At 37.1% G+C, this 72089-nt stretch overlaps 1 protein-coding gene across 2 annotated transcripts; it reads left to right on the forward strand.

Moving 5' to 3' along the window:
- Positions 1–2510: 2510 nt before the first annotated feature.
- On the forward strand, positions 2511–58636 carry BMP5 (bone morphogenetic protein 5). Of its 2 annotated transcripts, XM_053973345.1 has the most exons (7): positions 2511–2994; positions 26311–26503; positions 32304–32452; positions 42753–42950; positions 50591–50667; positions 52584–52694; positions 56339–58636. In XM_053973345.1, the coding sequence occupies exons 1-7, from the start codon at positions 2511–2513 to the stop codon at positions 56486–56488; spliced, it is 1362 nt and encodes a 453-aa protein (XP_053829320.1). In that variant the 3' UTR covers positions 56489–58636. The 2 variants fall into 2 exon arrangements, with proteins under 2 accessions (XP_053829320.1, XP_053829321.1); XM_053973346.1 differs by lacking the exon at positions 52584–52694.
- Positions 58637–72089: the final 13453 nt, after the last annotated feature.

A 72089-nucleotide genomic window follows, 5' to 3' on the forward strand; every position in this document is an offset into this window, starting at 1 on the left:
TTTTGTATTTATGTTACTTGTTTGGCTGTGGTTCTATCAAAAAATAACAGGAGCTCTTTTCATCAAACATATGATTACTAGTTTAGAGGTTTTCTTTCGTTTCTGTCTGGAAAGATGTTTGCTACATAAAAATACCCTTGAATTTAAAGGCACTTTTGGCTTTTTTAATGAAAAAAATGTAACTAATTTGGAACTTCTAGTGCCATAATATAGGAAATTTCTATTGCTGGACATACTGATGGGCTGAGGACTTAAATCCTCTGAGCAATCAATTCACTGGCTTTTATGAATACTTAGGGAAAAAAAGGAAATATATTACTGGAAAAGAGGAAAAAAATCTTGTTGCAGGATATCCAATGGCCAAATTCAGAAAAGACATATGTATGGTAAAGTCTCATGTATCATTGTAACTTACTGAGCAGAACAAATGAAAAGAAGTAAAACCAGGAAATAATACTTTTCTTTTAACAAATAGATTTTGAAGAAACACCTTAGTGAGGAAAGAAAATGTATTCTGATTGTGATTGCTCTTCTGCTAAGGAGAACAAAACTTTTGCTAAATATCTTTGTAATTTTAGTGCAAATTTGGCAGATCTAGCATGAGATAAATCCTTTACTGGGAGAAGCATTGTTCATTACATGTGCTGATTTATGAGAGAGAATCACTTGTATTTAGATGATGGCTGGACTAGAGTGTAAAATTTGTTTGTGCTTAATATATTAGATAAATTGTTCCTGGCTTCTTAGGGTGTGACTATACTTGCTGTCACACTCCCAAGTTTACTCAAGGACTGTGTGATTTGCTGAGTAGGTGTCATGTAAAGGAAAACCCAAAGCGATGGATTTTATATAGCTAATTTTTTCCCCCTAATTTCATGTTGACAAAACCCCTTTTTTGTCCCTTTTTCCTAGCCTTCATCAAAGTAAAGTCTCCTCAAGGCTAAAGGCAAATTTTAGCAGCAAGGAAAATGACCACCAATAATCTGAGCAGTATGAAATTTAACACGGTGATTTTGAGAAAGTAAGAGGAAAACACCAGTTACCTGCTGTCAAAAAATTCTACACTGAACCTTAACTTCATGGGCAGCAGCTTTAAAATCTATTTAATATTCTTATTTCTTCAGTAAAACTTAATAACAGGCTGTGGGATTAAATTTTAACTTTGCATATTTACTGGGAAAAGTAATATAGCAATTTATGAGTAAAAATGTACTTTGAATAAATTATCATTGCAAATTACAGTTTATGAAAGTTGTGACTATAACCATAATTGCAGCCTTGGTTGTGCACAATTTGAAATCTTGCTTGCTGAATAAATTTGTTTTCATTCAGATTGCATTCGCAACATTTTTAGAAAAGAGTCAAGCCTCACTGACAAAATTCCCTACAGAGTTTATTAAAAAGATCACCTTTGTTAGCTAAACTTGCCTAAAACATAAACTTTCCTTGAATTAGCGAGATGCTATTTTAGTCTGTTATGAGAGTTTCCTACTCAGGTTTACTAAAACATAGACTCATAAGGAGACTCACAAGAGCTTCCATATTATGCCATCTATATATCCTAAAATTGTTACAGTTAAAATTGGTTGTGCAAGCTATTGTCAAAAAAACAGCCATTAGCCAAAATTAGGTATGTTACTGTAAATTGGAGAGACAGGGGGAGAGGTTTAAAGCTCTATCTGGCAAGAGAAGGGTTAAGGACTTTTTTGCTATACCCGTTTCAAATTACAATGAGAAGCCTCTTCTTTCCCAGCAGGGTTGTGCTTACATTAGTCTTTAGATCTCTCTTGAAGAGAGCTGTTATATTTGTGCCTGCTACAGTTGGAAATAACAGTTCAGAAGCTGAAAAGGGTTGAATGGATTTACAGAAGGTTATTTTTTGCAAGTAAATTCATGGCAACACATTAATTTGATTAATACATGCTTTAGAATTACTTTACACTCAAGAGATTCAAAAGATGTTAAAGTTGTCTCCAGGCTGCTGGACAAATATGTGTTACACCTCCAAGGTACAGATCAAGACAAATCTGTGACTCAGGATTTTATCTTGGGAAGAGCACAAGGTGTAAGAAGAACTCAGAATAACAAGGGAAGATTACTCTGGGAACTACAATGTGTCAGAAGAACATCTCTTGCTAATACAGCTCCCCACCAAAGACCTGGTTATCTAAGGTTTATATAGGAATGCCTAGGTCAGCTGACAAAATACTGGTCTTCTGCTCCATAAATGCAGAAAAAACGATAACAACAGTGGAAAATTGGAAGTCTGAATTTCAGCTTTCTTAGAAATAACTGCAACCTGACACATTCCATAATATTTAAACAGGGTGGGGGGAGAGGAATCACCAAAGATGTTACGATGTTACGTTTAGAGATGACATTGACATGAAGAATAGGTAAATTTTGTTTTTCAACTACTGGGAAAGCAGACCTCATAGGAACTCAGAACAAGTAGGAGAAAAGTTGTTTTTTCTTTTTTTTTTTTTTCCTTGTTCTTTTTCTTTTCAAAGATGAACCTAACTGCGCTCAAAGCTTTCGTGGGCTTGCTCTGGAATTGCTGGGTTCTGGTGGGTCACGCACAGGGAGGTTTAGGAGACAATCATGTCCATTCGAGTTTTATTTACAGGAGGCTGCGGAACCATGAAAGAAGGGAGATTCAGAGAGAGATTCTCTCTATCCTGGGTTTACCTCACAGACCCAGACCATTTTCACCAGGAAAGCAGGCTTCTTCTGCACCCCTCTTCATGCTGGACCTGTATAATGCCATGACAAATGAAGAGGATTCTGAGGAGCTGGAGTATTCACTAAAGGGATCAATGGCAGGGGAGAGCAGAGGGATACGAAAAGGATACCCTGCCTCTCCAAACGGATATTCGCGGAGAATACAATTATCTCGCATGACCCCCCTGACCACACAGAATCCTCCCTTAAACAGCCTGCACGACACCAACTTTCTGAATGATGCTGACATGGTCATGAGCTTTGTCAATTTAGGTATGTGGAAATATTTTTTGTTTTTGCTCTCTCTGACAAGCTGTTAGCCTGATCTTGTGAAGGGCAAACCTCTCGGCCGAACTGTAACCTGTTCTAAAACAGCAGGATTGAGCCCGGGCTGCTGTGCCACTGGTAAAAGAAAAATCATACGGATGGTAAAGTAGCTACGTTGTAGGTGGCCATGGAAAAAGATTTTTCTCACTGTTTATATAAAGTCAGTTTCTATAACTTCCCTCTGCTGGCTTCTGTTTTCTTTCTTTCATTGATGTAATGAAAATTCTAGCCTTAGGCCAACTAACTCCTTTTTTTTTAAATCTCTAAAAATCAAACACTTATGCCTATTGCTCAGTTATTTCCCTCAGTGTTTTCCTTAAAGCTTACACATGAACAAACATCAGTTGTTAATATTTTAAAGCCTAGAAAGGTATGAAAAGGGAAAAGTTAAACCATTAAAAAATTCTTAGGTTATTTAGTGGGTTTTTTTTCTGTTGTTAAGAGTCAGAATTTTATTATCTTTTTAGTTGAATGGCTGGATTTTAAATAATCTGTTGCTGTTCTTTTGTTATTTCTATTTAATAACAACAGGCTGTGTTTTATTATACTGCAATGGTGCTCAAAATCTACAATGGTTCTTATTTTCTCTGTCATAAATAAATTAAATGACAAGTAGAGTATTAAACACCAGAAACATGCAAGTAAAGAATGCTTTTGAAAATTATATAAATTCAGATACAAAACCTGATAAAACTAAATTATATTGGCTTCTGAGTGTAATAAACACGCTTGCCAGTTTCTTTGTAGGAGAAAAAAGCAGTTACAGATTTCTTTACTAAAGCACAACTTAAATGTAATCTAGAAAGCTGCAAATAATTCAAGAAATCCATTTAGTATTTTTATAAGTGCTTGAAATGCTGCAGAACTCATAAATTTGGCTAAAAATCCACTTCTCATTGGACCAGAATAGCAAGAGATTTAATTGAAAACTTGAAGTTTCACAATAAGCCGGTACAAATTCTGATGAACTCTTGTTTTCCAGGGTAATACTTTCTGTAGAAACTTTTTAACAGTGGCACATGTTCCAAAATACCTTCATTTTATCTCACACATTCTGTATTTTTTATGTCTACCAGGTTTTTAGTAAATACTAATACTCCAAATACTAAAATTCTAGGAAAGTAACACTCTAGAGTTTATTTGGCATAATAATTAAATCACTTTTCATCAATTATTTGGCTGACAAGGAGGTGTTCAAGTCTGAGATCTTTTTCCTTAAGAGTAACAGATGTCCACACCTCTGAATACATTTGCTTTTTGTTTTTGCTCCGGAAACAGCAGGTTAGGAAAGAAATGGAATCTGTTTTTTGAATGTGCATTCCTTATCATTAAGAAACAGTTATATATTGCTCATTTATTATTTTTAAATTAACATTGGGTGCCTTGATTTACCAAGAGCATCTGGAGTCAGCTGAATTTCAAATAGAGAAGTTATACAGAAAAATCAGAAATGCTCTTAGCATTAGTCAAGACACTGATCCTGCAAATATTTTGCTTGTGTGTCCTGAGAAGTACCCTCTGTAAATATATCAGGGACCATTCCATCAGCATCCCTGAGCACTATTTACATGGGACCTAGCCTTTGATTTCAGAAATGTCTTTGATTACAATAGGACTTCTTGCAGTGAATGAGTAGAAGTCTTTGAAGTTTCAGAGTCAGATATGTCCTAGGCTGATCCTACTGTGCTTTCCCAGACAAAAACCTTCTCTGGAAGAACTCAAGTTTCCACTGAGTCTCTTACCTTGGGTAGGAATTTTCTAATAATTGTCTTATTTTGTTGGGATGCCAGTGCTACCTTAAGAAAGTAATTCTGAGAAGCTAAAGCTTACCTTATGTTTCAAAACTGTGAAAACTGGGGCTGAGATGCTGTATTTTTCTAGTGATTAATATTAATAGACCGCATTCACTTATAACAAAATACTGTGGAAATATCAGGTTTGATTTGACATCTGTAAAATTAAAATGTGTCTCAACTCTAAGTCAGTTTAAATCCTAATTCACTTTAAATACCCTTCCATACAGGTTGGATACTGTGGTATATCACACATTCCACAGCATAAAATGCGTAAAAAATATTGATGACCAATATAGATTAGCTTCAACATTTTTATTAAACAATCCTATGTTTCAGTATAATTAACATAAAAATGAAATAAATCATGGAAACAAGTAGCCATTTTATATGATTTATGCAGTATGAGACTGTGACAGATGAGGGCAAGCTCTTTTAATGGAGAATGGGGAAAAATATGCAGTGATAAGTGAATGCTAATGCTGTACCTTAAAATCAATAAATGCTGATGCAGCACAGTAATAACTCAAATGGATTTAGAATTGAAGCCCCAGACAACTTGCATCAAAGAAATCTGCTCTGAAAATAGTATTCACCATGTTCATACTTGCACACCATTAATTATATAATGTGTAATTATAAAACTCTATTAATCATCACAATATTTTAAATTGAAACTTTTGTATATAATTGTACTAGTTATAACAATTTAAGACATATATATTGAAACAAGAAATATGTAGCTGAGATGTTGGATAGAAATTATTAAGCATAAGAATTGAAAAGACTGAAAAAGACTAAAAAGTAAAGGAAAAATAGACAAAAGCAAATAATTTTATATTAAAGAATAAAAATTTAAACTCATATGCTAACTTTGATTAAAACCCCAACCTGTTGGAGCTGCAAATACCTCACTTTCAAAAACAAATTTAGAAAATAATTATCAAGGGAACTGCAATCATAATTCTGTCAAGCAACCAGGAAGAAAAATAAGAATGCATTTATTTCTCCTGAAGTTAAAATTGTAAACACCTGCTCTTTCTACTGGAATTTATATCAGAATTTCCATCTCTTTCTTTCTTGAAAGATACAACAAGACAGAGACTTTGTCTTGTCTCGTGTTTTGTATAAGACTGTGTGTGTTGGCAACTCGCCATAAATATTGATGAGTGTAACAGAGGAGTTAACTGGGTTTGGTCCAGCAGTCAAAGAATAAATCCTCCACTAAACACACTGGGATTTTCAAAGATCTGATTATATCACCTTCAAATTCAGAACTTTGTTTTCCTGACTGGGTGTTTTTTATCCTAGTATAATTTTATTGTATTATTGCAAAACCCCGACTCTTTAGTGTTCTGGTATCTTCTTTTCTGGCTGGTCTCCCAAAATGACATGTATAGGATACCCCATTCCCCAGAGAACAGGCAAATAATACTTATGCAGTCCAACTCACTTTTTGCTCACTCAAAATTTAGTTAGGGAAGAACTTTCTTAAGATAAATGTTAGTGTTCCCACTCTTCACCTCTTACAAAAAGAGGGGGATTGAATAAAATAGATCTACATGGATGAGGCTTGGAAAAACAGAAGCCCTTTTGTAAACTACATTTAAACATTTCAAATACTGATTTTTCCATTATCATCAAAGTGATCATTAAATCCACTATACTTAGGTGTTCCTTCTCATGCCATTGAAATGGTCTGTATTTTCATTTTTTTTTTACAACACGTCTATTAATTTTTCTCCTAACAGATTATTTCTTTTGCTAGGCAAGCCTGTTTGCTTTCTTCATATTTTCCTGTTAATTAATATGAAGATTCCATAAAATGGGAGATATATATCTGATTTTGTGGTTTTCTGTTATGTTTTCTTTTTTAGCATATAAAATTAATTTCAAAAACTTTAATGTGAAGATCACAATAAAATTTGTTACCCCTGATGTACGTGTACTAAGAAGGATATAATAGTTACTGAGATTTTTTAAGTAACCAGTGTACCCCAGAAAGACATTTTTTCTTCTTCACAGACAATGTGAATAATTCCACAATCTTAGAATAATTTTGAAACCACACGTGCTGTGTTCAGTTGTAAACCAGACACTGAAATCAATGGAAATTTTGTCTGAGGCACAGAAGACTGTTCATATTTCTCCAGCTTCTCTATCCCAACTTTGAACACTGTTTTACAGATTATATGCTTCTTTAAAACTTGAATCATTAAGTAAATATATAAATTCAAAAGATTTATAGCCCATTGTGTTCATTGGAGAATGTTAACATGGTATAGAACAAATTTTACAGCTACTTTGAGAAACCTACAGTACATCAATCCACACCAAATACCTGTAAAGATATATTTTTGTTACACACAAAAAAAGAAAGGATTCCTTACTGCAATTAGACCCTGAGCATACCTAGTAGCTCATTTCTTAAATTAAACTAATTCAGTTTCTACAACCTTCCACTCACAGCTAACATATCATCAGCAAGGAATATGGTGTGTTAAGCTATAAAATGCCAGGAGCTGAGGAAGGGGTTTGAAGGATACATGCAAAAGGCCTCAGAATCATTAACTTCTCTCCTAAAGCTCAGGAATGAGCACACTTTCTTTCTTTTCCACAGGATTTCAGATGCTGCTGTCTTAATTTTAACCGTACATGAATTTCGTTGGCTGTGGTACAGTTTTAGTGTATAAACGCAGGCTTCTAATGAAAATATTGACACAGCCTTAGCTGAAGTGATTGAAAGAGCATTATTATCTTGCCTTGAACAGAGGGATGCTATTGCAAAGATAAAATTTGTTAAATTACAAATAGACCCCATGTCTATTGTGGAATTGGATCAATACTGAGAAAAAATGAGAAAACGTTTTTGAATCTTTTATTCAATGGCAACCCCAAGTCAATAAGGTGTTGTTTTTCACTCTTTTACATAACATTTAGAGCAAACTGGATCAAGGAGGTCTCACTTAATTTTTATCCAAAGTAGGCATCACTTGACATCTTGAAATTCTAAGACTTTTTTTTCCCTTTATTAAAGTTTTATCACCCAGTGAGTGAATGCAATAAATTTCATGTGACCTAGTAAAGTCAGCCTTTAGAAATAACTATGAATTATGAAATAATTTTCTATGATCAAATTAAATACTAAGACAACGTTTTGCAAAATACTTTTGTTTGTTTTCTATTTACTCACAGGATAACATGAGCTAAAAATCCTCATCCAATACTTACAATTCATTTGAGTTTTAACCAATTTTTGTGCAATGGCAGAGTAGGTTTTTGGAGATTGCTTTTAATTTTTAGAAAGAAATATTCCCCATATCCCTTTTCTGAATTACACTACATTTGTTGTTTTATATTGAAATACTTTATATTTCCTTTGAAATCTCTCAAGTTACATGAATCTTAAGAACTATATAGCTCTACCTCAAAATAGGTTTGTGTGATCCATAAATATCATCTAACAAAATAATGTTTTTATAACTGTCAATTAATTTTTTTGCCAAAGTTAACACTTTAAATCCAAGTAAATTATTGTATCTAGCCGGCCAAAAAAATGTCAAGCTCTCCATTAACTGGGGTATAAAACTGTCTGACTCTCCTTGCCGACAGGTTTGAAAGAATTTGCAGATAACTGAAGAGAAACTGATTTAGCAGATGGTTAGACGTGCATGGTGAAAAGCTATATATATGTATGGATATATAAAAATATATATTATTATTAATATTTTTCCCATTGGGAAGAACGGCTAACCCAGTTCCGCTTCTTCTTTAGAAAGTGTTCCTTTCCAGACTAAACACAGACTTTGGGTGGGGTTTTGGGGATTGTATGTATTGTACAGTGCATATTTTCCCAGGAAAACACAATCTGGCAGTGACTCTGGCTAACCATGAAAGAGAAAGAGGCAGGCTTGTGGAGACATCTCTGTGTGGAGAGTATTAGGGGAGGAATCCTGCCATAGACTGGATAGAGAGCATCTTGGTTCTCTCCCTAAAATCTGGGTTGTTTTCTAAGATAACTGGACAACTTTGGCATCTATGTCATCTCCCACAGTTATTGCTCCTGTTATTATTTTCTCTGAATGTTAAATTTTACAAAGAATTTTACTGTGGCTACCTGCCTACTTACTGCCTGAGTTATGGAGGTAATTATGACAGAGGCAGTTCCTTTCTCTTTTCTTTTTAGCCATGGCAGTTCCTTTCAGCTTGCTTTCATAGGCCCACAAACTAATAGAATTTGGAAAAAAATGATTGATTGCAGTCTGATCATTCTAGGTGTCGTCTGGTGTTTCCACATAGCTGAGAATGAACAGTTTATGAAGTGCCAATTGCAGCCTCCAGCTAAAGAAAGGCTCCCCAGGGCTTCAGGAGAGCTCTGGCTGCTACCAGACTTTATAATTATTTCCCACACTTTTCCCTATCCTCTCCTCCTTGTCCTTTCCCTTGTCTCTAACCCCTGCTGCCTAGGGAGGGTCACTGAACTTTAGTTTTATGTCAGTGGCATTTGACTGTAGAAAGGATTAAAGGCAGAGAAGTGGTGAGTCCAGGCAACAGCACGGGAGATGGAGAGGGAAGGAATGAGAGCAGGCACGACAGAAAAGCGGCAAAGCACAGAAGAAGGGCTTTAGAAGGAGGACATCCCTCTACTCAGTAGGCAGCAGCCAACGTGCAGGGCTAGATACAGACCTACTGGGCATGGGAAAGGTTCACAACAGAGAAAGAGCCTCTGCAGAAATTGCTGGGAGATTTAGTCCTGCTCCTCTGTGGAGCATGATGTTGCAGCACTGGAGCATTTCCCATGCTAGTAGGATTACAAAAGTGGAAGTTCACCATGGTAGGGAGAAGGTGAATGCAGATGGAGAAAGAGCAAAGAGCATGACAAAGAGAGATGCCATGCAAATGAGAAGCAAAATTAGCGCAGGTGTGGGTTTCTTCTCTGAGTAAGCCTTGAAGGCAAAGGGAGCACTTTTCTTCTGAATCCCTTGCAGCAGAGCAGCTACCTCATACTCCCCAGGCACTTGGCTTCCCAGGCAAACCTTTTCATTCCTTGCAAAACAAAATGCAGCTCCCCCCACCCTTGGGTATGTGTGTGCCGGGAGTACACAGACGGGCTACTAACGTTTGCAGCCGTAAATAACTTAGGAGCTGCTTTTAAAAACCGCAGGTTAAAGGATGAGGGCTGCCATGACGCACACAGAGGTTGAGATCAGAGAAGCAGCTAAGAGGGGTCAGGAGAAACAATGAATCCCCTTGTTCTGAGTCATATTTATGAGTGCTCCATTGCACCTAAAGTTCATATTTATTGGCTAGGCCATGGGGTTTCCCCATTTGCTCATCTCTTAAAATAACACCCTGGTTAAAATTTCCTATAAAACACAGAAATGCTACAGCAGGCAGAACCTGTCAACCCTGACAACTACATTATTTAAGTTTGTGGGTGGGGCACACCAAGCAAGAGCTGGTTTGTGTTTTGCACTGAATTACGAATTTTTTTCTATACAAAACATGACTGTAATAAAAGTAGAAAAGGAAAGATTTTGTAGCTCAGCTTTCCACTCGGAAATTTCCCAGTTATTGAGAGATGCTTCAAGAGGTGAATTTTGGTGTTTAGTTCCCAGCTCTTTTTGAGCAATTATTCTGGTGCAATAGATCAAGAGCCTGGCTTTATTAACCACTACTATGCCACTTAATACACATGTGGCACATGTGGTACCTTACCAAAATGTGGTTCTACTTTTTTTTCTACTGTAATTCAAGACAAACTGAGGCAAAAATTGTTAATGAGTCAGAACCTAGAAAACTAACCAGGACAGCTAGTGCTGGTTCATGATATGCATCTGTAGCTAATAACCAGTGACTTTGCAGAAGCAAAATTCCATGTAATTTTCATTTTCAAGGAGAATCAGGATGAGGAAGAAATTTGAACAGCTGAAATTTCTGTAAGGTTTATCTTTATCTGACTTAACAATATTACTTATTCAGACTCCATGAGAACCTTAAGGTCTTTTCCAACTTTGATGATTCTGTCATTATATCCCTTTGTTGACAGGGTCAATTAAATGAAATTGTTGTTGTTTTAATCCCAGGTATTTGACTGTAGTCAAATTAATGAAGTTAAATTCATATGATCTGGTAAAGCTGTCCCCCTATTCCAGAGTGATTATTGTAAATTAATAGGAATTTGGCTAGGCATATCCATTTAAAACATTTATTATTTTAAAACGGAGGGGAAATATGCATGAGGTATGCAGCTATATGATGCTGCAAAATAAATTCAAAAATTCATTTTATTGGACTTTTTCAGTTGTGAATGGCATAATTTTTGGTCGTAGAGGTGTTAAATTCTGTTCTGTCAAAGAAGAAAATTCTGGAAAAAATATGTTTTCTGTTTTGTTCTAGGCCTTAGAACAAGAAGGAGCAGGAGCACTGTATGAGCAGGGAATCTGATTTTGGAGCAGTGGGCAGATGGTATCTGGTGCCTAGAGCCATGGGATTCTGATGGCACAGTTTTCAAAACACTAGCTGAGAAATTGAAAGAGTGGGAGAACAGTAGTGTGGATGATATCACTGTGGGAGCAAGTCCAAGCCCAGTGTACAATCCCATAACAGCTGTAGTCTTTGGGGTGATTTATGATGGTGGAGATCCAGTAGGAACATAGCTCTGGGAAGGTTGTTCCCAAGGTTAGCTCAGCTGGAATATTTGTCAAAAACTACAAGTCATAACATGTCAGTGATCCCAAAGGTTAATCTGCTGCTCCTGACCAGGTTACCTTGCTGCCTCATACATGAAAATTAAATGTATGCAAAGATTTTGCAGTGAGTCAGTCCCATCCCCAGCTGAGTCAGTGAGTGAAATATCAGAGCAACCTAATAGGAAAATCCTGAAGAGCCTCAGATAGAGAATGAAAACAGTGTGCCTCTGTTTTCCAGTCCATAAAATGAGGATAGGCACAGACTCCTGCGTTCATTTTCTCTTCTGTGCATTGTCATTCTTTGAAGTTGCAGAGGACTGTTACAGCTTTCTTCTTGTGTTTTACTCTGGCTGGGTGCTCTGTAAAATACTTTGCTTCTAAAAGCCTCACAACACCTTGCATTTCATCATGGTGATCTCAAATTTTATTTTAGAAAGTGCTAAAAAAGGCTCTTCTATAAGGGCGACAAGTTTGCTGTTCTTAAAACACAGTTTACAAAATAATGAAAATGAAAAAGAGGCACCAAACCTGAGATTTGTGTTCTGGTGTAATGAAGAGAGGAAGTGTGGCTAGCTTAGCTCTTGTTCTCAGAATATAGGTTTGTGTCTCTGTGAGTCATGCGTGCATGCATATCAGTCTGTGTGCATGGCTTTGTGTATGTAATATAGAAAGCATGTAAATCTCTTCAGTTTTAGTCACTGGAATTTTTTCCCCCTTAAATCATGATATTCTTTCCCATCAATACTATGTGGCTTTAACAGCCCTGACCTTTCAAGCTGCCTGTTTGGACCAGTGTTTATCAGATGACCATTTGACCTCCTTGTTAATTGTACTTAATTACATCCTGTTGTAACATTTTGAAATAAGGAGGCGAGTTTATGGATCTGCTCCAAAGACCTGAAGACAAAAACGGCAGCAGAATTCAGTGGTATGAGGTGCTGAGTAATCTTGTAGTCAGGCTAATGAGAGCTGTGGCTTGCCCAGTCGATGGCAAAATTAGATCCTTAAACGAGTCCTTTTCCATTTAGGATCGTTGGTACTTCTGTGAATAAAATCACACTTTTTTTTTGTTCTGAGAAGGGCTTCTCCCCTCTGACTAACAGCTTGGATGTTTCTCCAAAGAGATCAAGAAAGAAGTGAGATATCAACAGTACTGCAAAGGCTGAAGTTCACATCTGATGATATAAAAGAGAGTAGCCTCTGTTTCCACAAATGATATCTCTGTAGTTTTCCAAAATTTCAGTTTCTTATGCTTCCATAAAATTGCCAGTTCCCACGAGTTTTTTGAGACTTACATAATATTTCCTATGAGATTTTTTTTGTGCATTTATGATTTATGAGCACATCTAAGGTTTCATTAAAGATCAGCAATTATCCCCTGCAGCTGCAGAAAAACAAAAATTAAAACAAATCAACATCCAGAAAGAGCTGCAGGTCTTGAAAATGGTCACTCTAAAGGCTCAGAAAGCAACTTCAAGCACTTTTTATTTTACGATGCTTTTCATACAGTTGACAACTTTTGAAACATATGACAATGACCATATAACTTTTCTACTGACTAGTGATGAGATATATACATATACATATATATATATATATATCCTTTTCTGTTGTTGTTCCATAGGTTACTTTCCACAAATTTGTAGAAAACTTAAACTTGATTTCCTAAAATACATTAAGGAAAAAGGGAATAGAAGCTATAAAATTACCATTACCAGGTGAAAATCTAGTCCTAAAATTTTAAGGCAAGGCAAAAGAATATACGTTCAATTTCGTTTTATTATAACAGTGATCAATAGACTTCTTGCAGAATGAAGTGCCATAAAGAATTAATTGTTTGTAGTGGTTAATTGTACATCATTATGGCATTATTGCAATGGTTTATCATCCAGCGTGAGTCAAATTCTAGATAAAAAAGATAAGTTACTTAGGGCTGTGCTTTGAGCTCTTTGGCTGATGCAGTACTGCCCATGGTTGTCACCGTGGACTGAACACTATTGTGAAAGCTAGAACTCTGTACTGTCTTTCATGTAGCAAAGGTTAAACCTATAGTTCAACTAGACACAATTGCTTTTACACAGTTAAATGTTTTTTTGTGTATTGATTTAAATTACAAGCATATATGATTAAAAGTAAAACACAGAATTTGCTGGGTGTAATAGTAAGGTATTCAAAAGATCATATTTTTAAATACCCTTGGGTGTTAAGCAATAGAAAATATACCTGAAAATACAATTAAATATGATGGCATTCAGGAAGGGCTGATTTATTTTTCAGAATTTTGAGAGGTAGTATAATGTGACACTATACAGTATTGTATATCACAGTAATTTAAAATTACATATTTTTTCAGAATTAAGTTTTTTCTTTTCTTTAATTCTTTGGTTATCTCCTATATTATATCCTATAGCTATCAACTATGGTTCTTCAAAAGGTAATTTTTTTTTCATCACATCTTAAACTATTGAATTAATAATCACGTTTAATGAGGCTGTATATAATAATGAGATCACATTTACAAGGAAAGCATTTTTAAGTATATCAAATTTTTAATTTAAGTAAGTATATCTATAATTTTATAAAATATGTGTACATATATATTTTTCTATAAAAATACAGATATGTGTTAATGCAAAATACAGAGGCAATTGATGCTGTGGAGTAAATTCTGAGACACAGATCACAGAATACTCAGAGTTGAAAGGGACTCACAAGAATCAAGTGCAACTCTTAAGTGAATGGCCCATATGGGGATTGAACCCCCAGCCTTGGTCATATAAGCACCATGCTCTGCCCAACTGAGCTAATCTTAAGGTCAATTAGTTCAAGTTCATGCTCAGAATGCAATTCATTGGCTCAGAATGAAGAGACTAATGTCATTAACAGCATATTGCCACTATTTTGATTGCCCAGCAGTTGTGTTCTGCTTGCTCCATATTTGTATGTAATCCTTATACACCCAAACACAAAAGATCTGCTTATTAGCATGGGAGACCTTGTCCAAGAGGCATTCATCGCTCAGCTGGAACTGGTACACAGGAACATTCATGAACTGAAATCTTGGCTTCATGGGCACAGCTGCCAAGCAAGTTATGACCTGTTCATGCTGTGTTTGCATTACCATCTGCTGCTGTACAGTAATGAAGCTGCTTTTATTAAAGTATCACCATATCATTAACATTGCATTATTATATCAGTGAGATTTACCACAGCCTCCATTAAATCATGCTGCTTCTCCTTGTCTGCAGGTAGGGATCATGTTTTCATCAAAATGGGAATGAAAACATGTCTCCAAAAGATGAGACCGTGATGCTTCCAGATTGACAAATGGGTTTTTTTTGCTTGATAAAAGAACTAAGTCTATCCCCAAAGATTAGAGCAGTTGTCACTTCTAAACCTAGTGGAAACACAGGTTTAGCACAAGCTTGGGCAGAGGTTGATCAGCTCCTGCAAAATGCATGTGAAATATTCTTAGTGGTGTTGTACCAAAAAGATTGCAGGTCAGGTTCCCACTACCTGCTCATTCTTACCTTCTGCTCAGAAAGACACAAAAGTTTTGTCTGGGCCACCTCAGCTCAGCAGTGTGCAAGCTCCAGGAGACCACCTTTGCTGTTCCAGAGAAGTGTTACACCTATAGCGTGATTGTAGATACCTTTACAGTCAGCTCAGTTATTGTGTTTGTAAGTAACTGCGTGAGGAATATGAGAAATGCAGTCCCAGGTGGAGTAAAACTGCAAATGCAGAAATATTACAAGCATGTCCACAGTCCTGGGCAACCAGCTCTAGGTGGCTGTGCCTGAGCCAGGAGCAGATGACCTCCTCAAGTACCCTCCAAACACAGCCTCTCTGTGACTCTGTGACAGAGTAGCTAAAAAGAAGCAGGACCTTACTCTTGTCTTTGACATCAATCATTGGGTCTTTTTTGGAGAGGTGTGACGATCTTGCATCAGACAACTGTTGGATGAACCCTACTCTGTGCTCAAAATGTCATACTTTCTACTTTGGAAATTAGTTTCTTGCTTGTTATGTCATTTTGAGCCTCCTGTATCGCTGTCCCCAAGTCTATACTAAAGAACCTACCATGAGGGATCACGACCTACTGTCCTGTTACCTAGAGTTAATCTGAGCTCTTCACATTGTTTGTGAAGATTTATTTTTCTTTCCTGTGGCAGTGCGGGTGTAATGCTGGATGACCAACCTAGAGGTATTTTATTCACTAACTATCAGTGAGTTTCTGCCCAGAAAGAGGGTCAAAATGACAATTAACTTTGGTAAGTTTTAAACTTCTTTCAGGACAAAAAAAAAATCCAAATTTTTTCCTTCTTTTTGAGGGGACTTGTTCCATATGGTGGTGAAATTATCTCTCTGAGAATAAATCATGGTCAGATTAGACTGACAGAGCTACAGAGGAGAGGGTACATTTGTATCCATATTAACAAGCTGTTAAAACCACAATCATATCCCAAACTGACTGTTAAAACTTGCTGTCTGAAAATGCTATTCCTCACCATCCCTGGCCAGTCTCCTATCTGCTCTTCCTCCTCATCTTCCTCCTGTTTTCTTCCAGTGTAATGTCTGTGAGGGCCTGCCCCTGCTGTGCTTCTGGCCCCGTTGCTCTGTTTCTCAGCACCACTGCTTAGGCTCTCCTAGGTGGGTCCTTGGTGTTGGAAAACAGCAAGAGTGTGCAGGACAAACCTGCAAAATAAGGGCCAACAGATTATAAAAGATGAAGCTTGCTCTCCTTACATTTTTAATTGTAAGGTGATGACTTAGTATAGTGATTAGCCCAGTATACATTTGTGCAACTGAAGCATAAATCAGAGGACTTCTGATGTTATTTGAGCCAAGCTGACATAATAACTAAGTGCACGGCCTGTGAGCAGCTATTTTTTGCAACTGCATTTAATATCCTGTCTATAGTATAGTATAGCAAAATTTTTTGATTTCTTATATGTAAAGAAGCCTTTTACTCTCTAAATGAGATGTTCTTGAGGGCTTTCTTCCTTATCCTTGTTACAGCTGGACTGTTTTTATGGAATGTTTGGTCAGTGTTAATGGGTATGGGTAACGTTAAAATACTCAGATGTGAGCACAGAGTAAGCAGAAAAATATTGCCTATCCAGCCATTTCCAGTTTAGAGTTCAAATACAACTTCCATGGAAGTATTTCCAACCAATTCCACAGCAGAAAATAGATGGAGTTTATCAGACAACATGCATGAATGCTAAATGGTAGACTGACACGCCACCTCTGGCTGGAAGTGAGCAGAGGGTTAACATAAGCAGAAACTAAGGAGATGTGAGAAGATAGAGTGCACTTTAATGTTTAGCTTTTCCTCCCCTGCCAGTTGCCCTATGATGATATATGCCCTTTCACCCTCCTCAGAAGTTATGTTCCATCTGTATACTTTTACAGTGTCAAAACAGTTATAACTTACACCTATTTTCTGACCATTGGATCCCAGAGGTATAACTTTTGTTTCTATTCAGTTGCAGCTGAACCCAAGAGGGATCTTTTTTTCTGTCATTTGTTAACCTTGAGGTTGTGTTGATCTGACATCCTGACTTTCACACACAGTCAGAAACCTGGCAATAATTGTTAGTTTTCTTTGTGATGATCTGTGATTATAGAAAAACAGAATTAAATGTGAGAAAAAATGGAAGTCTATTGACAGACGGTATCAAAATTTACTGGCTTTGCCAAAGGTGAGGCAAAATAGCCATCATTGAAAACAGCAGGCAAAATTAGCAACCTGAGGCTTGGTGGTGTAAGGATTAGCTAATTTATCTATGCATTAGCTCAGAACGACGTAATAGAGGGATCTTTGATGAGCTCTTTTTTTCCGAGTAAAGATTTATTTATCACTGATGAAACTGAACACAATCAGAAATCTAGTAGATTTAGATTAACATGTATTTGTGATTGGAGTGCCTTTGTAATATGGTATGTCTCGAAACAACAAAGGTCCTTACTTATTAAAGATTAAATAGCACATATGTGGAGTTGTATCTTTTGTTGTGCTTCATGCTACAGCTGAGCAACTGGAGTGAAAGATTTGCATTTGTCAGGTTGAAAGATACAGGGCATTATACTGTCAAAACCATCAGAAAAAGGAGACTTCGAGGAATCATGTTGCCAACTATCTTTTATGATAGGATTGTGGTAGTACCCAAACTTAGACTCTCAAAGTTCTATTCATTTCTAAAACTCAATCTCTTTGTCTGGTTACTTCTCCTCTTGTTTTGGCCAGGTTCAAGGCAGCATAAGAAAAGCAGGGTGTTGCTTTCCCACTTATTTTGTATCAACAACTGAAAGCCTTCCAGCATTTAATTATCATTGGACCAGCTGCAGTGCAGCACTTGTTTTGACTTGTTGAGCAAGTGCATTTGACTTGGAAGAAGAGTAAATTGAATGAATAACACATGTTTAGCAATGAAATTTTTAACAAAACATTGGCTATTGAATGAAGACCAGCAATTTCATTAAAACTTCTGCTTCACTCCATATTTTAATGTAGAGTAACAAGAAGGTATCATGGGTAATCTTACAGTGTCCAGATCACCTGGGAGATTGTGTGTGAGAAAGCCAAACCTAGTTATGCCTCTTTGATTGAGGCATTTCTTTAGGTATCTGCTTATAAAAGTTGCTGGCAGGAACAGTTACATGGTTTCTGGGAACTCTTTCCTTCTCATGGTGAATGCTGGAAGCTTTTAACTATTAACTGAGTTCTAATTCTTAAAATAATTCATGAAAAAAAAAAAAAAGAAGAAACTTACCCTTTTACATATTCACTTATATTCTAGCATGGATATATAACTTGCATTATTTACCTGGGTACTGTCTATCACTTACTAAAGTGATAACATTGCATGTACATTTTGAGGGGATTAGAAAATAGAAATCACATAATTTGAAAGTCCACCTTAATAATATTTTAGTCTTTACACTATGTGGAGTTTCTGAAATGTGTTTTGTTAATTGCAAGGATCTATGAGAGCTTATTGACTACAATAACAAAATGAAGAAATGAACATTTTAATAATAGAACAGCACTCTCAGAAGATGTAATACCAAGTGCTTTATTAAAATACATTAATACAATCTAACTTTCTTTTTTTTATAAAGTATGGGATATTGAAATGCATTTCTTTGAGGGTTAAAGAAAGAAAACCAATAAGTGAAATATTTGCTTTGAAAAAAGACAGGCAATCGGTTTTTGTTGGTTTGATTTTTTTATTATTCTTTCTCTTTTCCTTCTTGCTTTATATTGCCATTGTTGAAGGTTTTTTCATTGACTTTATTTTGATTTGAATTACTATGCAATTTATACAGTTCAGTAAGTCTGTTCAATTATAGAAGGGATGTTTAACTACTAAAAATTTGGATTCAATAAGTATTTCATTTATTAAAACTGTCACTAACTGCACAGTATTTTATCAAACAATTTTCAAACTGCCTCTAATTTTGGTAAACAAAATAGGAAAATGTTGCTCATTGATGTCAGTAGCTGACCTGAAAATAAAGGATTTAGTGAAATAACTAAATTTACAGCAGTGTATCTAGCTTCTGCACATGACTGGTGAAACTTTATTCTTTGTGTTTTGAAAAGAAAGTTTCATGTGGAAGTAATTTACATTATTATTTCAAAACCACATCTGTAAATATATAATTACTTTAAATACATAATAATAAATGCAGAGAAACTCAAATAAAAAGTACTGCAATAAATCAGTTTTTAAGAAACAGAACTGCTGCAATGAAAAAAAAAATTCTTGAGACTTGCCCTTTCTAATTAAGCAAAATCCCCACTGATAAAGGAAACAGCTTTGCTCCAGTTGGAAGGGGATCTGAATGTAGATTAAGTTTCTGACAATGACTTTCATGTCTAAGATAGGGTATGTGTGGAATGTAATTTTGGGGACTCCTATTTTCAACCTCTGCCTACATTTTTTATATAGAATCATTTATATTGAGAAAGGCCTTTAAGATCATTGACTCCAAGTACTAAACATTCACTGACAAGTCATTCTCATTTTCTCTCTGCACAACCTCATGCATCCTTGTAGTCCTTCTGATTTCCTGCCCCTTCCTCCAAAGTGCATAAACTCCCCTTTTTTTTCTGATTTCTAGCCAAAGCTCTTTGTTCAGGCAAGTTGCTCCTCTTCCCTGTTGGCTGGTCTTTTGGCACATGGGGACAGCCTGCTCCTGGTCTTTCAGATCTCTCTCGTAAAGGATGTCCATGCTTCCTGGACTCCTTTGTCCTTCAGGTCTGCCTTCCAAGGGACTCTGCCATCCAACCTGCTAAACAGGCAAAACTTTGCCCTCAGGAAGTCCAGAGGAGCAGTTCTGCTGGCTCACTACCTTACTTCTTCAGGAATTAAAAACTCCATTAAAAGTCCATAATTCTGTGTTTGCTGTGCCCAAGAGGCCTCCAACTACCACATCACCCACCAGTGATTCTCTGTTCACTAGCAGCATGTCCACCTTCCCTAGCTGAATCCCTCACCAGCTGAGTCAAGGAGTTGTGTTCCACGCATTCCAGGAACCTCCTGGACTGTTTTCTCTCAGCTGTGTTGTATTTCCAGCAGATATCTGGTAAGTGGAAGTCCCCCATGAGAACAAGGGCTGGTGACTGGGAGACTTCTCCCACCTGCTTGTAGAACATTTCATTTCCCTCTCCATCCTGGCTGGATGGTCTATAACAAACTCCTACCAGGATATCTGCCATTTGCCTTCCCTCTGATTCTTACCTATAAACACTCACCCGGTGTTGAGGGGTACCTCACTGCCTCTCCTTCCTTGCCTATCCCTTCTCAAGAGTTCATAGCTATCTTTAGCAGCACTTTAGTTGTGCAAGCCATCCCATCATGTTTCTGAGGTGACAACTACTTCATCCTAAGTGGAAGACATGCAATGGGGAAGTTTTGTAGTTAAAACACTCAGATGAATGATTATGGTAATGTAAATGGTAAATGTCTAATGTCAAAAAATAAAAAGAAGTCAGATGTGGGAACAACAACCCATTTCATTCTCATTTTGGCCCTCAACTCCTGCATTTCTTTTGTGGAATGGCTCAGGATGTCCCATTGCTGGGCGACTGACATCCTGGCAGGTAGGATCCAGTCATTGAAATCAGCTGATAAGGATTGAACTGTCCTTTGAGCAAGGACTATCCACTGGAGCTGCAGTGGACCAAAGGGGAAATGTAAATAAACTCCTTTGTTCTGTTTACTCACTGGTCCAAGACAGTTGACCCTTAACAAACAGAATTGTCTCTCCACTGACTGTATCAGGCGGCCATCTCCGGTGTCCAAAGCAATGCTTTAAGGGCAGGTGACTGTTTTTTTCAATTTCAATGTCTAACTCAAAATAGATTCCGTGAGTTCAGATCAGGAAACTTACCATTCTAAGAAACAGATTAACCTAGTAAAGCAGTAGTGCTTAGAGAAGTGGAATCATAGTCTGCTGCTTTTTTGGTTTTAAATCACCACTTTGGGAAGTTATTTTTCTTCATTCTTGGACTTTAAAAGTCCACCTGATTTAAAACCTTTTCTAGAAGAATCCTCATTGGCCTTTGAATCCTCATTCAAAGGCCAATGAGCAGAATGAAATGGCTGCCACTTACTTCAATATTAACTAGATTTTACATTTTGAGGACTGCCAGGGTGAAAAAATGAAAGGTATGCTTTCCCAGATAAAGTGATTTTCTAAAGTTGACACTCATTTTTTACAAGCCAAAAAAGTTACAAAGCTTAAAAAATATCAATATATATATTTTAGAATCTGTAATCTGGTCTCTCTTCAACTGAGAATGACATTCTGATGAATGTCCTTAACTTCTCTCAGATGCACTTCATTAAAATATTTGCACCTAGCATAGCTATTTTATTTTGTTGGTTGTTTTTTTTAACCCTGTATGCTTCTCTGGAGTCATTTTTCACCTTTCCACACACCCTACAAAACATTTGTTGCCTTAATTTATGAAAGGTGAGTGACTCTAAACAGTCTCATCTCTGATACTGGAATTTGAATGAGAGAAGAGCAAGAATGGGGTAACAGCTATTTGATGTCTGTCTTTTCACAGTAGCACAATAGCTAATTCCTAGGGCCTCTGACCTTTCAGTGTCCTGTAACAGAGTACTTGCATTAATCTGTTGCTTATCTGTCACCTACCACATTTGATATTTCCAGTCTCTGCTTTCAATTATCAGTCATTAGAGGCAGCACTGAGTAATTTCAGGAGAAAAATGCCTGGAACCTTTGACCTGTTTTGGTCAGATAACCACCAGTGTTCACTGTAGATAAACTATCATTTCATTATATTCAAGATGTAAATGAGTGTCGTTTGTAGTGTATCAGCTTACTGTAAACTTTATCACCTTGGAGTGATTAAAACTGACTGGTTTACTTAGTACTTATACAAAGAATTTAGAGTCAAACAGTGAAATTCAGTGAGATTAGTGTAAATGACACTTTATAGTTACACAGGTCTGTAAGACTCCGTTTTGCCTTGGAACATATATTTAGTAGTTAAAAAGTGACATTAATTTCACTGTTGTGAAGCCCGTTGGCATCCTGGGATGTTATACTGTAAAATCAGCTTATTATAACATGTCTTTCAGCATATCTTTGGTTTGTTACCCTTTTCTCAAAGCAGCTTTCACTTTGCCTATGTGTCATAGCCACACACCAGCATCCTCAGGAAAAGCACATATCAGTGTGGAGCTAATCACTAATGAAAGAGCACATCTAACAATCCCTCATGCACAGTGACCTAAACTCATTGCTAGCAGTTTTTATATTTTTTAGCTCAGTCAACACAATCAGGTATTTATAGCCGAATTTCTAAAATACTGATTACTTGTTATAAATCTATATAAGTGCTTTTGGTGGTTTTTAGTTTTTTTTTTTTTCTTAAAATAAATAGTTTTCTTAATGAAAATCAGTACATGATATTTTATTTTGGTGTAAAAGAAGACCACTTTTCCAAAATAGCTATTTTCCTGTAAATTTGACTTTTTTCTTCCTAGGGTTTGACTTAGTGTTAATACAGGGTGAATGTTTCATCAGTTTGCCACATGGGTGGAAAATATCATTCTTTCCCATCTTACACACAGGTGTTTGTGATATTCCCCTGAGCCATGATTTGTCTGATGTAACTCTAGTGCTGCATGTATTAATTTCAGGTGGTATAAAAATACCATTTTAAAAGCCAGTGCTAGGAATCCTGACCAGTGAGAACAAAGGAAAATTTTTTTTTTTTGTAATCAGCATTTCCCCTAATATTCTACTTATTTTTTACTTAGAAAAATTCCATTCCTCCAATGATTAAAAAAATACTTAATGATTTTCTGGTCAAGTGGTTTTTAGATGCTGTGATTTGTCCCACAGAAATTTTGGCAGATCTACTGGGCAGGGCTGGAATGACATGAGAACATTCTGAAAGGACCGAATACTTGAAAATCTTAACCTGTGGGTTTCAGGCTGCCAGTGCTGAAAAGCTCTTGCCTGTGAAATAAAAATATTTGAGAAATGGTGCCTCCCTGCACTTCATGTTATTTCAGCAGGACAAAGGACCTGACAGACACCCTACTGAGCATTCACAGTCTTGCCTCATGAGGCATTTATTAGATGCAGAAGGGACCAAGAATTGTGCATTATTTTCAGTAATAAAATATTCAATATCATTAAATAACATTTACTGTTTTAACTTAGCTACCATTCTAACCACTGGTCAATTATTGTAACATCACTGACACTGCTTTTTTGCAGTCTGCTATATAATGCAAGATTTTTAAGTTGTCTACATTTCTATGCAATTTTTTTTTCTTTGCAATTTTTTTTTTCAGCCAATGTATATTGGCTGAAATAAATTTGCAGACAGACATTCTGGATTCACTGCAGAATGGGACCTACTTGGACTCGGGGTGTTTTTGCAGTGTTGTTCAGTGCCTGTTTCCTACAGCCCTTCACTTCTGCAGACTGTTGCCACTCTGAAATCCTGGCCCACCTGTAAATGTTATCTCGATCCAAGGAAATTTTGAACTTGTGTCCCTTTCAGATGACAGTGCTGTGTCTTCCTTGGGTATAAACGTGAAACACAGATAAGTACTATCTGTGTGAGTTGTAACAATTAATTTGAGGGCCACCAGAAAGTGGCTGTCAGTATTCTTTCAGCAGTTGTGAGTGATCCTGAGAGATCCCCACTGACACTATTAGGGGTATTGTGGAGGCTTCTGTCCAAACTATAGCATACAGGGAGACAATATATTGTTTCTAAACTGACACTACTGATTAGAAAGTACTTTGTAGAAACTAGTCAAAACGAAGCTTCAAACCCAAATAAAAATCAATCATTCCAGGAGTAGTAGCATTTAAGCCTTTTATTCAGTGTCTAATTATTCAGTATTTACTCACAGTGAGTAGTGCTTAGTTAGCCATGCATGCTGGTAACTACTTGTTGAAAAAATACTATCCAGAGACAGCAGAAAAGTTTGCACTATACTAAGTTTGTGTTAAATATAGTTCTCATTTGAGGATTATTGACATATCTGTTCCATGACAGTTTTGAAATGCTCAGTTATAACCTCAGAAACTTGGAGCAGACTCTTTGTACTAGAAAAATCCCTCCCGGCTCAGTGCTTTTGCATATGCTAATCTCTGCCAAGCTCCTCTGAAATGAAAGGCTTTACATGGGTATTTAAAAAAAAAAGCAAACAACTCTCAAACCTTAAGTCAGATCTCTGTATATATCTCATGGTTTAGAACCAGGCAGTGGAGCTGCTAAATAGACTGTATCCTGTTTCTCTTCAGTAGCAGCCCATTCATCTTCAGGTACAGAGCAGCCAGTTTACATGCTTCTGCTGCTTTTCTGCTTTACTTTTTCTACACAGCGTTCGATGGCAAAGCCATGTAAGCTAAATATGCACTTGAGCCAAGTAAACCTCACAGTTAGCAGACAATTTTCCTTTTGTCAGCCAGGAGAAAGTTCATTTTCACTGAAGATAAAGTGTTCTTATAGCCTATATATCTTATTTTTGGTAGTTCTTAAGGCAATACAGTCTTGTATGTAAAAAAAAAAAAAAAAAAAAAAAGCTAATGAAGCTAATGAAAGCAAGGAGAGTTTACATTTTGGAAAAGGTGACAGGGAAGTACTCTGTAAAGAACTAGTTACATGACCACAGGTGACTTAACTAGTAACTACTGCTCTGAAAATTGTATTAAATGCTTTTTGTTCAATAGCTCCTACTTTAATATGTCCATAACTATACCCTTATATGGCAAGCCCCAAATGATTTTTTTTTTACCTTTTAATGCATTTCTATTTTGTAAGACAACATATACATTATAATGATACAGATATGTAGGTTTATATATAAAATGATATAATTATATGTATATACATGCAAACACATACACATTATGTATGTAGAAAAATTGTTTGGGAGGGATGTATACATGAGCGTGTAAGTATAAATATTGTAATAATTTCCACATTATTTATACATGCAGCATTTAGTAATGCAAATGTGTGCTTTTTCAGAACAGACATTGTTCCTCCCTCAGATCTGAGGACTAAAATGCAATAAAAGAGCTGATGTTACAGGAGAGAGTGTTCAGGGAAGCTGAGTGCAGCCATAAATGTTTAGTTGGTTATCTAAACCAAATCCCAACTCTGCATTTTAGACTTCGTCCACCATCAGTTAAACAAAGCACGTATGTCACAAGGCAGGTAGAACTTTTCCAGAAGAGAGAATTTCTGTCTTCCCACGGAGCACAACTTATTCATAGGTCAGTGCTACATTGTACTCTGTGGAAGTGGAAACCATGGATCATTTTCCTGTCCACATCCTTAAAATCTGAAGTATTAATCCCATAAGGCGACCATCAGCCAGTACTATGGCCTGTAGTTTCCGTTGTCACATCAAAACATATATTCCATTGCAAAAGTTGCTCCTAACTCAGAATCAGAACTTCAGCAGACAATGGAAATAGACCCAAACCAGTTCCTCTTAAAATTCTGTAGAAACCTCAATTAAGCAATCATGAGGTTTGTGTTTTTATTTTAAATTGTGGCAATGTTAGAAGCAGTGGGAGCTGCACCTGCCACCAAGAACAGGTTTGAGGGGATTTCCCAAACCAGAATTGTACATCCTACGCTGCTGGGGTGCCAGAACCACTTGGCCCTGACCCACAGTTTCTTCTTCTGACCACTGGAAAGATGACGTCCATGCCATTAGAGTACAACTTAATTTATATTATTAATTAATTTATATTACTTAACTGCTTCTTAACTATATAGTTGTTGCAGTGCATTTTAGTACCACTTTTATTATGTTAAATGGAAATGAGCTGCATTCCCCTCATCAGCCTGGTTATTAGAAGCAATTAGTGTTTTCCAAAATCATCTATAGGTCTGACATTGCTATTGCTGTGCTTATGGCTACACTGAAGTCCTAAATCCTTTCACAGCTTTTAGTTTGTCCATATTTCTAGTTACTTTACATGCCCCCTTTCAGCTTTTTTTGATATTCTTTCCACTCCAGCTTCTGGAATTTATATAAAAGCCATGGAGGTTTTTTTGCTTTTGAACTGAAGATACTGGGTTGGTGGAATTTCCTTTAACTGGAAGTATGTCTGGGCTTGTGGTTTTATTATTTGGACAGTTTTATATTGTCATGTTTGTTAACCCCCAAGCAGAGGGAATGCTCCATTAATCATGGGAAATGGGCATTTGTTTCACGTCTTTAATTTACATTCAATTCTTTTTATTACAGTTGAAAGGGACAAGGACTTCTCCCACCACCGAAGGCACTACAAAGAATTCCGCTTTGACCTTACTCAGATCCCTCACGGAGAGGCAGTGACAGCCGCCGAGTTCCGGATATACAAAGATCGGAGCAACAGCCGCTTTGAGAATGAAACCATTCAGATTAGCATATATCAGATCATCAAGGAGTATCCCAACAGGTATCCCAATCCTGGCATGGATGTTGAGTACCATCCCATTTGTCTGTCTTAAGTAGGGAGGCACTAACAGATCATAAGTGTTCACCTGACAAGGTATTGTTGCCACCACCGGGGCTTGTGCAGTATTAATTCTTAGGCCACAACAGCAAACACTGAACAAGAGTAAAACTTACCTTAAATGTAATTTATTCCAGGTTTATGTCCAAGTTCACCAAATAATCTGCCCATGCACAGAGTGGGTGAGGGTTCATGTTCTCAGCGAACAAATGGTGGAGTCCTGTGCACAGTCTAAGTGTCTAGATTTGGGACATGCACCATTTGCTGACACTGAGGTACAACAAGCCAAGATTCACTTAGTTCCTTAGAGGCAGAAAGATTGTCTGACTCTGATTACTTTTGAAGAAGCATGACTTTTTTACTTGTGTTTGACAATTCTGCAGAAGGTAATTAAAAGATAAACTTGTGCATTAACTGTTAGATGACATGTACATAACACATGCTCCACCATAACTGAAAACTAAAACAAATCATAGAATCATCTAGGTTGGAAAATATCTTTGGGATCGAGTCCAACCATAAACCTAACACTGCCAAGTCTACCAATAAACCATGTCTCTAAGTGCCACATATGAGGTTGCACATGAGAAAATCCCTGAATTTGAGTTTGCAGAGCTCTGTGTATGACATGTTTCCAAGAGTCTACAAGATCTCAGTAATGAGAGATTTCAACAGGCAAAATAGCTAAGTACCTGAAAATTATGATTGAAAACTAGTATGAATTCCAAGATGCTTGTGAAAAAGCTACGTAGACCCAAAAAAGTGGGGATTGAAATTAAATTTATGCCTTTTCTCAGAAAAGAGGGGGAAAAGAAGTTCTGTTTTAAGATAAAGGAAAACTCTCCTTCATCTTGGAACTGATTCCTATCCCAGGAAGGTTTGGCAAAACCAAAGAAAATGTCAGCTAAAACTTGCAGAGTATTCTGGAGGAAATAAAAGCCCCATCACAAGTTAGCTTGAAGGCTGGGCCAGAATTCAAACCTCTTTTCTGCCCACAGAACCTTGAGCTTGTACGCTTCAGGTCATATCTCTGAAACATCAAGTTATAAAATATTTACGGCTATAAACAGGGATTCATTTTATACCAATGGAATCAACCGGAGGGAAAGTACTCATCTTTACAGAATACCTTTTGCTTTCTTAGTAAATTTGGGGATGAAGAAAACAGTGTGGGGTTTGGTTTTTTTTTTTTTTTTTTACCTCTGTCTTCAGCTTCCCAAAAATTCTTTTGACATTGGTCCTAAAAGAAACTTATTGGAGGAAGGAATGAAGCAGGAAGGAACAAAACACATCTTTTTAAAGAGCACAGGTCAAGGCTAAGGTCATGAAAGCTTTTCACCTGAGAACTCAGATTTTTTAATGAACTAATGGGAAAAGTTAGTTGTTCTAATACTTCTGATGTTTTCTTTTTAAGTTGTTGAATGTTTTCACAGTTGGTGATTTGTATTCTATTTTAGAGAAAGGAAAACTGTTTGCCACTCCAATGAAAATCACAGTTAATATTATCTGACTTGTTCAAATGGCAACTGCCTCTGTAGAGGCATTAAGCAATGCTTTTGATTTCTTTCAATGCATAAACAGAAATTTGTATTTCTGTTTTTCATATATTTGCATTTACAATTGTAAAGTCCCATGCCCTCTAATGGAGCAAGGTGCTGAAAAGAGGAACAGGCAATGACATGCCATGCATTTGATTTCACCAGTGTAACTACAGAAGCTTCACATCTAGACCAAGTGTTTATCTCCTATTGTTGATTTTTGACAGTTTCTATTCATATATAGGGATATTACAGGCAACTGCCTCAGTGGAACAGGATGGGAGAAGACCACAAGCTCTTCACTGTTCAAATTAGAACCAAGAAAATTTTTACACAAGCCCCTTGCTGTCTCCAGGCAGAAGAGACCCCAAGACGAGCTCCCAGGATTTTTTTTTTTTTTTCCAACAAAGCCACATCTTTTGCTTTTGGGCCCAGACTTCACTTGTGATTTTCTTGACTTTGTCACCTCAGGTTTGTTATACATATGTACATTAGGTTTCAGGTGCAAAATTTTTAGAAGCCGCAACTACAGAATGGGAGAGGGAGAAAACTTTGAACATGGGGAGGCACTGGAACATGTTGCCCACATAAGTTGTGAATGCCACATTCCTGGAAACTTTCAGGGCCAGGCTGGATGGGGCTTTGAGCCATAGGTTCTAGTGTAAGGTGTCCCTGCCTATAGCATGGGGCTGGGACTTGATGATCTTTGAGGTCCCTTCCAGCCCAAACCATTCTCTGATTCTATGATTCTGTAATATCCCACAGTCCTTACTAGTGACATTCCACAGCAAAACTGCTCCTCCACCCTTCTTTGCTTTGATCAGGAAACATGGGTGTCTGACAGGACTCTGCAATCCCACGCACAGTCCTGCTGTGCTTTCAGGCAAGGAGCGCCCAGGGTTCAGGGTTTCCAAGTTGCATCCTAAGGATTGTGCTGTAGTCTCAGGCATTTTTCTGTCTCTATGCCAGCATGGCTACTGAAGTGTGTATGTTTAATTCCCTTGGAGTTTGCTGAAGTTTCAGTCTTTGGGATTGAAGTTTTTCATTTGGTCTAAGGAAATGTACAGCATGGCCCATAGCAGGCTGACTTCCTATGGAGCCCCACCATCGACTCCTACCTGGGTCTTTTCTCAAGACAAAAGTAAATACTGTCCAATGTGCCAAATCTTTGTTCATGATTTGGTGGCAGGTAGCCACTTATTCAAGTAAACTCTGAGGGCTTTTCCCACATTAGGGAATGCTCAAGTGGCAGTAAGATACAAAAGCAAGTTTCCAGAATGAGGCTAGAGGTAAAACAGCATTATTGGGATGGTCTATTACACTGTAATGATTATTTGATCTGATCAAGGACTGTTCTGGGTTTCAAGGAAGATGTAGATAGTTTGTTCTACCTTTACTTCCTTAAGGGTCCCAGGAGATGCGGAGCTTCTTAAATGTTCTGCCTTCAGCCTCTTTGCTGAAATTCTTGACTGTCATAGCATTTCTCCTTTAGAAAACTGATCATTGGGGAGCAGACTGAAATCACTAAACTTAAACAGCCTCTGTAAAGGTAAAGCAAATCAGCTGCATTCTGCCTGAATGTATTCACTGTTACATTTCAGGCTATTTACGACATAATGCCTTGGGTTTTATTATGTGTTGTGGGCTATATTTTAAATAGAAATACTTTTTAAAATTCAGCCAAAATTTGCAGCTGTTTTTAATTTTAAGTGTGATTGCATAGAATAAAGGAGAATTTTAAAATTAAAAATGTCACAAAATACAATGGGAAGTTTGAATGAATGACATGAGCTAATGGGGGAACCCTGATCACAGAGCTCCTGCTGCCTTCTCAGGGGTCAGGTTTTTACCATGTATCTGTATCAATTGTGGAAGAAGTTGTTATTTTCTCTGATTTTTTTCCCCTGAGTTTTACAGACTTTGAATTTCAGTAGTAGCATGCCGTTATGCGGGCTTAATTATTAGTATTGGTCCAGATACATATTGTCCATTCTTCTATGCGTTCTCAAGAATCTGGTTTTCTGTAGGCAACCCCAACTCATTTTTGTTTCATTTGCTGAGTTAATGAGTAAGAGCAATCTGTCTATTTAAAGTTTATTACCTTAGCCAGATCGCTGTACTCGCAGGGAGACAGACAAGTAATTGACATTTCAATACCAAAGTCACTTTAGTTTGAGTTTTTGCTGCAGTACAAAGTAATAAAGTCACATTGAGGAAAAATTTTTCCCTCATAGGAATTTCTGGACTGGACCATTAGTAGTGCCTTATTCTGATTTGGCATGGGAAACATTGTGACTTTTGACAACATTTAGTATCAGTCCTGGATTTGGAATGGAAAGACTCTATATGAGAAAACAATTATGTATTCCAGGAGGAGAAAAGACAAGTGTGGAATTATATCACTGTGGTATTATAGTATTTTATATTCCAAACACTTTTACAGTTTTTTATTAAATCTACTGAGTGATGCAAAAGTATTTCTAAATAAACATCTCAAAGACTATTACAGTTGGAATTAAAGTTTTCAGGTTTAAAGTTCTGATAAAACTGCTTATTAGAGAAAAAAAAAGTTGGCATTTAAGACTCCAGAGAGTACTATATATGAGCTTGTGGTACGTTGTTAATTTGTTCAGTGCTAGCATAGCAGGTCAGGCTCTTTTGAATTGTAAGATTTTCTTCATGCTAACTCCAGAGGGGGAATGTAGGTTTTCTCCTTGTGTGGTCATTAGCACAGTTCTACTAGAATGAAAGTGATAAGAGCCCAGCAAAAGATTATCCTTTAACAGAAGGAAAAAAAGGCAACTTGGAAAAAAGCCCTTTCAATTCCTTTTTTTTTTTTTTTTAATTACTTTCCTTTATAATTTCTGAGCTCTTTAACCTGATTTTGCAGATATATCTCACATGTAAGTAAACATAAGCTTGTCATAGTTCAGTTGGTCTTATTTTCTTCATTATTTAGCAACCACAGTTTCAAAAGGTGCACTTTATCTTTTTTTCACTATCAGACCTTCTAGGTGAATTTACTGTGTTTAGATAAGACAAGAACTTTCTAAGGTGTCATTGTGATTAAGCACTGTAAGAATACAGTGACAAGACACTAGCAATTTTAAATCCACTTTTTCACACAAAGCCTTTTCTGTCTGTCTTTCCTCTTTAAGCATGTGTTCATTCTGTCTGTAAGGCAACAGTACAATTCCCAGTCTATGTGAGCCAAGTCTGCCTTTAGCTGACTTGTACAGTAAAAAATTAGAATAAAACATTTTTTCTTGTAACTTACTGTTTTGACTACTATTTATGGCATAAAAATAGGCTTCTATAACTATAAATTTAAGTTTAAAAGGTTAAATGGTGAAAACAGTTTTTAATAATGCATGCTGCTTTGTAGAAGCGTGTAAAATGAAACTGATGAGAGTTAAATATCTTGGGTTTAGTCTGGTCATTGTAGTAAATTATTTGTAATACAGATGATGATCTGGAACCAATTGTGTCATGAGATATGTGGAAACAGAACGAATAAATGACCCATGCTAAAAATTTAGTAACACAATTATACTAAACTCCCATGAGCAGCCCTTCTGAATTACTGGAAGATGGGAACAAATTTGAAAATATACCAGGGAACTGAGGGTTAAAATGTTGAATAGATATGTAATTTCTGCTTTGATATAAAGACTTATTTTCTAAAGATCTGTAGTAATAGGAAACGGTCTGAACTGCCATCTATTCATGTTTTGTCATGGGATACAGCTGCCGTCATGTGTTATTAACAACAGATCTTTTTAGCAATGCTATGCCTCTGAATTTTAGTTGAAACTGGGACGTGATTTTGACTTTTTTTTGTCTTTTATGCTGAAAAGTTTATAAAATTGAATCTTCCTGAGACATTCTAATGCTGAAAGATGAATTTTTTATACACAGCCTCAATTATGTTTTTCGTGCAGCTATATCAGGAAGTTGTATTTTTCAGATTTTCCAGAGCTATCATTTTTACATGCTGAAACTAATTTCAGAAAGGCCTCTTAGGGGAAATACCTGTATTATACTTAACAACGACTTGTTAGCTACGGCACATGCTGTACTGTGTCATAATGAGGATATGTCAAAGGATTATTAATTTGGACTACAAGAAGTTATTGCCAGCAAGAAAATTAGGGACAAAGCTAATAATATTTGAATGCCTTAACTCTCTATTTTCTTTAACTTAGGGATGCAGACTTGTTCCTCTTAGACACAAGAAAGGCTCAAGCTTCTGATGTGGGCTGGTTTGTCTTCGACATTACTGTGACCAGCAATCACTGGGTGATTAATCCACAGAACAACCTGGGCTTGCAACTCTGCGCTGAGACTGGGGACGGTAAGATCGAAACTATAGATCATAAAGCTATGTGTGCTCTTGTCTTGCTAGGACTTTTTTCTTGATAGGTGCTTTTTAACTTGACTGGATGACAATTCACTGAGAGTTTATAAGCAAATAATACCAATCTTATCCTGCTGTTAATGTGGTCTGCAAATTTTCTATTATTCTAAATTCTGTAGAATATTGTGATTATATATTAATTGAATCAAGTGAAATTGGGTTCAGGATAAGAGCTCCTACATACAAAATTAAGATCCATTTTAATGTTCTACGACTGATGATTACATTCAGGAAAGTCAGACAGATTTGCAGAACCTCAGAGCCATTCAGAAGGTATAGCAGCTGTTGATATTGCTAATGTTGAAGAAAAGTTAACAATAGGATAATGTGGGGATTGGTTTTCTTTAATTTGAAAAAAAAAATATGATTTTTTTTTTTTTACCTTGAAATGGGTTAAAAATTTGAAATTCTGAAAATTTTGGTTAGCAGAAAATTAGAAAAAACCACTATCAAAACAGAAGTTTTGAGCTGTGGGGGTTTTAGTACAAATTTACTGGGCTACTGCATTATTCATAGTTATGCTCCTCATTAAATTTGAAAATGCATCTCAGCAACACAATATTTTTAGAAGAAATGTTCTTTACTTAGACTTCTTTAGAAACTAATAAAAAGAGACTTATATACTGTTTTTTCTGTGATGGTTCACTTAATCCATACCACTTTACAAGCAAACTCAGATTTAACTCTTTTTGTCAAAAAGCTTTTTATGTCAGAGGTCAAGGGATCTATGATGCCAGTTAATCTAAACCTTAGCTGACATAATGTTAATGAGTAGCAGAAGAAACCCTGGTGTAAGGATTAATATTTTTTTTCTTCTTTGTTCTGGCTACATTTTCTCATTGGTTTTGATCTAAATTCTCCCTCAGGCTCAGCTGGGCTGTGAACAAAGCGTCTCATACTTTTTCAGCAAGTGCCCTGGCTACTGGAGAGTTATGCAAAAACTGTCCTTTAGGCATGATGCTTAAGAGGAGAGCTGGCAGGCTTTCACCGAAGCTCATGGCCATTTCACCTAATGTTACCTTACAGTCAGAGTACAGCCAGTGGATAAGGGGGGCACCAATGCAAGGCAGAACCCATTGCTGCCTTCACCCACCCTTCAAAGGCACCACTCCTGAGCCTGGGCTGCATGGGGAGTAGGTCTCTTAGGCAGCCTGGTTTAGTGAGGCCATTTTAAAGCTCTTACCATTCTGGGGAGGTGACATCTCCGCCAGGAATCCAAATTAGGTGGTCTGGCTTCTGGCCAGCTTTCCTACTCCAGAATAAACTCCATCCTTGATTTTTTTTTTTTTTTCCAGGAGATTTGAACACAGAAATTGTTGAAAATTAAATATCCATGAAAGGCATTCATTAAGAAACCCTGCAACCAGCAATTTGTTGGTTCTAGTCTCAAAATTACATCCGTTTGGTAAACTACAGGAAAGTTTGTATGGGTAAAAGGAAACCTTTAGGTTAATACACTGAAGAAATTGTAAAAGAATAGCTCATGTAAATATTTCCCCTGTCCTACTCCCAAGATCGGAAAGGTGATAGATAATTTTCTATTTTAAATTCAAAAGCCACAAACAGCTTTACCTTTTGCACCTTACTTATTTGACTTATGAAGGAATTTGCCTTTTCCCTCATTTTCTATTCCCTTTTTCACTTTATTCGTACAAGAAGTCCATTTCTACGGACTAAAGTTTTCAAAACTATAGGATAGACCTGTGCTACAACACTTCAGCTTAGCACAAGCAAAATCATCCTTTCATGCTCTTACAATTTTGCTCTTAAGGCTTTGATTATTTTTATTAGGTTGCTGTTACTTCTGGAAGCTATTAGAAACACCAGCAGTTGAATGACACGTTTGTGTACATATGGAACATGAATTTTTATACGACTCAGTATGTAGCGGACTCGGTTCGTAACCCAGAGAACTCCACCCACCTTTCCTCCAACCAGTTCTCTGTGAGAGCTCAGGGACTGGTTCAAATCAACTGAAAAACCTTCCCTTGGCTCGAGTGAACTTCAGGCCATGCAGGTCTGAAGCACATTTCTTCATGCCTCCAGCTGTCAGCCGAGTTTACAGGAGGCATAGTACTTCTGTCCCCATAACTGGAGAGATGTTTATGATAAGACCTGATCCATTAACATTTCTATTGCAACAGATCATTAAACTAAATGGGATTCTGTTAAGTAAGAGGATCCCTGATTGAGTTATTCCAGTGCTACACTGGGGTCCTGGATAATCAAGTCTGTAAATACATACTAATTTTTAGATGTATTCATACAGCCAATATGGGGCACCAACAGTTGCTGAGACTGCAGGGTGCTACTATATTGTTATCACTATCATTAAAAATAATCTTTCTTACAGTTTTCTATCAGAGACATTTTTGGCAATTACTTGTGTGGATGTATTTCTTTGCACCCCTGAAGATGGTGCACAAATAATGATGTCTACATAAGGAATTAAAAAAAAAAACTGTAACTAATATAACAGTGTGAAAAAAATATCTTTGGAAAAATGTCTGGTTGTTGTAATTCATGTTTTACCCCCTTTGAAAATCCAGAAAAAAGTACAAAAAGCCACATGACACTGGAATGTGTTTTATTTTTTCTTTAGGACAGTATTTGGTATCATACGTCTCCTTTTAGTATGAAATGTAGACTTTTTCTCTTAATGGGACATTTTATTTTGAACAGTAAGAATAAAGGTTTGCATGACACATATGGAACCTGTCAACATATAATGCACTCTTTCCTTGGGGCTGTGGTAAATTAAGGATCAAGTTTTTTGATTCTCTTTTTTAATGTATCCTCAACATTCTGCAGCATCCCCTTTTGGCTGATTCCCTACTTTTGACACCAAAACTTTCTGTCATGATTCAAATGAGAGGTGATCTTTTTCATGCTGATGGACGCATGGGTGTTGGATGAATTGCAGCATAAAATCAATACAGATGCACAAACAATTTGAAAAGCTCCATGCAACCTTTTCCTCTATATATTCCACATGTCTCTTAAGACTTAGAACTTGTTCTAGTGAATCAGCACCTTTGTATTAACTTTTAGCATTTTTATAAGTGGATGTTAGCAGTGATCTGAGCATCACTATTGCTGAAATGGTATAAACAGCTATAAGCTAAAAGAATGCTTTTTCTATTTTTGTCATTGCTGAGGAGAGCCTAGAGTTGTTTACAGAGAATGGGAGAGGGAGGTAACATGCAATGTGATTGGTGGTGATCCACAGAGTAAAATGGATTCCAAATACACAGCTCTCAGCACAACAACCTGAGTAGCCCCACAGTTATATAGTTCTGTGCCTTTTATTAGATTACTGCAGATTTCACTTATTTTTCATCTACCAGCACACCAGAGGGGAAGAAACTGGTGTCTACTTTGAAAAAACAAAGATTAAGATTTCTGTTACCACATAGTGCCATAGAAGGTTTCTTTGGGCTTTCCTGCTATTTGAGGTGGGCAGGCAGCAGGAGCCCTCAGCTCCCTGACTCTGACTCTTACTTCAAGTATTTTTTTTCCTCAGAGCAAAAGCAAACTTGAAAAAAATAAGTACAGTTGAAGCCTGTGGAAGGCTAATTTCCTTTTCAGCATGAATTTGGGTATGCTCTGATGTGTGTCCCCTGGAAGGGTGTTTGGTTCTTAACCCTACATGCTGCATGAAGGATTGGTGAAGTTCTTCTCCAGAGATGTTGGGAAAGAAACTAAAAACCACAGTCTCTCTTCTTTTTTATCTTCTCTACCTTTTAGCCTTGATCTTCCAAGGTCCCTTTCTCCAACTAACTAAGCCTTCAGAAAGGTAGCTTTCTTGGTGTGGTGTGAAGTGGCTGGTTTGCTTTCAAGCCATGACAACCTGTGGCAGCACACTGGCCTCTTCATGTACTTGGCTGTATATTTGATGTTGTTTTGGCCTCACCATTACCACACTAAATGTCATGAATTTATCCCACAGCTGCCCCTAGACCACCTTAGCACCTAGCTTACATGACCATGGTAGCTATCAAGAACTCTGGGGGAATGCTGCTGGGTTGTTACCTTAAACCTCTTGATGGATCTGGTATTTACAAGGCAAAGTATGAGGAGCAATGTCACCTTCATTACTGTCCTTATAGTGGGGGGACTTAGGAAATATGTATTTATATTGATATATATATACATGGGCTTTGGCAGGCAATAGCTCTGACTAAATTCTGGGCCATCTGGAAGCCATATAGCCATGTTAGCACAGCACTGAACCCAAGCTAATACATCCTGCCCCTCAGCAGGTTTTATTAGCTTGGGCTCAAGCACTGCCTAAGTACAGCTACATTCATTTCTGGTTCAGAGCTGGCTTTGGCCAAAATTGCACTAGTTTTAAATTAAACATGCTCAGGAATACACTGCGGTGTGAAACAAGCTGGAGGGATGAGTCTCTCAGTCTCCAAAACAGGGTGATCCCATGACAGCTGTCCCCATGGTAAAGGTCCCAGTGCTGCAGCGCTGCCTTGAGGTTCTGTTGACTCTGTGGTGGAGCTGGCACAGGATGTAAATGCACCAGGAGCACACTGCCATCCTGAGCAGAGCGGATGATCCAGTTCCAGCACTCTGTTTTGCTGAGATGGGTGAAACCACTGTTTCCAGCTGGGTCACAAACAGGGTCGGCATTGTGTCGGCTTGTAGCAAGCGACCACACCCTTTGTTAGTAAGGGCACACTCACTTTAAGCAGAAGGGCCAAGAAGGGGGGTGAAACGGGCTCCCACCCCTTCTCCTACCACCACTGGTGCATACTGGTTCTTGCTGTACAGCTGTGCAAATCACCCCACACCCTGCTCCCCAGACAGATGAAGGATACCGCTGCTTCTCAACACCATTAGTTTAGAGATAATAGCATTTGTGTTCCATTCCATTCAGAAAGCTTTTATCCATTTTATTCTTTGGTGGATGACCAATTAATCTAATCTCTCTTTGTTTTATTGTCTTCCTGAACACATTTTTAAATGGTGCAGAAAAGCCCCAGGACTCCCACAAGCCACTCACAGTTTAAGTGCATTAACTTGGAAGGATAAATCAAGTACTTACAGACCATTTTTGTGTATAATTACATCTGATTTTTTGTGTAAGCATATATGGTGCTGCCATATTATACAGCATCTCAGAGTTCCTTATGTGTTCCAAGTGCTTTCTTCAAGAGCTTTTTGAATACCAAAATTAACACAAAAAGATACTCAAAACTCCTTCAAATGGACGGGGTAAAAGCAACTAAATGTAAGATTTGGCAAACAAAAGATGAATCTAGTCTTGACTAAACCTGTGAAGCCTAGGAAAGGCAGAGCAGAACATCCAAGACCACCCATTTGGCAGAATTTCTTAAAGCCTTCAGGGAGAAGAAGAGTTAATAAAACACAAAAAGCATGTGTCAAAAGCATATTTTATGTTGTTATAGATAAATGTGTCCACCAAAGGAAAAGTTTGAGCAACAGTTTATGTAGATAATACAACAGAGACAGTAAAAATACTTTAGAGTTGGAGTGTTGAGGATGTGTTATACATGGACCATCACATTGGTGTTATTAGCTTTCCTCTTGTCTTTTTTAAAAAATAAGCTCAGGTAGCCAAACTCCACTTCAATTCTTTTGTTTCAAGTCCCATTGCTCTCAATAGTGCTGTTTGGGCATGAGAAACCATGAAAGTTTCTCTCTAATTTTGAAAACTACTGTGTGAGCTTTCATAGTTAGAGCCTATGGGCAGTTTTTTGCTCAAATATTAAATGTTATTGGACCTTGGATGCGCAGGATATTTCTTCAAAAGGCCTTTCCTCATTTCAGATGTCACTTCCCAAAAGAATGAAACCATAGGTGTGGCATTGGAATTTTTTTTTTTCAGCAAACTGTGTTGAAATGAATTTGCAGAATCACTAAATTTTTCATTTCTAAGTACAAATATGCAAAATTATTACCAACTACTGTGACCTAGCAGTAGTGGTTAATCTATAAAACGTGTTTTGTGAATTCTTGAACACTTTTGAAAGTAAATAAGTTCTTGTTTTTCATAACAAAATGAGTGGTTTGGTGCAGGCTGATGACTCAGGACAAAATAATGGATTTTGGAATTACTCATTGTGCTGTGTTGCCAGTGTAAAACTGGCTAGGATGCATAATGACTGAAAGCTCTTGCAAAATAAGTGTCTGATCAATATTTTACTTAAAATATATACTGTCTGAGGAGATAAAGCCAAGGCACAGATCTTACTGTCACTGGCATCCACACTGGCAGTCTCAGGAAAAGTCAGCTTTCTGAATGTTATGAAAAGCAAGGATGTGTCTCCAGGTCAAGACTGCAAGACAGATTACTATTGAAATCTTGAAGGGCTCTTGCATTTCCATTTGGAGCAGCTGGAGGGGAAATGAACTTTTAAGATGGAACTGGATGAGTTCACAAAAAGAATTGTATGATACGACTGCATGTGACAGCACTGAAGCAGACAGAGTGACACAGCAAACAGCTCTGCAGTTATCAACCCGAGTGCAGTTCCTATTTTGTGGGTGAAAAAACAAAAAACACAAAATTGTTGGGATTGTTGAGATAGGACCTTTTTGTAAGCTGAACTTCACAGTTATTTTTGCAGCAGCGATTCCTTTATTATTAGGGGAGAGAATGTGAAAAGGCAATTAATATTCATTCAGTTCAGTCAGTCAAACCCAAACTTCCATGCAAGCTTTTAAGCAAACTGCTAAGGGCACTTTACTATCAAATAGTATAAAAGCCAAAAAGAAGTTTAAATGCCAAGTCAAACAAATGCATCTTGCCAAAGACTCAGAATCCTATGAATAAGGACTAAGGAGTTCAGCAAATTTGAAACATAATGCTTTAAATAAGTCTTAGTCTCCAAATATACTTTCCAGTGTGTAGAGGAGATAATTAATCGTCAGAGCAGTTTTGAGAAGTGCATGCCAGAATGTGAAGAATACAAGGGCTTTGGACTATCACTGCACAGAGTAAATCCATCTATTGTGTTTTTGGGGTTTTTCCTAGGTGCAGGGGCAATTGCAGTGTCTAAGTTCAGTAGAGCAGGCACTAGCAGACTGCTGTTTACCTGCACTTTCTTCTTTTCTTCTGAAATCTGAAAAAATCTTTGAAATCCTCAGAATTAAAGATTTGATGGAAGGACAGAATGGAGCCCATGTTTCAGAATGCTTGGCAACATTGTTCAGAGATGGTCAAGAGAAGCAGAAAGACAAGCTGTTTTGGTTTTACGAGTTTCATCTGGCTGAAGCTCCGGGTGTAGTTAGGCAGGTCAGCCTGAGTCATTCAGCTGACTTTAGAAAGTATTGCTTTAATGCCACAGTATGGAACAACTGCATGCCCAAGAGACCTGGTTTTTCAGTTGTCATTGAAGCCAAGAGTTTTCTAAACGTTTACAGGAAATGATAGATTGAAACCACTTACAAAAATGAATGCTACAAGGGGAAATTCAGGATAGAGCAAATTTTTTTTTAATGCATTCTGAAATTGACACTACAAACAAAAATAAGGACTACCTAACAAGACCATGGCACACACAATGGAGCTACTGCTGTGGCAGAAAGCTTGATGCTTTTCAGAGGCAGAATGCTTTGAAATACCTCCTGTTCAAGAAGGGGCAATGCTTCTTAGACTGAAGGCAAATATCCCCCATGTACACCTTTATTTTTCTTTTTTTCTTTCTTTTTTCTCTCTTTTTTTTTTTTTTAAATAAACGATAATAGAAGTCCTGTTAATGCAAACTTTCTTTTGGAAAAAAGCAACCTAAAATGGAGACAACATATGTAGTTTGAATTTCTAAACCAAACAGTTCAGAGATCCTCCTCAGAAGAAATATAGCGTCTCAAGGGCAGTGTATATTTTGATTGCTTCATCTTCTGAAAGTTGCAGTTAAGCTAAGGTATATGATAAACTGAGAGAGAAAAGTTTAACGATGTACCCACAGAAGTCAATAAAAGTTTTCCTCTGCACAAGAAGCAGATCCAGTGCATATACCATTCATGAATTGAACAAATGAATCCTAAAATCTCATGCTGGCTGCTTAGAAGATCAAGCACATAAAGGAATATAGTCACATAAGCTGTTTCTCTGTGTAAAAAGGCTGTGGGTTACAGGATTAATTTTTTACAGTATATCTCTATACCCTGGATAACCAAGTAAGCCTTAACTTGTGGAATCTTAATAGCCATCTCATTGCTGAAGTCTAAAGGAAACCCAGAGGAAACTTAATAATATTAAAAGTTATTTTAAAGGGAGTTCACATTGGTTTGAAGGATATTTTGCTTCGCACACAATATCCACCATTGTAAATTCAAGGAACCTAAATTTAAATTCAGAAAAGCTTCACACACCTTTACAGTTCTCAATATATAAATCTAATAGTATTCTCAAAATGTCCACCAGTAAAGCATTAATATTTTACAGATAAAATTAAAATTCTGAAACTCATTGGAATGAAAAGTAAAGAAAAATAGTAAAAATATTCCCTCTAGAAATGAAGGGAAATGTGGAACTTTGTGGTGAGAAGCTAGCTTGTCCATGTTGTTATGAATAGAGAATAGCATGTACAGTTTTTCATATCTGACTTGCAACTGAAGATTGGAACATATAGAAATTAATGTTACTGAATTATTTAATAGTAACTCAAACACATGAAAAGAAGAATTGAAGAAACACAAGACTAAAAAAGCATTTAAAATGAAATCAGAAGCTTCAACAAATATATTTTTCCATTGCAGTCAAAAAAGTAATTATCAAAATTGTTCAGAATATGTTGCCAATTACTCTGCTCCATAACTGCTAACTTTCTCAGTTCTTCTCTTGCCTTTGCTGGGCTCTCTGTCACTGGAAACATCTTAAACCAATTTAAAGTGCTACACCTGAATAAACATGTTGTAAAAGTGTTTATGTATTGAAGTGGGTCAGTTCAAGGTATGGTATTTGGCTGGAACTTCTAATTTCTCTTTTTACTGCAAAAGGGCTGCCAGAAGGAGGAAGTCTGAGCTGAATTAATACATTTGTTACAGTGGAAGTAGAATGGAAACTACTTTAACCACAAATCAAACTGCCTCTTTCATTTACGCCAGTGATAGAGTTTTTTTAAGAAATATAGACTCTGGCGTGCAGCCACTGTGAGTTTGTGTTTGAAAAGGAAACCTATATGCTTATTTCTATAATGTTTACTCCTATACTTGTTTTCAAGCTCTTTTTCAGGGTGATTGAGTTAACAGCATTATACATTTGTGAGGCAGATGCTCCTTCGTTGTCCACGTAACAAATTTTCCAGCGGGTTTAGAAGAATCCCGAGGCGCCCCGGTGCCGCCCAGCGCGCGGTGCCAGTGCCCGTACCCTCCCGTTTAAAGGACCTCTGTGTCCCCACCCTGCACAGCTGCACAGCTTCACATGACACTGTCTCATTTTCTGACGGTTGAAGGGCTCTGCATAATACACGTACGCACAAAAGTGTTTATGCTGCCAAAATAAATTCTGTTAAGAGTGAGGGTTTATTTGCTAAAATGTCACTGATGCAGTTTCAGTGACTTGTTTTGCTTTCCTTTCTTTCAGTGAGGTTTAGACCACATAATATAGTGAGGTTACTACACAGTCCTGACTGAACAAATATTTTAAAGAAATATGCACATCCCCTGGGAACAGAACCAGAGTCAATAATACGCATATTTCAAACTCTCTTCTCTTGAACAACTGAATGGCTTCCTACCTTTACTGGTGAATGAGCATCAGTTTAAGTAACATTGCACAATATTTATTTTTAAAGCAGAATTATATTTATTATTTACACTTCTATTTGCTACTGGTTTGCTTTGGGGATATAAAATTCCATGTCCCACTGAAGCAATGCAAAATTAGAAGACCACGTTACATTATTCTTTCTATAGGAAATAGATTTAATGGGGCTCATTTATTTTTCAGTTCTATAGATGCATGCCTGAGACTGAATTAAAACATCTCTGAATGTTAATGAATAAGATATATAGCACACAGAGACTGCAATTTTATGCAATAAAAATTGTATCTGTAAAGCTGTTGAAACTTTTGCAAATTGTTAAGATTTTTTGTCTTTTTAAATTTTGTTCAACAAAATGTGGATAGATTCCTAATCATATGAATTCAGGATTGCAGCAAATTCCTTGCTATGATTCAGCCAGCAGTTGAACTTCTGCTATGGCTTTGTGAGGGGCAGAAGTTCACCTTTTAACTTGCAATTTCCATTGCTTTTAGGTCGAAGTATCAATGTTAAATCTGCTGGCCTGGTTGGAAGACATGGGCCTCAGTCAAAGCAACCATTCATGGTTGCATTCTTCAAGGCAAGTGAAGTGCTTTTCCGTTCTGTCCGAGCAGCCAACAATAAAAGGAAAAATCAGAACCGCAACAAATCCAGTAGTCAACAGGAGTCCTCTAGGATGCCAAGTGTTGGGGGTAAGATGGAGCTATGATTTACTAGTCTTTTTATAGGAGGTATGGGCGCCTGCTGAAATGCAAGGCAGTCACAACAGCTCAAAAAGATGCAGCTCACTGGCTGAACTGTCAGAAACAGTGTTTGCATTCCTCTTTTGTTATGTTGGCCCTGTTTTGTTATGTTACCTTCTGTAAATCAGATCAATTACATGCATCATGGACCCCAGGAGGGTGAAATGACCCAGCAGTTTAAGAAAGGCTGTGTCTGAGCTTGAAACTGAACTACACAGTATGCAACTGGATGATATCTTTGCTATGCATAAGTAAAAAGTAGAGGTAAAGAAAATTATTGTACCCCTACTACTCGTCTAGGAAGCTTCAGCAAAACTGCCTCTCAGCTGAAGAAGGCAAGATGTAACACAAAAGTCTCAATACTGGAAATGAGGAAGTTTAACCAATCTGAAAAATTGTCAACTGTTTAGGAGTTCAGATCAGCTGACAGGTAATGATAGAAATATAAAATATATTTCTCTACGGAGTGAATTTGGCCCCTTACCTGAAAGGTACTGACAATAATGCACGTGAAAATATTCTTAATTGCTTTAGAGCCTGGAATAAATTTTGCTTCAGTTTTTCCTGAAACAATCCTTTCAGCGGAAGGCACAAAGTCGCTTTGTAAATATTCTCACGCCTGAACAAACATTTCCACTTTTTGGGAAAAGGATGTGAAAGTGTTTCTTTCTAGAAGCATCGCAAATTTAATAACAGCATATCAAAACCTTAACATAAAATGCTGTTCTTAAATCCCATGGATGACTACAAGTAAGCAAATCAGTATTTTGCGGGAGGAATTTTGCCTTGGGGTGGGGCTCACCTATTTGAGAAGTGTTATAAGCAATATGCATTACTTATATCTGTCTCAGAACCTTGACAGAGGCAGGCTAGAAACTATTCTAATGCAATGAAAAAGCCTTTCCCAGACCATTTGTAGAAGGATAATTTTACCATAACAACCAAAATTACCGTTGAGTTGCTAAAGAAATCAAAGAAATTATTTAAATAATTTTTCATATTCCCTGGAAAGTCTGCTAATTTTGAGAATCACATTATTTTTGGTGAAGGGATAATCACCTAGGTATATGGTACACACGAGATACCTAAATATAAATATCACTGTTTTGGACTGAATCCTATGTATTTAGAGCATGAAAAAGTGAGAATTGAACAGATTTCTTAAGCTTTGTTGATTATAGCAGGAAAGCTGAACACAAGCTCCTTGCTGGTTTACCCTGTGAAAACACAACCTTATCACATTGCATTGACATAAGAATTACCTCAGGGAGAGCTGTCTGTAAGTCTCAAAATACTTTTCAGCCTTGTCTCTGCATTCAGTTGTGCTCCAGACTGGTTGTAAAACAAGAAAAATCAGAACATCTCTAGTGAAATGTGCATTATGAAACGATTTTTCTCCTAATCTCTTTAAGGTTTACATAAGCATAGAGTACATCACTACATATGTTGATCCATGGCAGATCTCTTTCAAAAGAGATTGCAATTCAAGAAAAGCATACCGTTAAAACAAGATCAGGTTAAGAAGCAATTGCACATGCACTTGCATCAAAATCAGAGGCTTTGACCATTGCCTGGAGAGGGAGGCTGTTAAGATATAGGCAGACTGGAAAAGATGGCAAAGCTGAAGGTAGGTAAGTGACCACAGATTCACATAGCAGCGTCCTCTGAGGCAAAAATGCTTGAAGGTACAGCAAACCACATTCCCTGCTCCTGCCTTGCAGTTTGCCTCAACAACCCCCATGTCACAAATAAACAAACTTCTTTTGTGTGGGTGTCATTAATGATTGTTCACTGGACTTTTCCCACTATGGATGATCCAGATGTCTTTTAATAACTACTGCAACAATACTCATGAAATGCTGTGGATGAGCATGCTGAAGGCTCTATCCATGTCACCAGTGTGCGAAAAAGACACAGAGAAGAGGACACATTTTTATTTCTCTGATCTCTGAGTCTTTTCAGAATGTAATCCCTCCATGTGGAGAGCCTACTATCAGAGAAAAGCTATGCTCTTTTTCTTCTCTTTTCCGGCCCCAGGATCTGGGGGATATACTGTATCCATTTGGGTTTGTGGAGCAGGCTAATTGTCCAACCTCTCTACAGCTTCAGTAATGAGCAGAACTTCAAAAATAAAATTAACATCTTCAAATTAAAACATAAAAGTTTTTGGGAAAAAAACCAAAGAATTTTGCCAATCATCTTTCTCGTGGAATATAGTCAATAGACTATATTCAATCATTATTCACTCCTTGATGCAAGACATTTGACACAGTGACCAGCAAAGATTATTGTGTCATGTAGGTCTTTTGTTTCTAAGCTTTTGCTTACATAGCCAGAGGTAATGTAGCCAGACCCAGATAGGTATGTTGTGATTCATAAATGACAGGCTCCTAATATTTCTCTCTATATACATCAGTCTCAACTTTACCACAATCATGTCTTCACTTCCTCCTTGCTTCCTTCTTCTTCATTTTCTTTTACTTCCCCCCTCCCTTTTCTTTTTTCTTTCTCTTGTTTCCCCTTGCTCTTGCTTTTTTTCATCTCTCTTTTGCCTCTTGCATTTTGTATTTTACCTTCTTTTTTTTTCCTTCTTACTTTTTAAGTTCTTGGATTTCAGCAATTAGCTTTACTGTGTTCTCAGCATGTCAAAAGGGAAAGCTCCACTGGACAACCCAGCTCTTCCCTTTCAAAGGGAAGACATTTTTTTAAAATTATTCATGGAGTTTCACAAAATCATAGGATGGTTTATGTGGGAAGAGTCCTGGTCTAGTGGAAAATGAGGGGACCCCCTGCCCCTGGTAGGGGAGTTGGAAGTAGATGATCTTTAAGGTCACTTCCAACTAATATTCTGTGATTCTGTCATATACACAACCTCAGTATGAAGAGAATAAAATCTTATGTATTGATTATTATAATACCTGGGAAATTGTTGACAGACTTGGGATCATCATCCCTGTGTTGCTAAGAACTTCAAGAGGAGATGACGTCAATGCAGTGTAAAGACAGACAGAATTAAGCTTAGCATTCAGGCTCTACCTGCCTGCTATGCACAGAGGATTAAACACTTCTTTATTTACCCAGTTTTATTTTTGACAAACTGTAGATAGAAGAAAAAAAGTTAAAATCCTCAAACCAAACCAATACCAGGCAGGTTGTTTACAAAGTATGTCACATAACTCTCCCCTAAAAAAAAGCTGGCTAAATTTAAATTTCTTTAACATTGTCTATAAAGAGTAACAGTGTAACTGGGCATTAGAGAATAGCCACATTTAAATACTGAATAGTGACTGACACCAGGAAACTAAAAAACAAAGCTACATAATTTTTGTTCATATGGAGATAAAACCAGAAAACAATACTTAAGGCTACATTTTGTGTATGCTATTGATTGGTGTTACACAAACTGATTCAAAATACAGTATTTTGTAATAGTATGTATAAGCATGTTTTCATGATTATACATTATTTCCCCTGAAAAAAAAATCTCATTAAATTTCTTATACATATATTTTATTGACCTCCTTCTACAGCTTTTTCTGCTATGTAGGGGTTTAGATTCCACTGAGGAACAATGTTTTCTCAATCACAATAGCCTATGGTTTTGATTCTTGACAGAATAAGCATATGGGCTTTGAAGCTACAGTGTGTGAAATTGAATCCTTAGCACCAGATCTTATTATAAATGTCACATTTGATACTTGCATAAAATGTTATATTACACACAACATTTGTCCTACATGAAAGGTAGAATTTAGGGAAGGAATTCAGACTTTCGTGAGTCTCACTTTCTTCGTAGGTGAATGGGTTAGATGGCTTACAGACTGTACATGCTGGCTATTTTATCAGGTATGCTGGTGTGACCACACATCATTTGAACCTATATTCAAATGGCTCAGAGTATCACAACAATGATGACATCTGTGCAATCACTTACATATGTATTATTCAGATTTTCACCTTTAAGTGTAGAAACTTCTGCTACATCCTGGCCCTAAAACTTCTGTACATATTCTTGAATATGAAAATGTCACTGCAGAGAAAGCTGGCAAAACCACAATCTTCAGCTTTCATTTGTTTGCCTGCTTGGGGGCTACTAAAAACCATATTGTGGCTTTCCTGACTTTCTCATGTGCATATTTTCCACATTTTTCAGTCACAGTTTTTTGCAAAGTGACTTGTATTCTATATGTATGAGTTTTAAATTCCCTCTAATAGCTGAGACAGAAAAGCTCGATATTCACCTCCTGTGAGCACTGATGTTAGTGAAAATGAATATATAGATCTGTGTGAAGAGTGATCAGTGAACACGGATCCATTTTTTAAAAGTTCCTTTACTTTCATCTAGCTTCACTGTATTTCTGGAGTGCATGCAAAACACATTAGAATATTACATACAACTCAGCACAAGGTATGACTCAGGGATTTTGGTTGTATTAAAGGCATATAGATTTTTGAAAAATTGTGATGTCTTAGGGCATCCTGTCTTGCTTCCAGTTGCTACTCCAAAAGGACATAGATATCCCATGGGAAGTGGGTGTATATTTTGACCCTGCATGCCCTGGGACAACTGAGAGTATCTGAGATGGCAGGACATAACCAGCTGCATGTGGAGATCATTCAATGACTGTCATTGAAGGGCTAGGAAAATATCATAGGAAAGAACACAGTGTTTGTCTTTAAAAACTAATAGGATTTGAGGTATCATAACTTAGAAAGCCTAGCTTAACATCCCTGATGCTTATTTAGTATTGCAAATGGACATATTTGTGTCTTGTGGACAGCTTTTGACACAGTTTTGGGAGTCATAGTGGGCCCATGTGTATTTAATAGAAAGCAGGTACACAGCCTGTTTAAAAAATAAAGAAAAAGCCTGTTCAAAGAGCATGTTGCCAGTAAGAGAAAAAAATTGTCTGTGTATTTTGAATGACGTCTTGTCGAGTCTCTTCTGGATCTGGTTCAGTCCGAACTTTTATTGGTAATTTGGATGATGGAGCACTCCTCCCAGATCTCATATCCTCTGTGAACTTCCAGAGAACACATTCCGTTCTATTGTCCAAGCTGCTAAAAAGGGTGCTAATACCAGTACTGATCCTTTAATGACCTCCCTTGTAACCAGCTGCCAGGTGGACTCTGTACCACTGATCCCAACTGTTTGGGCCCAGCAGCCTAGACAAGTTTCCATCCATTATATTCTTACCTATCAAAGTTATCGATTGGTTTGACCAATTTGACTCAAGGAATACTATGGGAGACCATATCCGAAACCTTCTTAAAAGCAAAGGGATCAACACCCAGAGCTCTTCAAAAGCCCACAAAGCTAGTCAGATCATCACAGAAAACAGTCAGGTTGGTTAGGCACAGTTTGAACTAGTAAATTCATGCTTACTCTTCCCAAAGCACCTTCTTTGTTCTTTGTGTGCCTGGACAGTTTCCATAAGAATTTGTTCCAAAGACTTCTCAGAAACTGAGGTTAAGCTGATTTGCCTTCCTGCAGATGGGTGTGGCATTTTCCATTTTGAATCATCGGAAATGTCTTTTGGGGTATGAATGCTCAAAAAGGGCAGGAAGTGACTTTGCAGTGTTGGTCAGCTCATTCCCCACCCTGAAATTCATTTGTTCTGCTCACATGGATTCATGTATCTTCAAACTGCTGAACTGATTCCTAACTCTATCTCTTTTACTGTGGGTAGAGTTTCAGCCACTAGGGTCAGGGACTTGGGACTCCTGAGGGTAAATATTGCCAGTAAAAAGCAAGGCAAAGAAGTCACTGACTACATTAACCTGTTCTGAGTCCTTGCTCTACTGAACAACAAAGCTGTATTTTTCTTATGTTTTCCCAGGCAACATGTTTATATTATTTCTGTATAGTTCATCCCACTTGCACATTACTTTTGCTTCCTATTTGAATTTGAATTCAGTCAAGATTTTCCTAGACAACCACAGTGGATTTGTGCCATATTTGCTTGACTTGCAACAGGTTGCAATGCTGTTGTTGATGCCATCCCTCAGAACCTTTACATTACCATGGCTGCAGCAGCCCCATCATGCTGCAGTTCTCATCAACATCCTCATCCCCAATCTGTTCTTTATTCATTTATTTGTATAACTACAACAGACTCCTAAGGCTGATGAGCAGGAATATATTAAAAAAAAGTTTGGAAGCTGATTACTTGACATGTGATATTACTGCAAAACTCCTATTCTGGGTAATACTACTAGAAAACAAGCCTGGAATAACTATTTAACCTTATTTTATACTGTATTTGGTTGTGGCCATCACATCTTTGGCAAGACACAGAGAACCTGAAAAGAACCCAGAGAAGCAATGGTGACAGAGGTCAGGACAGCTGACAAGAAGCACTTGACAAATTTGTAGAAAAAACTCCTCCAGGCCATATATTTGGAAGAGTTTTCTGCAAGGATGTGAAGAACTATGCAGATTAGTTCAGAGACTGTAGAAGTTTCTTTCATTTTATATGAAAAAGGAGTTTCTCTCTGAATCTTAATTATCCTGAAATTTTTCAGAGAACTTCCCATTTCAGTCTCAAGTCTTATAATGTAAAAAAAAATATCTAAAAATTCTTTTTCTGAAACAGAAAGATTTGTTTTATTTTTCCATGCCTTCCTTGTTAGGGTTTTGTGGAGTTTTGTTTGTTTGCTTTTTCTTGTTCTTGTTGTGAATTTTTTTTTGTGATTTTTTTTTCCCAGAATGTTTATTTTGGTTCAAAAAAAGTTATCTTAAGCATTCTTGAATTGGAAACAGAGGAGACGGTCTGTATTCCCTGCTCTGTCACACGCCTCATTTATGGCATCACATGAATAGCTGTACAAACCTACTTTGGGGGCTAATGTGATGAAGGCATGACCCTGTTCCCTTCCTTTCCTGTTACTTAGGATCAGTAAGGAACAAGTACTAGAATTTCTCCAGGAGCAAGGTTGTCGTGGAGAAGCATGTATGAACGGTTCTGGGTGTCCTTCTATTCTGACACATTTCTGACAGAGCTCTTTCAGTCCTTTAAAAAGCACCTGTTAGACTACTTGTTTACTAGCAACTAAAGATCATCAAGTGGTGAATATTTCCAGAATATATGGTAAAAATTAAGTACAACATGTGCCACTATGTGTTTAACTAAGAGACTTTTTGAAATCTCCTTGTTTCAGGACAATTTTATTGTTGGTAATTCATCTTTTGAACTGGGCTACTTTCTTTACCTGGCAATTAAAATTGGGCCAACCTACAGAAGATTTCCCTGATATTTTGGATTAGACTCTCACTTGTCCTCTTTGATTACCTGTGTGGATATTATCAGAGGTGCTACCCAGCTAGCCAGCAAATAGACATCTTGTAAACCTGTTTCCCCTAATCCTGTATGCATTATTTTGCCAGTGTACAGAAATTGTATCAGTCTGACTGTGCTGATTCTGTATTTCCAGGTTTACATTGCCTTTACAACTAACCCTAGGAATATAAATGACAGTATGGTTTTCCTTTCCTTTGTACAGCTTGGTAAGGATCTCAAAAATAGCTAAAGCTTGTCAGTTCTAGTAATACTTCCAAATAATTTATTAATGTTATTTACTTCCTGTAGATTATAACACAAGCGAGCAAAAGCAAGCATGTAAGAAACATGAACTTTATGTGAGTTTCCGAGACTTAGGATGGCAGGTAAGATTATAAATGCTCTTTCCTAACAGTTCAAACTGGGACAATCTATTTTAAAGTCCCCCATTATTTACACTCTGTTTTCTTTATGGAAATTGGTTTTACAGTGATGAGAGACAGATTCTTTAAATACATTTTGCAACAAATCCTTATCAGTATTGCTACCACTATAACTCTTTTAGCTCTTCTCTCAAAGATATTGCATACATTAGCTTGTGGCTTTATGATTTGGATTCATTCACATAAAGATACATTTAAACTGCTGCTCAAGAGTTGAGTGAATCTGCACTAAATGAAACCAAAATCCCCACATCACGTAATGAAATGTTTTAAATTTTCACTAGTTCAGATTTAAATCCTCCTTGTTCAGTGCTGTCTGCTACAGGTTATAGAGATTTCACTGGGGTAGGGTCCTTAGGGAAATAAATCTTGGATCATTGCTCAGTGATCTTTATGATACCATAGCTAATTTTATATAATTTCTGAGGAAAACTCACCCTGCCACACAGTAACAACAACAACAACAACAAAAAAAAATATATATACCTACAGTAAATGGTCATCAAGTCAGAGGCAGGGCATTATGGGAAAAGAAAATAGAGATCAATCTAGGGCTTTTTCCAGAAAGCAAGGAACTCTCTATAAAGAACAAGAAGGCCTTCAGTAACCTCTAACTATTGCATATATACCTAAGAACCCAGGGATAGGTGCCTGTGCATTTCACATTTCGCTGAATTATTTTAAAACAACTCTCCAGGAGCAGAACAAGTCTATGAGGAGCAAAAGTATGCTCTTTAGTGCCAGCTCATCCTGTATCTAGCTCAGATTCTCATATGGCCTCATTATCCTATCTGATGTTTTGTAGTATATTTATCCCCACTGCAGCCTGAAGAAGCAGGCAGAGGCTGTTTTCCCAAGTCTGCAAAGCATAATTACCCTGTCCAGGGCCACAGAGCAGGCTTGTGGTATTGAACTCAGGCTACTGAACAAGTAAGCCATTGTCTCTTGATTACAGGGTGTTTTTTTTTCAGATATCAACAGGTTTTTTTTGGTTTTGGTTTTTTTTTTTTTTTTTTTTTTTTTTTTTTTTTTTTTTTTTTTTTTTTAACAGTAGATTCAGGTAGAATCTACTGTAGTAGAACAGGTATGCTCCAAGATGTGCTAGGCTCTCAGATCAGTGGCCATAGTGGCCATAGCAGTCAAAGAAAAAAGAAATTTTTTAACACAAAGGCTACTGTAAGAATTAAAAGTTTCAGCTGGAAAGCCAGAGCTACACTGTACAATATTTGATCAGTGAAACACAGAGTGAAATAAGATACAAAAAAAAAAAGATACAAATCCCAAGAAGTAGCTACCTGATCCTCTCTGCCCTTCCTGCAGCACTTCCATTACCTGGCAGAGGAGGAATTCAGCAAACTAAACACACAGCTTTTATTAACATTTTAAAATATTTTCCCTCTTGTGGTCTTTTGCCCATGCTGTGTTGCTTGAAATACTGAAAATGTATGATTCATTGGCATGCCAACAGGTAATCACTAGCATCGCTCAGTCTCACACAGTAATACAGTTAACAGTATTGACTATGCTGAAGGAAGGGAACGCATTTTGATTACTTTTGTTGCATCAAGAAATGCTCAAAACTTTTAGTCTGGAAGGAAAAGTATTCTGCAAATATATTTTAATCTTTAATCTCCCTTATAGCCTCATTAGTTGGTATTCAGTACAGATTTTTAGGTTTCATTAATTTTCATCTCAATTTTGCATGAACAAAGCAAGTACTTTTTTTAAAAAATACCCCATTCCTTTCACATGACACCTTCTGAAGTTCATTTTGTCATTGAGCAAGTCTTAGTTTGATATTGTTATAAATTCCCTGAGTGAGAAAATATAATGAGTGGATTTATTTGTTGTTGTTTTAGGATTGGATTATTGCACCGGAGGGCTACGCTGCGTTTTACTGTGACGGAGAGTGTTCTTTTCCCCTCAATGCCCACATGAATGCAACAAACCATGCCATTGTTCAGACTCTGGTATGCCTCTGACTGTGTTATAGTTGCCTATGCTGTAGATTGTGTCTTTGCTCAGAGTCTGACTCTTCTGCTTATCACTACTGAATTTTGATTATTTCTTGGTAAATCATAATTCATTTCAAAACCTGCTGTAGTGATTTTGTTGGAGAGAGGATGACCTGCTCAGAGTGCCCTGTGTGGTAGGTTTCACCTCCATTTCAAATGCAATAGCACATGAGAAGACTGTGTTATATTTCTGGAGAATTGTGTAGACAGGAACTAAAGGGGCCCCCTGGTTTGACTTCCAAGAGTTTTTGCAGCTTATTGAAACTCAGTGTTAACATCTACATGTTATACCTTCCAGAAATGATGACACTTGGCCACTCTGTGGACCTCTGTTGTCAACTGTTGGCAGAGATTCTTACACTGTAATTTAATGTGAAGCTTTGCAAACAGATGCATTTGCATGTAAGAAATTGTGTTCAGTCATGCCTGGCTTACAAATGCAATTTAAAAATAAGTGTATTTGGATCTGTTGCTCTGCCTGGTACATGTAAAAGGGGATTTGCAGCCAGCTTTCTGCCTCTGCTAATTCTTATGTTAGTCCTGTGCCTCAGCTGGAGCAGCCAAAAAGATGATCTTAGTTGAGGCAGCTGGCTAGGCCTCCTCTACCCCAGCACCGTTCATCTACAGAAATGACCTTTAGAGTATGACTAAATGTAATGCTGTAAGGCCAAAGTCTGGTCAGTCTGGTCAAAAACTGATTTTTCACCTGTGCCAGCTGAAGAACTGGCTTCGAATAGCACTGGTATTAGCAGAATGATTAAGAAGGAGAGGAATGAGAGATAATACAGATATAATGAGGGAGTCACAGCATGAAATGAGAACAGGAAAGGGTTGTCATCTCCAGTTAGTTTCTGGAATGTTCAAGGCACACAACTGAGATTAGAGAAACATGGATTTAAGGTTCCGTTTGATTTAAACTAATAATGGCAAGGTATCCTGACTATCAGATTATGCTGATGACTGTGTAAGGATAATGATCTTTTTCTTTTGTTTTCACATCAAAAGCTGGGCCTGAAAAACCTTTCCCCCTTGAGAAATGAGTGGAGTCACTACGGGGATACCAGCCCAAGCACCTCCCTCAAATTTAAACCCCACACCAAAAAAAAAAAAAAAACCCAAAACCAAGCAAGCAAACAAAAATAAAATTTGATTTCTTTCTGATCGAAAACAAGTTCTGTTTGTCAAAATTGCCAAGTATTTCTATATGAGAGGGACATTTTCAAAAACTCAACATATGCTGAGAACTTTTCCGTTCCATTCAATTTTTCATTTACTCACCTTCTCCAAGTCCAGTCACCAATGCAACATTATTCCTCTATACTAGAATTCCAGTCAGCAAGATTTACAAAAACAAGGGAAAATGTCAGAGGGTGAAAAAAAGTAGAAGTGCATTAAGGAGTTCAGGTGAAAGGGAACAGAAAATGCCAGTTGGCAAGGAAGCAGTGTTCTTAGAAGACAATGAAGAACAGCATATCTGCAGTCCTGAGCAGAAAAGAAGTAGGTCAGCAAAGCAATAGTTTAGTATTACACAAGCATTGTCCAGAAAAGTTGCCAATATCACTGAGATCCCCAGGTTAGAGTTCCCTCCTGCAAATATGGACTGTTAAATAAGAGTTGGCTCAGTGCTACTTTCTCTTGTGTGTTTTTCCTGTCCAAAATGGTTATTTTCCCATTGTTAGGAAATGTGTGTAGTTTGTCCTATTTTTTAAATTGGATACTTAATTTTTGCTTTTTATGGCCATTTTGGAACTGTGTGTCTCCCTTTGCATGTACTAAACATGCATTCAGTGCAGCCAAAAAATCATGAGGCCAATTAAGTTTTAGCTGTACATAAATTAGATGAGATAACAGTAGTTTAATGTTTTCTGGTTTAAATTATATAAAATTCAGATTTACACAAGGTGTGCATATGGGGATGGCTTGGGAAGCAATTATTCATATGCTCCACCCTAATCCAAATGCAGTCACCTCTTGGCCATAATGATTACACCATTCTGAAAAAGCCTGCTCTTTGGGTTGGGAAATGATTGTTCCTTGGTACCCCTCCAAACTTAACTGATTCTTTTTTATTTTCTTTTGTAACAAGAATAGGAGAAATACGGGCCAGTACCTCACTCTCTCCCTCTCTTGTTTGTCTGCAATTGAACTCAGGCAAACAGACAGTACAGATGCATATAAATAAAAGACAGGGTGCATTTAATAAGCTCTATAAACTTCTCATTTCCTGCATCACCCTCAGAACAGGCACAGGGGTAGCATTGTCTTCCTGGGCATGCAAAGCAGTGGATCATCAGGTTGGTTTGCACTGAATTAGGGGTAAACATGTGAAAAGGCTGTGAACATCACTTCCTAGGGAGTATTGTGGGGCCATGGATCTTCCATCAGGGGTGGCAGGGGCCGGTGGAACCATGATTTATGGCTGGACAAACATCTGCCCAGGTCAGGCACAATCATTTTTTTCTCCAGTGCTTTGCTATTCATTTGTTAAATAGCTTTTAAATGTGTGTCTAAATTATTACAAAACAGCTACTTCAGGATTTATTGTTGCTCATTTCAAAAGACCTTCTCATGGTAACTGTTATGTAAAAATTGTTTCCTGATAGACTGTTCTCTGTTGTCTGGCAAAGGCTCTGGGTTTATATCACTGCAAGACAGATGGCTCTAACAGATTTACAAAGACTTAACATACAAACAAAATCTATTACTGCCGAAGTCTTCATCCATGCCTTAATAATCTGTTGCCGTCTCTATTACAACTCCCTCTTCTCTGGCTCCCCAGATTCCAAGTCTTCAGCATGTGTAGAATATTACATCCAACCTTCTTTCAAGTACAAAGAATTTGTATTTCCCCCATTTTATTTCCACTAGATCTTGTTTGTTCTGGGACACTTTTCAAAACTCTTTTCTTTTGCTTTAGTCTTTCATTGATATATTTCAGCCTGGTGAATATAAAGACTTCTCTGCCCCAAATATTCTGTCCAGCTGGCACCCACCTTATGAACTGATTTTTATGTTTTTATGATTTTTATTTCGGTGGAAGTAGAATTGGATCCATAGATACCTAGATAAGACCTTAAAGTGCACTCATACTGTCTGAGACTCCACATTTTACCATTTCATAGGCTGAAAACAGTTTCATTATGAGGCTTTGCCTGCACAACCTTTGCTGCCTGCAATAGATTTTCCTCCACACTGAGCCCCCAACACAGGAAAGTATTTTAGCTCATGCTGGGGTCCTGGTGAGACCTGGGGCTTGAGCCTTTGCTTCATGTTATGCCTTGCCCTCAGCAAAGATGGAATGGACAATATGCTTAAATGTTTTCCTGAGCAGCTGCCTAACTCCAATTCTCTAAATTTCATCTAAAAACCAACTTTCTGTCTTGGCCGCTTCTCATTTATCTCTCCATCTGCTTTTATTGTATAACCCTGTGCAATTGAAATCAGAAAAATATGCTGGAGGTAAGCTGTACTTTAAAGTTGCTAACCGAGGAAAATTTGTGACCACAGCCCTTGCTGAATTGCAAAGACATATTTTGCACTGACATTGTCCTTGCACCTCTCTGTTTGATATATGAGATATGTATTTATCTCTCTTTCAGGTTCACTTGATGTTCCCCGATCATGTACCAAAGCCATGCTGTGCACCAACAAAACTGAATGCAATCTCCGTGCTCTACTTTGATGACAGCTCCAATGTTATTTTAAAAAAATACAGGAATATGGTGGTGCGTTCATGTGGCTGCCACTAAAATAAAAAAAAAAAAATAATCTAAAGCAGAGGGTTTTATTCAAAGTTGTAATAAAGTCAAGATATGAGCATTGATGATGAAAAGGCGGGCCTAAATTTATTCCATTTCATGTCGTCTCTCATTTAATTGTACAGTATAATGTATATAGTAGCTTTTATTTATTTAAAAGTATATAGTTTCTTTTGTATGAGCAAAATTTCAGAACCATTTATTTAATGGGTCACCTCACTATGCAGCGGAAGTTCACAAGTTAATTTTTCAATTGACCATACTGAAATTTGCTTTATCCCATTTCAATATTGTAAAGTAAAGCCTTTTTGTATGGAATTTTTTTAAACTAGAAACTCCAGAAGTTCTGTAACTGCTTTGTATTGTTAGAGGAACTAAATGCATTTGGTCATATTATGCCAATGAAAACTGTGGCTAGGTATTTATTTAGAAAAAGGCACAGGAAGAAAAAAACTAAACAAAGCTGCTCAGCTAAATATGTTTTTTCTTTTAGAACTTCTGCTTCATTAGAAGAAGTGAAATATTGAACAGTGCTTAAGTAAATAAATAGCAGAAAAAAAATAGAAGTGAAAAAATTGCACATAATTGTTATAACTATTTTCTTTAACAAGATGAGTGTAACTGGAGGAGTATGTTACTTTTTGGCTTGTGAGCTGCAGAGTTTGGAAAAGGCTCCAGGCTTCAGAAGTTCTGTGTAGACAGACTCTTGCCTCTATCTATGACTTTCCAAATTAACACTAAAAGTTGAACTACAACATTCTTACCTCAAATCATATCAGTCTATTATCTATGACACTGCTGTGGAAGGTATTTTTATAATAGCATAAAAGAAGTCAAAATCAAACAAAAAACCACACAAGCCTTCCCATTACACACACAAGTTACTATATACACAAAGTGTACAGAATACAGGGTATGGAAGGGCTTTGCTTGATTTAGCTCCCGCTTCTGGATATGTTTTAAGAATTTGCAAGGGAAAGCACAAGGGGTGCAGCAGTTGTCACTTGTTTAATCAAAAATCTTATCCCTGGTGGTGACTGTTTTCAGGAAAAGATAAAAAACATCTTTCATAAGATGATGTTGGGTAACTTGCAGCCTACTTGCAGTCCCATCTGCTTTTCTATCATGTGGAGATTGATTTAAATAATGAGACTCAATATGGAATACTTTTATTTAGCACTTGCAACTTTAATAGTTCTTAAATCTGTATAGATAACTTTTTATTCCCACTAAATTTTGGTCACAAGTTAAATCCTTTGGCTGTGAATTATACAACCAATTACAAATTACCTTTCCCATCACCACTACACACAGGTTTATTTTGAATTAATTACACTTAATGTGTTTGGGTACCCCTTTGTTTTAGTATTATGAAAACAGGAAAATAGAAATGTTTTTCTCTCTATTACATAGCTGATTATCACATATGCTTTTATCATGATCTGCCTTCATTAAAAATGCTTCCTTTAAACCATTCTCAAAGAGTTGCTAAAAAATGGATAGGATTTATAAGTTTCTTCTTAGACAGTCTAATCATGTAAACTCTGACTTCTCTGGTTATTTAAAACATATCTCAGAAAACTCAGATGATTACAGACTGATAAAATCAGCATATGTGTGACTGTGTGTATGCATGTGAATAGGCAGCTGTTATTTTTGCAGAAACTAATTTATTTTACCTTGCTATTGGAGTAATACATAAATCCTTTCAATTCATACACTCAATTAAAAAAAATATTAGCAGTTCTGATTTCAGTCTTGGGAACTCTTTCCCATTAATAGAACAGTTCCATTTTACACTCCTGTCTGTATTTTATATTGACATTACCTACATATCTAGATTTAGTTGCAGTTCATGTACAAGAATATATAGGAAAAAAGGTCTGTATCTAAATTAGCATTTTAGAAAAGTTAAACTCCTCTGTTGTCTTCAAAAATTGCTGTTTTTTTGTATAAATTGGGTAGGTGGATATGCTTTTTTGAACTCAATTTATTCTAAATGGAATTTGATGGACACTAAATTTTGGGTACATTAAGTAATATATTTTTAAATAATGGTGTACCATTTTGAGACTAAGAAGCTGAAGATTATTGTTATATTATTCTTTAAAATATGCTGTTGGAATATATTTCTATATTTTGAGACATAATAAACCTTTAATAATATTTTCCTCTGCTGTGGCTTTGCTCCTTAGACACATGACAAAATGACACTGACTTGAAGTATCCTTTTAAAAGAAAAGAGCAGGAGATCATCAATGATTATAGACAGATTTTGTTATGGTTCATTTTTAGTACAGACATTTTGCAAAATTACTTTTATTTTCTTGGTTCTTGACCAGTAGATGGTGAACTATCTGCACTACTAATAAGAATCATACCTTCAAATCATACCTTGAAGTGCTAGTACTCTACTCAACACTAGAAAGGAGAAATGGTTTTTAAAATTCCTAATAAATCCAGAACTGGTTATTCCTCTGTTTGCAATAAAGGATAGTAGCACCAAACTTTCTACATGCTCTGGAGAAGTAAATGCAAGCCTGTTTTCATGTAAACCTCTTCATATATGCTCTTCTTCAGTAGTACCAACTAATGCAAGACTTTTTGTGATTTTCCTTTGTCCTATCAAATATTTGTTATTTTATAGATATTTATGCATAATATATACACATATATTTAATGCAACATGCACACAATTATATGAAAATTTACTCTTATCTGTAGCTATACCCATTTCTCTAGTTATGAAGACTCTTCCATTATCATTTAGGACACAAGAATTTTGCTCTCTTTCAAGTTGATTAAGGTTTCAACATCCTTAACAACTGGAACCTCAAGGGCTGAAAACCCAAAAAACTCAGAATTAATGTTGCAAAGCTGACTGGTAGCTGACAACATAGCAAAACATTGTTCCAGTGCAAAACTCAGCTAGAGAGGTCTCAGAGAGCCATTGGTGTGGATGTCTTCAAACAAAACGATGATCATGCTTCTTCCCAGTGTGCATCTATCTGAAATGCTGACATGTCCTTAACAATGCCATGACTCTTCCTTCTGCAGCAGGCTGTTCAGGTAAATATGCATTTGTGTGAGTGATTAGGTAGGTAGTGAAAATGAAACCACTCGAGGAGCTTGGGTATCTTTAGGAATAAGAAACCAGGCCTTCCTTGATGTACATGAGAGCTCAGCTGTTTGTTTTGCATACTGGGATGTATAAAGCTATAAAACAGTACTTAGTCTTTACATTCTGATGTGAGTCAATTGTCAGACCATTTTGGGCCTCATTTTGGTAAACAGTAGATGCATGAGTGGTGTGAGTTACACCTATGATGTAGACACCTTAACTGAGACTCTCTTAGGGACAACATAGAAAAGTTGCTTTTTTGGATTGCAATTCACCTATTCTCTCCAAAGACTACAGTGTAAGTTTAGGACAGTGACTCTGCTTAGACCTGGTTTGAGCAACTGTAGCCAGTGACAATCCCTAACAGCTTAAAAATAATATTACATTGTTGAAAAAGTTTTACTCAGATGTTTATTTTGTATGTGAAGCTTTGAGAAACCTTCTGTTATCATGATGGGATGTCACACTTTTGTTCTGGAGTATAATTTTCTCTGCCTTTTACTGGGAAAAGATTTGACTGCTGATTGTGTACTCTTCTGTTTTGTTTCAGTTGGTTGTTGTTTTTTGAGCTTTTTTGTCAATTCCTCTTTTGGAAAAGTTTCATGATAAATTGAATTTGTTAAAGTTAAAAAAATGACTTAGGCTTGTACTCATAAGACTCTGAATTGTTTCAGCAATAATCAAAAAATTCTAATTACCAGGACCTTAAAATTACATTATTTGCAGTCTCTACAGCTTTTTTGCTCACACATTCAGCTGTGTAGAGGGAGAATCTGACATGTGGTGCCTGAATGACAAACCAGCCACATGTGAATTATATAGCATTATCTTTTACTATCTCATCTGAAGTCACAGAACTTGCAAAATGTGATTTACAATGTGTTACTGAATTCTTACTCACAGGGCTTGAGCAAGAGCTTGATTAAAAACAAAAGAAAACTAAACTAAAAAAATTGCAACAAAAAAACAGTGAGAGGAGGCTTTCTTGCCATCTTAATTCAAATAAATCAGCACCAAACGTGGTATACGAGGGGTCGTGAATCTCATTGGAATTAAAAGGGCCTTTTGTATTCTGTTTTCCACATTTACAACACATGACACAGACACTTCCCCTAACTGCTATATTTCCAGCTAAATGCTTTCTGTTCTCTTCCTGTACATTTTTGCTTCCAATAGGCACCACCGATAATTCTTATTAATATGAATGAATATTTTCATTGCTTTAGCAGATGTTAATGCTTCACAGTAGAAGTATGTGTTATTAGTATTGCTTAACTTTACATGTACAGGAAAGTGGAGAGGCTTGACAGGGAGAAGAGCAGATGAGAGGCAGGATAGGGAAGACAACTAGGCCTCCAGTGTCCCAGTGCTCTAAACCCCGTTGCACACTCTTGGCGAGGGATGCATACACTTGGCACTTCTGTCCATGCAGCTCATAACTTTAAGGAATGATAGGCAGTCTTAGGGCTTACCTGGACCTGTACTTTGCATTTACAAAATATTTTTCTATTTTCATGGTTATTTGTGTGCAGAATGTAGACCACATCTTTCCAGTCCAATATGGGAGTGGTTGTATTTAAAAGCTACTTCTAGGGAACCAACAACTATCTTGGAGGACCTTTTCAACAGGGTCATAAATCTGTACCAGTAGAGTTAAAGGTAGTGTTACATCCCTCCCTTTTCTTACATTTTCCTCCTCCTCAGTGGGAAGTTCAGCAATGTGTTAAGACTGGGACTGTGTTCATGTCTGTATAGCAGGGGTTCTTAGGCCAGATGTTGGCTGGAGATGTGAAAGCAACATATTTTCTAGGGAACAGCTCCCAGAGAATAATATTGAAGCAGAGATATGGGAGCAGATCTTCTCTGTAAAACTTGTCCTGGTCTCTTCTGGGTTTCCAGCTGACTTATGAGCAGAAACACTTGTGAAAATGAGAAAGGTCTTAGACTAACTTGTAAGGAGAAAACTTTGTGGGAGATCTTTCTGGCATCTCTGCCCCCATAAATTCTTTGACAGAGAAGTCCAGGCTTGAACCTGGAGCTACTCGACTGCAGAGAGACCAAAAGTTGGACAAGACATGGTAGAGAAACATAACACATACATCAAACTCCCTAAACTGATCTAATTGGAAAATAAAGCTTTTCATGCCTGGTTATTTTCTTGGTTGCTGAGCTGTTCTGCCACAAGAACATGTGTTCCCTTTTATTTGGGCAAATTTTACATCCACCACTGGGATTCCTTTCCAAAATTAGTGTTTCTCCCTTAACCTCTGCAATGGCTCTTTTCAGCCTTCTCTGCATGTTATCTGTTTTATTATTCAAGACTAACAGCTCCCACCAGGAGTGCTCTTTCCTAGACTGTGCTGCAGGGACAGAACAAAGACAAGACCTGCCAAGTCAGTTACTTGTTTAACTGGGATGTGAAACTTTGAGAAATCTTTTTGCTTATTTTTTCTTTCATTTTTGCATGTATTTGGATTTTTCTTGGTTTGCTATCTTGGTATGAATTCTTGTGGATAAACATACATAGGTAAGTGCATAAGGTTCCATGAAACCTGTCTGTGAAAAGGATTTGTGCATTTAGCAAGAACCAAAACTCCTGAATTGGTTTCATCTTTGAAAATTGAATTAGTATAGCTAATTCTATTCCCTGTAAAGGAAAGAGTATTTAGCAAACTACTGAGCCTGAAAACATTTCATGTTTTGAAATCTCTACTAATTTAGTGAAAATTTAAGAGTTTCTAATTAGCAGGATAAATACTGTGTACCTCAGGACATATATCCAAGAACCAGATCAATACTCTTGGATGTATTGGTGTACATACAAAATCTATCAAAATTAATAGTGCCCTTGAAATACTTGTAAACATATTTCTGATTCTTTCTGTTTACCCATACTGGACAGTGAGGTAATGAGAATGGTATTCATGCCAGAATACAATCAACTCCTTAATTCTCAGATTTCTTCTCCTTATAAATAAGGCCTGATGCTTTTACTCTTTTCTCTCACTCATCCACAACAAAATATAGCTGAAGATAATTTAAAATTATGGGAAATTAATTTCATGCTTCAGAATTGAATTGAATGTGGAAGCTCCCAAACTTAAATTAGAAGTTTTAAAAACAATCATGAAAGAAGTTTTTAAAAAGTTTTTTAACAGATCCTTGCAGATCTGCAGAGCTCACACCAGCGCTGTAGAAGTGGCCATTGGGGCAAAGAAGCCAGGAGTGTGTTGACATCTGGCAGAAGCCCCATCAGCCTGGCAGGGCTGGGGCTGCAGGGCACTGACCAACACTGAAGAGGCAGCAGCCCACGTTTGTGGAAAGGAGCCTGGAAGCTGCAGGGTTCCCTTCTCCAACAGTGCAGACACAGGGGCTGTCCAGCAAGGAAACAGAAGTGTCTCACAGAATAGTGCACAGTAGGGCCCACTGAAAATGCTTCCATTTAATCGTAAAAGTGCTTAAAGATATGGCTCTATTTCAAAAAACCAGAAACATACTCATTGTGAAATTCCCACTCCAGTTGAAATTTCTCTTGACATTTCTGAGTGAAGCTTCACTGACATTTTCACAGAGGTTTGCTCATTTTTTGGCAGGAAAGAATTTGACCCCTCTCTTCAATCATGTTACACCCCATTTCCACTGACTGTCTCTTTTCCCATTCTCTTAGTTTTTCCCATGATGTAAATACACACTGCAGTAGAGGAGCAGAGTTCCTCTGGATTTACTCTAGAATAGCTAAGTAACTAATAATAACTAAGAATAGCTAATTGCAAAATATTTCCTTCAATGTTTTCCCCTCATTCCTCTGAATCTTTTCCCTTAGCTGACCTTTGCTGCTGAAAAAAAGCTGTAAGAAATGAGCCAAATAATAATTGTTAAGGCAGAAATAATGTGAAATGCATATATTTAAATTGTTTTAATTAGGTAACTAAACATCATATACAGCTGTTATATCATTATCCTTACAGTCATTAGTTACATGGCACCGCCCTGAATCTAAGCACTAAGGCCTATCAGACTTCCAGGAGAGCAGTCTGCTTGAATTTTCAAGCAATGCCAGGCTATCAGGCTGTTTCATTTCACAGATGTGATTTTTGCAATTTTTTTTTAAGAGATTGCTCCCCTAGAAGTTTACTCAATACAGTGACCTTCTTCAGAAGGGCACTGGAGTGCAGCCAGGAATGGCAACCTCTTCCATTAATGTATTTGGATCATGATGAGAACACTTGTCCCCAGTTTGGTTTTCTTCACATAAGTGTACATTCATTATATTCTAGATATTAAGAACAGCACTATGGCTTTTCTAGCAAAGAAGAGATCTCTGTCAGACAGTAAAACACATCTTTGGTAGTTTCTACTTAGTGGTTCTGCCTTTATAATCTAGTTTTTGTGATTGCCCAAAGACTGTAAAATCCATATCACTCATCATATCAATTATAACAATTAGCTCTCCTGTAGACTGCTCTAATTTCTAATTTCATGCATTTCTAATCACCCATTTGTTGTAGGTAATTACTATGCTCATTTACTTGCAACCAAATGTTTTAGTAATTATATGTCTGTTTCCTCATTTTCCCACCAACATCAGGTTTTTCTCCTTCACAGTCACAATGCAATCTTTTCACACTGCTGAAAATTTAGTATTCTGTTTATGAAGAGTTGTGTAACTTCCATTTTTTCCCCTTATAAAGACAAAAGGAAGTGCTTTCAAAGCTATTTCTATATGACACAAAACAGTGGTTCTATGAGCTATATTTGAGCTAATAATGCTTCAGAGGCTATGAAATTATATTACTGTCTATTTCTAGGTTTTTTACAGTACCAGCAGCAACTCAATCAGAACCCATATATTGACATGGAAACACACTATGTGGGGTAGAAATTAATAATTTTGTTTTTGTCATTTGAGCATTGAAAAATGTATTTTTTGTCATGTGAGGGCTGAAATTATGTAAATGAGTGTGCAAAAGTTTGTGAATGGCAATTTGAAATGTTTTCCTGTGCATTTTCCCCTTGATGCAAGCAAGCCAAGGTATAGAATTAGAGGGTGTCCTAGTGAGTACATTACTGTGAGGTGTATTCAGTGAGATGCAGAACATCAGCTCACATTGAAATCAGCTTTTAATGTACGCTTAGGGTTTACTTTCTCTTGCGTTTTCCCATAGAGACTCAGCTGCCTTAAAAGTTCTGTTATAATAGCACCATCTTCTGACTAACACCCTGCCAGGAGTACTTCTGAGTATTTTTCTCTTTGGTTCATTGCAACTGTGAGGGTCCTACTTCTGTGAAAAGGTGGCTGCTCCCCTGCTTTATGCAGTGCTCCAGAGATGCAGTGAAGTGGTTAACCATACAGTGCAATCATCTGTGCAGAGCTGGGAATTCCTTAAGTTTGGCAGCCCAGTGTTGAAATGTACACACATTTCCAATGAAAATGTTGAGAGAATTAAATTAAAACAGAAAGTGTTCTGCTGACATTTTTGATGCTGACTCAGTTTTGTATAAGTAAGAACCACTGACAGCACTTGTATTCTCAGTCTCTTCAGAGGTCACGACTGTATGCTAGATATTTTGAAGAGTCTACTACAATATAAATACAGCCCAGCTAGCAAAGTTTTAACCTTATTTAACCTTTACTTATGCACAAAGATGTAGATCTTCAAATTACTAGAAATTGTTGGATAGATTTTGCAAGAGGAAATTGTATCATTTTCATATCAGACACACTAACTCTTGGCTATATTCTAAGACATGTGGGTCTCTTCTTCCCATTTCTATCTGGACTGTAAAGAAAAGACAGGAGTGACTGTCAGCTGACTATCAAAACAATTTAGTCAATTAATTTTGGAAAGGCTAGAGACTAATATTTGAAGTCACTTATCCAGTTAATTTCATATAAATTATTAAAACTTCAGATACATTTTAAAGGGCATAAAACCAGAGTCAGAAGTTTCCTTGGTGCAAGAGAATGAGATGGGCTTAAAAATTCTGGGTTGTTTCCCTGCTTCTATAATTGATTTACAATGAAACTTTGGAAAAACAAGTATCCCATATCTGCATGAATTTGTCATGCATTAATAAAGGACAAGTGAAATTAATTAGTCTTTGTGAGACCTTTTGACACTCAGATCCATTTAGCAGAACAAAAATAGTGTTATTTATGCCATTAGATGCTCTTGTTGGTTTGTTTCTGAATTCTTGTCTGCCATACCCTTCTTTTTGTGATAAACCAAAATTTTCACAGATATGTTAGCCTCTTTCAGTTCTCATTTGTAATACAACAATAATAACATTTATCAGTATCAAAGGAAAATTAAGAGGATAAATACCTTAATATTAATGAGGGGGTCAGATAACAGATAGTCCTTTTTGTGCTTATTTTTTATTTGCATATAAAAATGCAAGTGTGTAAACACATGCCATCTGATATATTTCTTAATTAAAAGAATATTCCTTCATTAGAAAATTGTATATTTTTTCTAATTTGCTCACTTCAAGGTATTAATTTTTTTTAATACTAAAGAACTCCTTCAGTCATAAAAAAAGGAAATTATTTGCTCAAGCTATTTTTTTGCTTATTCCCTTCAAATGACTTTCTCCAGTTTATGAAATGTTACTGTTTATGTTCTCAGAATTTTCTAGATATTGTGAAAAAGTCTGAAATACATAATGTGCAGAGCTGATGACTCACTGAATCTGAGAGCAATTTTCTCACTCTTTAGTGACTTAGTGGGATAATTCACTGCACTGTAGCAGTCTTTGCAAAATTTTACGTGTTAATGCAAGGTGCAGGGCAGAGAGAACAGAAATAAATGCCTAAACAGACATTGTAGTTGTGTTGATCTTTATTCCCCTCATGACATAAAAGTGAATAAACCAAACAGAAATCTATGTTGTTGGTTATAGTAATTTTCTTCACTGTTTAGCTCCATTGGGATATTGAGTGTCACTAAAAACTGAGTAGGGTGAGGCTTATGCACACTCAGGGCCATCTACAATTGTTCCCTTCAGAAGCCTTTCTCCAAAGTCGTGGTGAACTCACTGGATCAGAATACTCCTTGCTACCATTTCTCCACTTATTTTCAGAACAAAAAGAAAGGTAGATGTAACTGTAGACCTCATCTAAAAGGTCAAGAGAAAGAGAACTATCTTAAAATAGCTTGGAGCAAGACGACAGACTCTGCATTCAATTAAACTATTTGTGAGATGATACCCCCAGATGGATTTAGTTCTTATGTTGGTTTCTAGCTATACATATTTTTTTCATCTTCTACACAACAAAAAAGTAGGGTCAGAGCACCCCAAGGGACCAAAAGCCCTTAGTTAAGAATATAGATGCCTCAAAAATCATAATTATCTTCATTTTCTTCTTAGATTTCCCGGCTCTAACCCTGTTTACACTGGTGAACTGTTATGCATATTGACTTGATTCAACACATTAGTGACTCTACCATGCACATCCCTTTGATCTAAACACTTTTGCTCTTCACACACTATCACTGAAAAATGGTTTTAGATGTCTATTTGTTAACATATGTTCTCAGCATTTGTATATCTGTGTGTCTTTCCATGTGATACTTGTTTTTCCTGTGCTTTATTTGTATGTATATTTATAAATTATAATAAAGAAAATGTCTATTGTTGGGATACAGATTGGTCTTTGAAAGGATCTTAGCCTTTTTCACTCCATCTATTTCAAAAAAAGCAAAGAATTGCTGAGCAAAACAAATTGTTTTATGGACTCAGTATACTGCTGAAAAAATCAGAACACAATGTGATGGTACCAATCTCTACATTTTGCTTTCATCTTTATGAATTCCCTGGAAGATAGGTAAAAATGACATGGAAAATCCATGTCTCTCTGGGCAATGGATCTATGCTTGGCTGATTTGTGGCTGCTCCAGACAGTGTATGCAGCACAAAGTTCAAGAGTAGAACAAGACTTCTCTCTGAAGGACTGCACATGTAACACGTTCTTTAGGGCTCCCCTGTCCTCCTTTGTTCATGTTTTGCTTTTATTTTGAGATGGCTGAGGACTGGTGTTCATCCACTTGTATGAGCTCAAATTGATCAATGTCTTTGCATGAAAACAGAATTGCTTGGGATTCTATTTTGGTACTATTGTATATTGCTTTGCTTATTAATTTTTGGGATGTCATGTATAAGACTAGAAGCTTTAGTCCTTGAGCTAGATCTGCAATTCATGCATTTTGGAGCAGTGTTACTATGTTTGGCTGGTATCTCCTAGAGTTTTGACGCTGTCACCTCATTGCAGCAGAGAAAAATGAAGTTTTCCCACGTCATACAGTGCTGTGTGCACAGAAAGAAAACCTGGATTCAGAATTTATCCAACAGCAAGCATTTATCTCACTGATAATTTTTGCACCTTTCCAAATAAAGATGCAAAAAGCCTAGATTTCAATTCCATGGGTTTTACTAGGAATAGAAAAGTCTTAAAATTTGATTATTTCTAATCTTACTCTTGCTGTTTTATGAAAAGCTACATATGTTGTAAGTTAACAATTCTAATAGGTGAAAATTTATATAGGTTTTATAATTATAATAGAGGTAATAGGAAATCTGATCAGAATGCCAGTATAAACTTTTCTTCCTCTTGGTTCCCATGAAATTTTCTGTTTTAATTCTGTTGAAGTAAAGTTTGAGAATTTAGCCTTCCTCTTATTTGTACCTGATATTTAGATTTTTTTTCTTCATTTCTCAGAGATCAGACATTCACAGGAAGATATTAATAATAAAATGCAATGCATGAAAAAATGCATAAAGATATGATACTCTATTGTCCTTCTGGCTAACAGATTTTTTGCTACAACTGCTAAAATTGCATTTTAAACTTCTTCACAAAATTCTGAAGAACAATTAAAAGTTTGAGAATGGCAGACTGTTGGCTTTGCTGCATGGTCTTTAGGGCCTCACTCAGAAAGAGAAATCTAATGAAGGTTTGGATGAAAGTGCCTTATGGAGAATAAGACATTATGGTTTGGGTTTTTATGTCTTTCTTAAGAACTGGGAAACAAGATTGTCTGAAGCTAAGTTAATAAAGTAAGAACTGTAAGTTATATAGTTAAAAATTATTCACAGACATGTTTCAGCCACTTATTCTAGCACTATAAGAATAATGGTTATCAGAAAACAGAATTTATGACACTCAGTTACAATCTGTCCTTCAAAAAGGCTCTAGCTGAGTACTAGATAAAATGGTACATAGTTATATATGGCACTTGGAATCAGGAGGCTCTTGTACAACATAGAAATTATTACAATTACCCTTGAATAGTTTGGAAATAGAATGGCTAAAATTCTTAAGATACCCAGGGTAATTAAGGATTTCCATAACATTTTCAAAAGTGCCTTTGATATCATGAGTAAGAAATCTCAGATGGATATAGGAAACCAAATGTTATTTAAATGCTGCAAAAACTATCATCCAAACAGAAATTCAGATAAGCATTAATATGGGCATCACTGAATCCTTAAGTTACCTAACGTCTAATTTCTTCTGGTAAAGTTCCATAAAATGCTTAAATACCTCCCCTTGAGAGGTACTTCAGTACTGGCTACACTTGCTTAGTAGCCTGATGCCTTAATGTTTACAGCAGGCATTCCCTACCTGTTTCCTTGCTGGCTCATTCCTTGCTGGCTGGCATGCAATCATTACCTGCCTTAGCTTTTCCAAGACCCCACCCTTTGCCAGGATCCTGACCTCTCCCTTTCTGAGTTAGTTTGGCCTTCTCTGTGCTGAATCATTTCAGCATGCAAATACAGCAGAAAATGTTTGGTGTGATAAAAGGTGTTTTTTCCTTCACCATGCTGACCAGGATCGACACAACACCAGCCAAATGCTCAGGTGAGTGTAGTAGAAAGGGTGGGAGCAAAGGGTGGGCAGAACCATCTGGCTCAGCCTTTCTGCTGTAGAAACCCACTATCGTCAAATGCTGGATTACACCATATGGAAAAAGCAGGAATGAAGATATTTTCTTCACCCCAGTGGTTGTGAAGGTTGTTTCCAGTCACTTAAAACATGGAAGATTTGCACATTCATTTCTCCATCTGTTTTATTTGCCATGAGCAATTTAAGTCGGTCTCTCATTTGGAGGCCAAATCCCCTGACCCTATCACATGGGCTACTGTGCATCCCACATTTTCTCAGTGGTAGCAGGTGACTCAAGAACTGAAGCAGACACTGCCAGGCCCTCCTGGAACCTCAGTGAGCATCCAGCCCAGCTTACTCCACCCTCTGGGAATATGGGCAGCCAGTCCATCTTCCACCCATGGACTATCCCTGCAGCTCCTCCATGCCTCTCTGCTTTCCCAGGTATGTGCCACATAACTTGCCATTCTCAGCCGTATGTGCCTTAACTAGATATTACAAGTTGACTTCCGCTTCTGAAAGATATTTTGGGATAAAATGGTCTTCGTATTGTCTGACAGAATTGTTCTTCTTTCAGTAGCATACTTAAATCTTTGTGTAGGAGAGAAAATATGTTTATGATTATGAGGATCATTACCTTCATGGCTGAAGAACTCACATGGGATATGTGGGCTGTAATCTTCTCAAGCTGCTCTGAGCCCCACGTTACCACATCTTGCTCTCTAACACTCAGCTTTTTTGGGTAAAAGGGAGCACTGGCACTGGCATGACTACTTTTTACCGCCAATAGCACACTTTTTTTGCCAAAGACTGCAAAATATTAGTTCACAAAGGACTTCATGGCATGAATTTGAGTTACACCTTCTTTTTGGCCTTTTAGGCCTTATTTTCTGGCAAATCTTCAAAAATTACGTTAGCAGTATCTGCTCTTTAGCTTAGTCAGTTCTCCAATCAGTTTCTGTTCAGACACAGCAACTTCAGCCTTGCTGACTACTCTTGGGGATAGTGAGATATGCAAACCCTTGGGGTCATGGTGCGTAGCTTTTTCATGACTATACCTATATACAGACCAGGGTCCTGGCTGGAAAGGGAGCTTACACCTTTAAGTCCCTTAGAAACTTTTAAAAGTATCATTGCCTGCCATATTAGCTGAAAAATGTTTTATGCAGAATGTGATACTCCCTGCTTGCTTAAGGATATGTAATCTGGACTCTGAACCCTGTGGTCACTGTGAAGCCTCCCATTCACAGACAAGTTAAAGAGATGTAGACCAAGAAAGCTTACTGCATTTCTCTGGCAAATGTAATGTGAGACCCTTACATAGTAGCTGATCTAATTTTCATCAGACTCAGCTCACTATTTTAGAAGATTTCACTGCAGAAAGTAAAGGAATTGCTTCCATGACTGTATTTCAGCAATCAGCTTTAAAGGATGGGAGCTTTTGCATGGTTAGCTTTAGTTCTGTTCTACTGCCAGTTAAAATTGTGCTTTCCTTGCGACTGTGATGTTTGAGAATTACTAAAAAATTGTAAGACCATGCACATTAGATCTGAAAATGTTCACAAGAACTTTGTCCATTTGCCCCATCTATACACTTGAAATATATCTCATGAAGCAGAATGACAGTTTTAGTCACTGTAACTATGTCTGCTCCAGCTTAACAGGAATGGGGCATGATCATCTTATTTCTGTGCTCTTCTACTGTCCATCTCCAAACTGCTGGTTAATAACTGCAGGTTTTTCTCTGGACACAGTTTTGGCTCATGCTAGCTAGCACTGTCTCACAGGCTCAGTTCAGGGATGGTATGTGCTAGGGGACTGCTGCCAGCAGGCGGGAAGGGTGAGGCCATCCTGCATGGGAGACAAGTACACAGTGGACTTAGCTCTGTGGACATCACCCTGCCAATCCATTTGTCCTTGGAGCCACAGGGTGAGCCCTCAGAGATTTTATTCATTAATATGGATCTACAGAGGGCAACAGACCCAGGATGAAAAAGAACATTCAGCAAGGATAAGACCTTTGTTTCAGCCAGAGAAGACTGATCTATCTAGACTTCTCAAAGAGCAGAGTATAGCAAAAGTGGTCAATGGTAATTTGCTAAGAGGTTGTTTCTCTTTTTTCCCTCCAGATTGCATTCCCACTTGGTTTCACCCTGATATTTTAAGAGAGCTGGGAGAGGTGCCACAGTCAGGTGGAAAAGGTTATGATGAACAAAGGAGCAGCAATCCAGGTCTGTCCTGCAGAGACCAAGGAAGACTGAAGACAAAGTAAATAGTTATAAAGAACAGAAAAAAAAAATTGTAAAATTGGGCAATTGTTCCCTCTTTTAGACATGATTGATAGTTTCTGATTGAATACTACTGATTTCTGAATTGAAAGAAAAATTTAATTATCCAGACTGCTTAGCTTCATGTTTCTTTTTTATTTTGAGTTGCACATGTTATATTGAATCAAATTCATATGACATTTGATCTCAGAACATAGTTTAAAGTTTTGTTTAATATCATTTGTTTAATGTTGGCTCATTAAATTGGCGTAAAGGTTTTTATATTCCTTTTAGGATATACAGCTACGTTTGTTAATC

This window comes from Vidua macroura, chromosome 3, assembly GCF_024509145.1.
Source record: "Vidua macroura isolate BioBank_ID:100142 chromosome 3, ASM2450914v1, whole genome shotgun sequence".
NCBI lineage: Eukaryota > Metazoa > Chordata > Aves > Passeriformes > Viduidae > Vidua > Vidua macroura.

Excerpts from the sequence above, each read along its gene's own strand:
- BMP5 (XM_053973345.1), top strand. The coding sequence starts at position 2,511 with ATGAACCTAACTGCGCTCAAAGCTTTCGTGGGCTTGCTCTGGAATTGC. Across the intron at positions 2,995-26,310 it reads CATGAGCTTTGTCAATTTAG|TTGAAAGGGACAAGGACTTC; the intron begins GTATGTGGAAAT and ends TTTTTATTACAG. Across the intron at positions 42,951-50,590 it reads TAGGATGCCAAGTGTTGGGG|ATTATAACACAAGCGAGCAA; the intron begins GTAAGATGGAGC and ends TACTTCCTGTAG.